At 39.9% G+C, this 72,089-nt stretch overlaps 1 protein-coding gene across 2 annotated transcripts; it reads right to left on the reverse strand.

Moving 5' to 3' along the window:
* Window positions 1-14,634: 14,634 nt before the first annotated feature.
* Window positions 14,635-28,724, reverse strand: LOC309501773 (uncharacterized protein). 2 transcript variants are annotated; one of them, XM_082174026.1, is made up of 3 exons: window positions 28,653-28,724; window positions 28,247-28,366; window positions 14,635-16,419 (listed from the first exon to the last, which is right to left on the reverse strand). In XM_082174026.1, exons 2-3 carry the CDS (start codon window positions 28,329-28,331, stop codon window positions 15,020-15,022), a joined length of 1,485 nt encoding a protein of 494 aa, XP_082030152.1. In that variant the 5' UTR covers window positions 28,332-28,366; window positions 28,653-28,724; the 3' UTR covers window positions 14,635-15,019. The 2 variants fall into 2 exon arrangements, with proteins under 2 accessions (XP_082030152.1, XP_082030153.1); XM_082174027.1 differs by lacking the exon at window positions 14,635-16,419 and adding an exon at window positions 18,666-19,666.
* Window positions 28,725-72,089: the final 43,365 nt, after the last annotated feature.

A 72,089-nucleotide genomic window follows, 5' to 3' on the forward strand; every position in this document is an offset into this window, starting at 1 on the left:
AATTGAAAGAGATCAACTGTGAGATACTTCGTGGCAACTGTCATGCACATATCATTCATAATACAGTGAGAAAAGCTCTGGACCAGCTTTCAGTGGATATTGAAAATATTGTCCTCAAAGTTTATGGCTTCTTCTCCATCTCTGCCAAAAGGAGAGAGTCCCTGAAGGAGTTCTGTGAGTTTTGTGATACCGAATTCCATGAAATCCTGCGCCATGTAGTGACCAGATGGCTGTCACTGAACCCTGCAATCACCCGCCTGCTCCAAAACTGGTTGCCACTAAAATCATATCTGATTAGCATTGGTGAGGAATGTCCAAGGCGTCTTCAAACATTGCTGAGGTTGAGTGAAGATGCTCCTGGACCCGAGGAGGAGGCAGACATTGTGGAAGTGTACCTTCTCTTTTGTAGTAATATCATGTCCTTGTTTGAGGAGGTGGTGAAGAAGCTGGACACAAATGTAACTTCATCTGTTGACCTTTACTGCATCATGGATTCATTTCTGATGAGACTAATTCAGAGAAGGGATGATGGCTTCTACGGTTATCTCACACGACAGAGGCTCCAGCATCTCTCACCATCTGAAGCTGATGTTGCCAGGCAGGAGTTTACAGCCTTCTTAAACACTGCCATTAGTTACATCCAGAAGTGGTTTGACTTTTCAGAGGAAAACTGGCTTTTTCATCTGCAGCCCCTCTCTTTAGAGTCTGGGAAGATATCTTTTGATGAGATGGAGAAGATCACTGAGCGGCTTCACATGGTTGATAGGTAAGTTAGATACAAATGCAAATGTAAACCATGTTTTACTATTGTTGATGATTATGAAAGTACATACAACTGATAGAAATATTCAAATAAATACATGTATATACACATAACTTTCTACACATATAATTAATTTAGTTAAATAAACAGCAAAACACTGTACAAAGTTCTGAAATGTGTTTTATTTCTGTATTGACCACCGTATGGCCTGTGTACCATTTATGACTAACACAACCTTTCTTCTCCTCTGCTCTGAAAGACTTAACATCTCTATGGACAGCCTCTATGAAGAATGCATGACCACAAATAACCTCCTTGCGCACCTCACCACAGCGGCCCAAGAAAAGGAACAGTGGCAACGCAAGGGAACAGCAGAGAGGTGGATGCATGTTCTTCAGGCAACTGATCTCCCCAACATTCAGGCTGTTGTATCCTTTGTCCTCAGTATCCCATCTTCCACTGGGTTTGTAGAAAGGATTTTCTCTTTCATGAAAAGCAAATGGACAGATGTGCGGAACAAATGTTCCATTGAACTAATTAGGAGTGAGCTTATTGTCAGCCTCAATTATGACATGTCTTGCTCAGAGTTTTACTCTGCAGCACTGAAAGACAAACAGCTCCTTGCTGCAGCAAGAAGTCAAAAGAAATACCATTGGAAAAAGTAGGTTGTGTACCACTGAGCTTGCTGTTGCGCAGGGGTGTTCCTTATTTTTTTTACAGGGAGTTGGCAACCCTAACTAAAACTGAAATATGGACTCTGTTCCATCTATCAAAATGTTTGAGCAATTGAATCGTACGTGGATGAATTTATGCAATATAGCCATCTTTCAACCTGAATGGACACACAATTGATGGACTTGTTATGGAGTGGTTTGGACCCACACATTAATTCTAGTTACAACATAGATAGGTACTTTGATTTGGTGCTCTGGACATGTGGCTCTCCCCACATAGTTGGTATGTTCTCATTGCCAAGTCCCCCTTCATGTCCCGAAATCAACATCAGGGTTCCAATACCCAGAGCACAGAAGGCGGTGTCCAACAGTGCAGACCTGATGTCAAAAGTAGCAGATCCTTCCTTCATGTCCATCCGGGTGGCTCTGAAGAAATTTTCCCCTCTCCGGTCCCCAAATCCAGAGTCCACTCCAGCCCATGAGCCTGCTTCCGAGTCCGTTCCAGTGATTGAAATGAGTGAATTTAATTAATTAATCCCATTCACCTGTGCCTTGTCAATCACCTCGTTTGCTCCTTTTTTTGCCTTGTGCATAAGCCCTGTTTCAGTCTGGTTCTTGTCTTGTATTGATGTTGTTTTGAAAAATGTTATGAAGCCTGTCTCCCTGTATTTCCCTTAAGTAAGTTGGATTTAAAGACTGTTCTCCTAGTTTGTTAGTCTTTGTGAGCACTCTACCCTTATAACAACATAAGTCTGGACGTGATGATTAGTGATGGCAAAATGAGGCTTCCTGAACCACTGAGACCTCGCAGCCCATTGCTTCAGCTAAAGGTTCATTACTCGAAGCTTCATTCAGCATTGCTCACTAGTGACACCTAGCTACTGTGCAAAGAAATAGCAGACAAATTCATTCATTCTGAATATAAATATATATTTTAGAAAAATATTTGTATAAATACAAATATGTATTTATTTATTTATTTTGTACTCGCTGTTGATGTATGTAACCTTTCATTTGCAATAATAAAAAGACATGAGCAGACATTTGTCCATTACTGTGTATAATATAAAATATGTATCTTTCTCTGTCTGAATTTACTTGTGCAGAGTCACACACACAGTTAATTTAATATTCATTAATTGTTTGGATAGTGACAGTATGAACAACAGCAGTGACACTGTGTTGAGTGCAGTGCTTATGTTGGAGGGAGTGTAATAAAGTAAACTGCAACAGAATAGTCTGGAAGGAAGGATTACAATCGATTTTTATTGAGAAACAGAATTATTTCAGGTGTGTTGGGGTAACACACTTATTTAAAGGTATAGCGGAGGATGTTTTACTTCCTGGTGGGTAACCTATACTATTGGTCCTCCTAATTGTCAATCATTCTGGTGAATCAATCAAACTTTTCAAAAAGTGGAGAGGGCGGGTCTTATCTAAAATTTGGAAAGATCCTCCGCTATACCTTTAAAAAATGCCAGTGCCAGCTGGTATAAATGAGGATACTGATGCTTCTGTTGAGCCCAGACAGGGGAGGATTCCCTCTTTCTTGCTGGCTCCATTACCAGGAAAAAGGAAGAGTCACAAAAAGCAAACAAATCCAAAAGGGCAATCCAAATAAAAAAATCCAGAGCAATCCAAATAATCTTATCTAATTAATATAACAAGACTATAATATAGCTAAGCCTACTATAATTAATAATAACAATATACTATAACTATTCTAACCTGATAATGTAATAATATACAGCCCTAAAGACACAATAACGACAATGACAATGATAGTTATCTAACTCTCTGACTCTTTAACACTACTACAACTGCTTTTACTACTGCTGACAACACCCACAAGGTGGCGCGAGTTTCGAACCGCCTTTTATCCAGAAGCGACACTCAGACCGAACCGATGACGTATCCACACAAACCGAGGCCTCGTTTGTCATCAGTCACGTGATTTTCACGTTAACAACACAAGCCTCGAATCGCGGCTTCATCCGACACGCCCATTTTTTCTCGACACAAGCTCCGACGCCTCGGTTCAAATGTCACATCATAGTGATGATCTCAAGGTAAGTAGTTTTCATGGTGTTATCTAAATTCTGTTCCAGATATTCAACCATATTTTGATAATGAAAAGTGGATAATTATTTGTGTTTGTGTTCAAGTCTGTGTATATATTAAATAATCGCATAAACATATATATATATATATATATATATATATATATATATATATATGTGTGTGTGTGTTTATATTTATTTATATATATATATATGTTTATATTTATTTATTTATATATATATTTATTGGCGTGTATCAAATTGGGCACGTCAGTTGATTTCATCAAACGAGGCTTCGTTATGTCATTAGTGTTTTGAAATGTTTCAAAACTGTGATGGTTGCCACAAGGGGGTGTTGATCTCAAAGTGAACCCATGAACCAGTGTCTACTATGGTTTTAACTGATTGCGGGACAGTTTTATTATGCATGTGAAGTGTTTGTACTGATCCATGATAAGTGCTCTCTTCAGGATGCCTCGTTAATCACCTGACATGAAATCCCGCCAGATTTTACTATAAAATGGTATGATGGTTGTACATTCCTATGTTTTTATACTTGCGTATTATTGTCTGAACAGATGAACGTGGGACCTTCAGGCATCTGGAAATTGCACCTAAGGATGAGCCACACTTGTGGAGGTCCACAATTCTTTCCTGATGTCTTGGTGGATTTTTCTTGATTTTCCCATGATGTCAAAGAAAGAGGCTCTGTGTTTGAGGTGTGCCTTTATATGCATCCACAGGTGTGCCACCAATTAACTCAAATGGAATCAATTAACCTATCAGAAGCTTCTTAAGCTCAGAATGGAATCATCTGGAGTTTTCTTTTTGTTTAAAGACACAATAAACTTAGTGTATGTATACTTCTGACTTTGATGAAAGTTTTTTTCTGACTTTGATGAAAGTTATCAAAAAAATACATACAAATTATCCCTCGCTCGATTCTGACATTTAACAAATGCAAAAACAGAAAAAGTTTACTCTGATTTAATGTATGACAGTAAAGAAATAAAAGTTTTTGTCTTTTTTTCTGAAGTGTATGTAAATATTTGGTTTCAACTGTATATTGTAAAATGAGTGGAATAAAAAGACCATGGTCGATTGTTTGGGAACATTTTGAGAACTTGGAAAACAATATTGTGAGATGCATGCAGGGCCGCATTAAGACTATAAGGTGCCCCTAGGCCTTACCTTTTAAGGGGGTCCTTCATCCACCAGAACTATGGCTACTGCCTACTAGAGCTGCACGATTAATCATATCAATATATCGGTGTTACAAATATTCATATTATCACAGAAGAGCTGGCATAAAAGTTTATAGTTTGGATATAAACACTGATATCTATGGAAGTGATCATAATAGATTAAATCACCTTTTGAAAGTAACATGGATATCACTTCAAATAAAGATTGTATCAATTACATCGTTACACCACCAGGTGGCAACGAGTGAAACATTCATCATTTACTACCATTTCTAGTTGTTTATACTACTACATTTTACCCAACATCTCAGATTAAACTGACATCGCTAGCTTTTGTTATTAGTACTACTAGCACAAAACGCTAGTAATTCGCTAGCCTGTTAACGCGCCACCCGTGCGCTCAGGTATTTTTATTTATTTATTTTTCTCTCGCGCGCCCGCGCCTTTGAGTTCATAAAAGCTCAGGTGAGTAAGAATCACTCAACAAACACGGTGAGTAATGTCTTGTCCTGTTATTGTCACCTGCACTTCATGTCACATGTTTAGCATAGCCTTCTCTGTCGACAATATAGGATTTATATGTGATAAATGTAAGGAGACAGTTAGGTTGACAGAGAAGATTTCAGAATTAGAAACACGCATCCAAACTTTAATTGAGGATAGTAAGAGTGCTAGAGCTTCAGATGTTTTGGATGTGCATAGCATAGTGAACACTTTACATGAGTCGGTTCCGGCTGAAGTAGAGCCTGTGCAGCCGGGCAAATGGGTGACAGTGAGGGATCGCTCTAGTCGCGGATCTAAAAACCACTCTTCCGTTCCGATTACCATAACAAATCGATTTGCCCCGCTCAGTGAAACACCCACTGAGAATGATTGTGCCCTAGTTATTGGCGATTCTATTACACGGAACGTGAAAATAGAGACACCAACCACCATAGTCACATGTTTGCCGGGAGCCAGAGCGCCTGACATCAAAGCAAATTTAAAAGTGCTGGCTAATGCTAATCGTAAATTCTCTAAGATCATTATTCATGTCGGCACTAATGATGTTCGACTCCGCCAGTCGGAGATCACCAAAATTAATATTAAAGAGGTGTGTGAACTTGCAAGTACGATGTCAAGGACTGTAATTTGCTCTGGCCCCCTTCCTGTTCGCAGGAGTGATGAGATAGTTAGTAGATTGTGTTCGCTTAACGGTTGGTTGTCTCGGTGGTGTCCGCAACATAATATAGAATTCATAGACAATTGGAAAAGCTTTTGGGGCAAACCTGACCTGTTGAAAAGAGATGGTATTCATCCCTCCTGGGATGGTGCTGCTCTTCTCTCTAGTAATATGGCTCATAGTCTTAGAGCTCAAACATGACAATCTGGGGCTCAGGTCAGGAAGCAGACAGACTGGCTAAACCGACCGTCTGCTAGCGGCCTCGCGTCACCCAGGTCAGATAAATCACATCACATAGAGCCTCTTTCACCTAGCTATCATCATATAGAGACTGTGTCTGTTCCCCGAATTTGGAAATCCAAAAAACGTTTTAACCCATCTAAGGTTAAAAATTTAATTGATGTTCAACAAATAAAAAACAGCTATAATACAGATGAGCAAATGCTAAAGCTTGGGTTGCTGAATATTCGATCGCTTACTTCAAAAGCACTCATTGTTAATGATATGATTTCAGATAATAACCTAGATGTGCTGTGTTTGACAGAAACCTGGCTAAAACCAAACGATTACATTACTTTAAATGAATCAACCCCGCAAGATTACTGTTATAAACATGAGCCTCGTCTGAAATGCAAAGGAGGAGGTGTTGCTGTAATTTATAGTAATAGCTTCAAAACCACTAAGAAATCAAGTTTTAAATATAATTCTTTTGAAGCATTGGTGCTTAATGTAAAAATATATAGTGTAAACGATAAATCACGTTTGAGATTTGTGCTGGCTACTGTATACAGGCCACCAGGGCACCATACAGACTTTATCAAAGAATTTGCTGACTTTCTATCAGAATTAATATTGACTGCAGATAAAGTACTAATTGTTGGTGATTTTAATATACACATCGATAATGAAAAAGATGCATTGGGATTGGCATTTAAAGACATTGTAAATTCAATTGGAGTTAGACAACACGTGTCAGGACCTACTCATCGTCGTAATCATACTCTAGATCTAATATTATCACACGGAATAAATGTTGATGCCGTTGAAATTCTGCAGCAGAGCGATGACATCTCAGATCATTATCTAGTCTCGTGTAAATTACATTTAGCCAAGGCTTCAAAGCCGACTCCGTGTTTCAAATATGTGAGACCTATCACTTCTGCTACTAAAGATTGCTTTATTAATAATCTTCCTGATCAGTTTCATCATCTCAGCATCCCGGATAGCTTAGAAGAACTTGATATTGCAACAGAAACTTTTAACTCTCTCTTTTCCAGCACTTTAGACACAGTTGCTCCGTTGCGCTTAAAGAAGATTAAAGAAAATAGTCCAACGCCGTGGTACAACGAGCACACTCGGGCCCTTAAGAGAGCAGCCAGAAAAATGGAGCGCAACTGGAAGAAAACGAAACTAGAGGTATTTCGCATTTCATGGAAAGAGAGCTCGATTACTTACAGAGAGGCTTTAAAAGCTGCTAGATCTGCTTATTTTTCAACCCTATTAGAAGAAAATAAACATAATCCTAGGTATTTATTTGAAACGGTGGCTAAACTAACGAAAAATAAATCTTCAAGCCCAGAAGTTTCCAAGCAACACAGCAGTAATGACTTTATGAACTTCTTCACTTATAAGATTGATAATATCAGGGACAAAATTATAACTATGCAACCGTCTACTACAGTATCGCATCAGGCAGTGCATTGTAGCCTCCCTGAGGAAAAATTTGATTCGTTCGTTGCTATAGGAGAGGAAGAATTTACTAAACTCATTAAATCATCTAAATCGACAACATGTATGTTAGACCCTATACCGACTAAGCTACTGAAAGAGATGCTTCCAGAGGTCATAGATCCTCTTCTTAATATCATTAATTCATCTTTGTCTCTAGGATACGTACCAAAAAACTTTAAGCTGGCTATGATTAAACCGCTTGTTAAAAAAACGCAACTTGATCCTACAGAATTAGTCAATTACAGGCCGATCTCTAATCTACCTTTTCTGTCAAAGATATTAGAAAAGGCAGTATCCTCACAACTGTGTTCCTTTCTTGAAAGAAATGATATCTGCGAGGATTTCCAGTCAGGATTTAGACCTTACCATAGTACCGAGACTGCTCTCGTTAGAGTCACAAATGATTTGCTCTTATCATCCGATCGTGGTTGTATCTCGCTATTAGTGTTACTCGATCTTAGTGCTGCATTTGACACCATTGACCACAACGTTCTTTTAAATAGATTAGAACATTATGTTGGCATTACGGGAAATGCACTAGCATGGTTTAAATCATACTTATCTGACCGTTATCAGTTTGTAGCAGTAAATGATGAGATGTCTCATCGATCACAAGTTCAGTATGGCGTACCACAAGGCTCAGTACTAGGACCGCTGCTGTTCACTCTGTACATGCTACCCTTAGGAGATATCATTAGGAAACATGGAATTAGTTTTCACTGTTATGCTGATGATACTCAGCTGTATATTTCTTCAAAACCTAACGAAACTAATCAATTCACAAAATTAACGGAATGCATAGCAGATATAAAAAATTGGATGACTCGTAATTTCCTACTTCTAAATTCTGAAAAAACAGAGTTTCTAATTATTGGACAAAAAACGTCCTCACGTAATAACCTAGAATACTGTCTAACACTCGATGGCTGCTCTGTTAAGTCTTCGTCGTCGGTTAGGAACCTGGGTGTGCTCTTTGATACCAATCTTTCATTTGAAAGTCACGTGTCTAGTATCTGTAAAACTGCATTTTTCCATCTTAAAAATATATCTAAATTACGCTATATGCTCTCATTGACAAATGCGGAACAATTAGTTCATGCGTTCATGACCTCAAGGCTAGATTATTGTAATGCTCTACTGGGTGGTTGCCCTGCACGTTTAATAAACAAACTACAGCTGGTTCAAAACGCAGCAGCTCGAGTTCTTACCAGAACCAGGAAGTATGACCATATTAGCCCAGTTCTGTCAAAACTGCATTGGCTCCCTATTAAACATCGCATAAATTTTAAAATATTGCTGATTACTTACAAAGCACTAAATGGTTTAGCTCCGCAGTACTTGAGCGAGCTCTTAACGCATTATAGTCCTTCACGTCTATTGCGATCTCAAAATTCCGGCCAGTTGATAATACCTAGAATATCAAAATCGACTGCTGGCGGTAGATCCTTTTCCTATTTAGCACCAAAACTCTGGAACAGTCTTCCTACCATTGTCAGGGAAGCAGACACACTCTGTCAGTTCAAAGCCAGATTAAAGACACATCTCTTTGACCTAGCATTCACATAATACATTATAGACTTCTATAATTTAATGTTAGGCTGCATAGATTAGGTCAGCCGGAACCGGGAACACTTCCCATAAATCCTGATGTACTCGTTACATCATGAGAAGAATGGCATCTACGCTAATTTTAGTGTCTGTGTTTATCCCGAGGTTTTCCTGCAGCCTGCCGGATCCGGGCCGTATCCAGATCTGACGATGGACCTTCGCCTGGACCCGATGACAACGCAGTGCTGAAGTTTCAACTAGTCTGTCCCTATGGAGGATCCCTCTACCACTCTACAGATAAGGCGTTGTCGGGAAAATTCGTTTCGCGTTCCTACCCCTAAGCGACAAAATAAAATAAAATTCTTTATCAAAATTTATAAGGAAAGACAAGTACTTTTACTTTGGCTTTTAGGCTTGGCTTGTAGGGAAAATCCAAACCTGCGTAATTTCAAATGCACATAACTATAGAACCCATTCTAAATGCGCATGTGAACGCCATCAGCGTTTCTCACAGGTTCGCGTTTAAAGTCTGTGTAGAGGGAATGGTGTCGTCTTAGCGGCCCCTAATTTAAAAACAAATGATCGTTGCGACGGAAGCAAATCAATCAAAACTAACTTTAGATGGAAAATAACTTAACTCTGCTATAAAGCCAAAACAATCTCTGTTACCTTAAATTATACGCTTATCTCTGTGAAGCTGCTTTGAAACAATCTACGTTGTTAAAAGCGCTATATAAATGAAGATGACTTGACTTGACTTGACTTGAATTATTCATTCAAGAGATTCGTTCAAAAACGCTGTTTCATCCAGCTGCGTCCGAAACCATATACTTCCCTACTATATAAAGCAGTAGGCGAGCGAACAAGTATGTACGAATCCTTAGTATTCACAAAAGAGTAGGCGAGAATTACCTAGGTGACGTACTAATTCTCGCGAGATTCAGGAGTACGTATAACAGTGCGTCCGAATATGCCTTATGTCTACTATATAGTAGGAGAAAACAGTACGTGATAGGAGTAATATGTCCGAAACCTCAGAATTCATAAAAGGGTAGATGAGAAGTTCCCGGATGACCTACTGTTTCCGGACAGATTCTTAAGTGCTCATCCGATGGATACTTTTCTATTCCAGGAGGCCACGGGAGAGGATACGTCATAATTAAAATTGAGCACATAAATCACAGAGGTAACGTGAATCTTGTTTGGATGTTACAGGGTCAAATGAGCAGTAACAGGGTGGCTCATGAAGGAATGCTGCAATCAAAGGCTTTGAGTCAGTATACTACAGAAATGAGTAAAAATTTATTTAAATGTTAAGTTGTAGTTTATTTCAATTATTGTAATTTCAAACAGAGTTATTAGAGCACTTTTTTGATTCTTGATTTCTGTGAATTTACTGCAGAGCTTTTGTGGTGGGGCAGGACCTTCAAGACAGGGTGACAGCGGCATTTGTGAGAAAAAAATATGGGAAAACCTGAAACAAAAAATTTGAAGTAAGATCATTTTGTTACTTCTAATACAGAAATCAAATGACATTGTGCTGTTAAAATGACTGCTTTTGTATTATGCTTGTGCATTTTTGTAGGATCTGAAATGTCTGCAGACTGGTGTGAGCACTGAGGATGAAGAGCCCAGAGCTGAATCCTGGAAATGGTATAGTGCCATGGATGAGACCCTCCATCACTCCACCTGCCCTATTGCCTCATCTGGCCCAGATGTTGCTGTGGTCTCTTAATCATCAGTGAGCCCAGAGCCAATGAGAGCAAGAAAAAGACCCAAAAGACCTGGAGGACCTAATCCGAGAGATGGAGGAGAGGAAAGAGGAGAGAGAGCGGAAAGCAGCTGAGAGGGAGGAGAAACGAAGGAGAGAAATGGAGGACAGAAGAGAACAAGAGAGGAAAGACAAGAAACAGAAGCAAGAGAAAGAGAAGAGAGCTGGTGCCGGGAAGCAAGTGAGAGAGAAAAGGAGAGAGAGGGAGACAACAGAAAGGGATGAAAGATTCCTTTCTGTCCTTGAAATTCTTGCAAAAAAATTAATTCTAAGACAAAAACATCTTGTGATCATTTACACATTTGGGTTTATGTAAAGAACAATCATATTTTAAAGTAGAATTAAATTGAAAATATATATACACACAGTACTGTGCAAAAATCATAGGCCGCCACCACCAGCTTTGTTATTTTAGCAATACTTTAATGACCATCCAAACTTTCTCATAATAATGGCTTATTTTCTCGTACTTCTACGCATGCGCAAAGCAGTGGAGCAGAAGGGAGTGCCACGTTAGCGACATCCGCTGGTCAAAGCCGTGTAAATGCATCACTGCAAACATTTAATTAATTAAAAACTTTCCTCCTCCATCCCTACCCTGGAAGACACCTGCCAGATGACCAGCATGTGTTCAACTACCGGCTCTCCAGCGCTCGACGTGTAGTTGAGAATGTTTTTGGCATTCTCAGCCAGTGTTGGAGAGTCTACCAGCGCCGTCTGCGAGTGGCTCCAGAGACAGCCGACAGCATTGTGAAGGCAACATGAATCCTGCACAACTTCCTGCGAAGGGGCAATGGGAACCACGGTGCAGAGTCTGACAGTTCTGATGGCGCAGAGGGCAGTGAGCTGGGTGACATTAGAGGTCTTCGTGGGAACAGGGCATCAACTGAGGCACTGAGGGTGCGGGACACATTCAGACGTTATTTTAACTCACCTGCGGGCCAAGTTCCATGGCAGGTTCCTCATGTGAACCGAGGTCTCCCTAAATGACATGACACTGTCTGATTTATTTCTGAACACAGTCAAACTGTTGCATTAAATGGATTCACAATGATAAGCAAACTGTAGCGTGCTTTGTTAAATGCAGATTAAAGGCCCTTTGCCTAATAGTGTTAGCTTTCTATCCCAAATGTAGTCTAGCCTGCGAGCCTACTACAGCAAAGGACTATACAACAACAAATAACTATCACACAACATACTCAGTCGTCAGCAATGCTACGCCACACATTGTCTTTCAAATCGTTGTCCTTGTAGTTTTTGTTATTTTTGTCAAACAAAACGGGATGCGTCGACACACAAGACACACCGGAAATGAAAATGCGGTCAAACTTAAAAGTGGCGTTTCCATTCTAATTCTGCTTTTAAACGAAAGTTTGCCTCGGGTAGATTTACAAAAAGACCCAAGATTGCATTTTGGGCGACAGTTATCCTTCAAGTAGAAGTTTTGTCATTCGGTGTAATGCAAATTGTCTGTTACACCAGTGTCATCCATTACACTGAATGGCAGTGTCACTGTTTAGATAGCATTTTATTTATATTTCAGATAAATGGGGATGTTTAGCACTAACATTTTTTAAACTTTATAAATATTGTTTTGATGCATTTTTGTCTTTTTGTTACTGATTTATTTTAGATGCACACAAACAGAGAGAGTTACATCAGAATCAATGCTACTTGTGAATGTGGACCATCAGTGCAGATTGACTTCCAAACCCTCCAAGAGGTCAGTGGAACAAATACAGAAGCCTCTGTGACATTGGAACCTGATGATGACTTATCCGGCAAATTTGTGGTGGTCCTCCATGATGGACCACCACATTCGCGCAGCCCTTTGTTGGGCAGGTTTTGAGGACTGAAGGTGATGAATTAGAGATTAGGCAAAAGTGTCTGAACCTGAGCCATTAACCCAGAGGTAGTCCAAACTCACTACAGCAGACTGGGAGAAATGTATCGAGAAGGCAGCTCTCTCTCTCTCTGTTATTGAATTAGAGAAATTAGAGAAATGTATTGTATTACCACAATTTTTTTCACAATTGTTAAGGTGTGTGTTTGTTTGTTTGTCCTTCAAGTTCCAAGTTGTATATTACCCCTTTTCCACCAACAAGAACCGGGTGCTGGTTCAGAGCTAGAGCTATTGCCAGTTCGGAGTTGGTTCGACTGACGAACCGGTTTGCGTTTCCACCGGCCAGAGAGCCACAACAGAGCTATATCTTACGTCACTATACGTATCATGTTGCCCAGCAACGCTAGGTTCGGCAGCGCCAAACACAAACACACCAGACTTGTTCGAGATGCATCGGCTTCTCGCAGAACGATCGTATGATCTCCAAACACTCCTGCAGCTCTGATCGGTCCACGCTGCTCCGATGCATCTCGAACAAGGCATCAACAATAATAGACGTTGCGTTACTATGGATGCTCATGGGTTTGTGAAAATAAATCGGCATCCAAACACGGCGAATCCAACGCGTTCGTGCAGCTCGCCGTAACTTACATAGACGGATATTATAATCGAGCTGCTATTAGCTCGACTAGCTGCTATTTAAAAATGGCGGTCACAAGTTTCTCTTCAGTCTTGTTGGCCACGGTAACCCCGCCCCCAGCTCTGACGCAAGCGGTTCTTTCTTGGCTCCGTTCTAGACCCTGCAATGATTTGGTGCTACTTAAGAACCAGTTTTACTGGTTCGGAGCTGGTGCTTTGGCGGTGGAAAAACAAAGAACCGATTTGAAACTAGGCTCTGGCTCCGAACCAGCACCAGCTCTGCCTTGGTGGAAAAGGGGTATATGAAATGAGGATAATACCACCAGTTTGTTTCAAAATTGTTAAGGTGTGTGTGTGTGTGTGTGTGTGTGTTTGTCCTTCAAGTTCCAAGTTCTCAATGAAATGAGAGACATTGATTATACAGTATTACCATCAGTTCAGTTAATTTTTATGAATATGATATGCATTGTAGAATAAAATGATTATTCGTTTCAGCATCTGCTTCTGTGATTTGCTCAGGAATTTAATGATACAGAATAATATTCAAAACATTGCAATAATGGGAACAATGACAACATTTTCTCCATTTTTGTCAAAATGTCATTCAGCGTAACAAACCATGGTCATTCGGTATAAGATATATTTATGTAAAAAATAAACAGTATACTTATTCTGAGCTGTACTTATTAAAATATGTAAAATAATATGTGCTCCTACTAAATTTTATTATATTTTAATTGATTTTCACTTCCTTACAAAAACTTCATGCTGACTAATGGGTAAAACCTAATGGTTTAAAGGAAATTGGCAAAGTGTAAAGATTTAAAATGACAAATAATTTGTATTTGGGGGCTGCACTTTGATCTTTAAGTCATCAAATGATAGTTTTACAAAAAATGTCTAAGATTTATTTGCATAAAAATATATTACACTGAATGACATTTTAGTTGGTTTCTTCTGTAAAATCACAGTAAAAATGTATGGTAGTAATTATTTTTTGTTCAGAAAAATATAAAGTTAAACAGGACATATTCTAATGTATGTGAAAAAGACTAAATTTAAAGCCATTTTAAACTGTTTTTTTTTTTTTTATGCTTGAAAACCCCTTTTCGTCTTTATTTGAATATTTATTTATCGGTTAAAACACAATCACACAAATAATATTTAATATGGATCAGATTTAATAGTTTTTGATTGTAAAAGTTAGTTACAACATCCAAAATAAAATCAAAGACATATTTTTCAGCATTGCAAGACTTTAATTTGCATTATCCACTCACAAAACCCCAACTACACACTGCAGTGATGCTGAGGCTTGTAATGTTACATCACTGATGGTCATTTGGGCTCATATTTGGTATTAAACATGATGTTATGTCCTATATTTTTCACTGCAATTGTAGTTTAAAAGGCATAATCAGCCGTATCAAAGGAAATGTGCCAATGATTTGTCCTTCATGTAACAATAACTTACAATAACTCTTGTAAAAATACACCTTCATGTGAAAATAACTCTCTGGTGCGAGTTCTTGTGTGATCCTTAAGGTGTCCTTAGTGTTGAAACTCTTTTCACATTGAGGGCATGTGTTAGGCTTCTCTCCAGTGTGAATTCTTGTGTGACTCTTAAGGTGTCTTTATGAATTCCTTCTCACTCTGATGGCAAGTGGAAAGTCCATCTTCTGTGTGAGTTCTTGTATGCCACGTCAGGTTTCCTTTATGTCTGAAACTCTGTCCACAATGAGGACATATATACGGCTTCTCTCCGGTGTGAATTCTCATGTGTTCATTAAGGTGTCCTCTATGAATGAAGTGCTTTCCACACTGATGGCATGCAAATGGTTTGTCTACAGAGTTACTTGTGTGACTCTCAAGGTTTTTTTCATTTTTAATATTCTTCCCACTTTGATGGCATGTGGAAAGTCCATTTTCAGTGTGATTTTTTTTTATGTGCCACGTCAGGCTTCCTTTATGTGTGAAACCCTGTCCACAATGAGGGCATACGAAAGGCTTCTCTCCAGTGTGAATTCTCAAGTGTTCTTTAAGGTGTCCTTTGTGAATGAAACTCTTTCCACACTCAAGGCATGCATGCAGCTTGTCTACAGAGTGAATTTTTAGATGAACTTTCAAGTATCCTTTATAACTAAAACTCTTTCCACACTGGGGACACGTGTACGGTCTCTCTCCACTGTGGATTCTTAAATGATCATTAAGGTGTCCTTTATGAATGAAACCCTTTCCACACTGATGGCATGTATGTGGCTTCACTCCAGAGTGAATTTTTATGTGAACATTCAAGTATCCTTTATGATTGAAACTCTTTCCACACAGATGGCATGTGAACGGCTTTTCTCCAGTGTGAATTCTTAAATGATCATTAAGGTGTCCTCTATGAATGAAACTCTTACCACACTCATTGCATGTGTAAGGTTTCTTTTTAGTGTGGATTCTCATGTGACACTTAATTTCTTCTTGATGTGTGAAGCTTTTTCCACACAGAAGGCATGTTAGAGGGCACTCTTCAGTGTGAATTCTTGTGTGAACCTTAAGTATTCTTGCATTTGGGAACCTCTCCCCACACTGTTGGCATGTGGAAAGTTCTTCCTCTGTGTGAATATTCATGTGCCATGAGAGGCTTGCTTTATGTGTGAAACTCTTTCCGCACTGATGGCACGTGAACGGTTTCTCTCCAGTGTGAATTCGTATGTGACCGTTAAGGTGTCCTTTATGAATAAATCTCTTTCCACACTGAGGGCATGAGAAAGGCTTCTCTCCAGTGTGAATTCTCATGTGAATATTTAGATGTCCTTTTTGTTTGAAACTCTTTCCACACTGATGGCATGTTAAATGCTTCTTTCTGGTCTGATTTTTTGTGTGATCCCTAAGGTGTCCTTTTTGTGAAACATTTTCAGACTGAAGGTTACTAAAAGGTTTTTCTTCCGTTATGAAACTTTCAGATGTCTGGAATTTCAGATTGTCCTCCACTTCATTCAGTTCTTGACTTTCCTCTTTCACTTCCATCAGACCTAGGATTAACATTTAATGGTTAAAAATCAGTTTAAGAAAGGTGAAATAAAAAAATAAAAAATGAAAAAAGAGACGCATATTTAAAGATACATTTGTAAAAGACCTGAAGAAACAATGTTTTTTTGTCATTCTGAAAAAATCTGCCAGAGTACTAATATGCAATTTAATATGTATTTTATATGTGTATACAGTAAGTATGTTCTGTATAATTTGTAGAAAATGTTATTTTACTGCTATTATGATTTTAAGCCAGTGGTTTACAATTTTTAGGTCAGGTACCACCTTCAACTAAATCCAAGTGCTCAAGTGCCACCTAGTCACCAAGTCTATTTGAGCGCGATTAAAGGGTTAAATAGGGGTGGACAAAGTGAAGAAAATCTTATGCCAAAATAGTTTAGTAATTCTATTTCAAGGTAACAATATAATAGTTATTTGTTGCTTTGAATACGGTTGTTACGATACGATATTTCAAATACCACTGAATTTTCAAAATTCAACAATTTCAATATCATAGAACAGAAGAGCTCACTTAAGACAAGTAAACTAATAAAATAAGAACAAAGAAACTAATTACGAGTAATAGGACAAATAAACACAATAGTACAAAGACATTAATTCAATAAACAGTGCTTTAAAATGATCAGATAGGTCTATCAGAAATACTTAAAATGAAACACTGCATAGTCTTCACTGTATGAAATATACACTGATTTTTATTGAAGTTACAAAAGTAATTCAGTCAAAGAGCACAGAGTGATTTACAGACACCAATAGCAACAGCTATGTTAATCTGCCGTTCCTTAATGCACAGATCCAATATAATGACAAAGATCCGATTTTCTCAACCGTTTATGTTCACTTTAGACAAAACAGTTTACGTGAACACTTTCTAAGGCGGGAATTTTGACATAACTGTGTGTGTATTTGACCATTTAAGCACAATAAGCAGTAAACAAGAACTCGATTCAGTACTCTTAAATGCTGTGTGACCAGTGACTTTATATGAATGCTTCAGGTGTGTGCACATAAATCGTGTCAGTAAGGACTGCCCGATAAGAAAAAGATGTAGCTGTCAAGTCAGTTTTATATAAGGCTTTATTTATACACTCACCAACCACTTTATTAGGTACACCTGTTCAACTGCTCGTTCGCATTAACACAATTATCTAATCAGCCAATCACATGGCAGCAACAATGCATTTAGGCAAATAGAAATCAGCAAGTCACTCTGCTGAAGTTCAAACTGAGCATCAGATTATGGAAAAAAGTGATTTAAGTGACTTTAAACGTGGCATGGTTGTTGGTGGCAAACGGGCTGGTTTGAGTATTTCAGAAACTGCAGATCTCCTGGGATTTTCAAGCACAAGTATCTTTAGTGTTTACAGTGAATAATCCAAAAAAGAGAAAATATCCTGTAAGCGGCAGTTCTGAGGGCAAAAATGCCTTGTTGATGTCAGAGCAGAATGGACAGACTGATTCAAGCTGATAGAAAGGCAACAGTAACTCAAATAAGCACTTGTTACAACCGAGGTTTGCAGAAGAGCATCTTCTAATACAAAACGTGCAGAAAATGCATCGTTACAAAGCTCAAATCCTCTCAGACTGGTTTCTTGAACATGACAGTGAGTTCACTAAACTCAAACGGCCTCCACAGTCACCAGATCTCAATCCAATAGAGCAGCTTTGAGATGTGCTGGAATGGGAGATTCACATCATGGATGTGCAGAAGACAAATCTGCAGCAACTGCGTGACGTGATCATGACAATATGGACCACAATCTCTGAGGAATGGTTCCAGCACCTTGTTGAATCTGTGCCAAAGAATAAAGGCAGTTCTGAAGGCAAAGGGGGTCCAAGCCGGTACTAGCAAGATCTACCTAATAAAGTGGCTGGGGAGTGTATATATCGAAAACAATGTACATTACTTCAAAGCAGCTTTACAGGAAATATTGCTGTAATGATAGCTTTAGTTGCAGGTCATAGGTCATCATTTGGCAGTTCCATTTAAAGATTATTAAAAAAATATACGCCTTAATGTTTAACTTGATGGCCCCAATAAGCAAGAAACAAAACCTTCATAAGGTAATAGTAGAGGAAAAACACAACAACTTATGAGACCCAGTCAGATTATATGTAGTTCAGGGGTTCATGAACTGCTGATGTTTCATTAAGTAGTAATTTGAGCCATTTATTAGCATTAGCACCGCCAAATGCTCTGACATTAGGCTTAAGGCTTGGTGTGAGATTTTATGTGATTCTTAAGTAGTCCTTTGTGTTTGAAACTCTTTCCACATTGATGGCACGATGCGGTGAGTCAATCTTCAGTGTGATTTTTTTTAATGTGCAACGTCAGACTTCCTTTATGTGTGAAACTCTGTCCACAATGAGGGCATATATATGGCTTCTCTCCAGTGTGAATTCTCATGTGTTCATTAAGGTGTCCTCTATGAATGAAACTCTTTCCACACTGATGGCAGGCATATGGCTTGTCTACAGAGTGAATTCTTTGGTGAACTTTAAAGTATGCTTTATAGCTAAAACTCTTCCCACACTGAGGGCATGTATACGGCCGCTCTCCAGAGTGAAGTCTCAGGTGAACGTTCAAGCATCCTTTATGACTGAAACTCTTCCCACACTGAGGGCACGTGAACGGCTTCTCTCCAGTGTGAATTCGTAGGTGTTCGTTAAGGTGTCCTCTATGAATAAATGTCTTTCCACACTGAGGGCATGAGAACGGCTTCTCTCCAGTGTGACCTCTCACGTGAATATTAAAGTGTCCTTTATTGCTGAAACTCTTTCCACATTCTTGGCACAGGAAAGGATTCTCTCCAGAGTGACTTTTCATATGATGCTGAAGAGTTCGTTTACGAGCAAAGCTCTTTCCACACTTATAACATGAAAAAAGGCCTGCAGTGTGGATTTTCATGTGACGCTTAAGGTTCTCTTTATTTGTGTATCTCTTTCCACACTGAAGGCAAGTAAAAGCTCTCTCTTCAGAGTGAATCCTCATGTGAACATTAAGATGGCCTTTATGTTTGAAACTCTTTCCACACTGATGGCATGTTAAAGGCTTCTTTCTGGTATGATTTGTAATTTGATCCCTAAGGTGTCCTTTTTGTGAGAGTTTTTCAGACTGCGAGTTACTGAAACTCTTTTCTTCGGTTATGAAATGATCAGGTGTCTGAAAATCGAAGTTGTCGTCAAATTCATTCAGATCTTGATTTTCTTCTTTTACTTCCGTCAGGCCTACAATTAACATTCAGTTGTTAAAAATTGGTTCAAGAAAGGTGAAACAAGAAATACAAAAGATAGAAGCCCGATAACAAAAGATATGAAGTAACTTGTGTTTCTTTTTATGTGATCTATAGTGTGCTAATAGTTCATTCAGACATTGTGCTAGCAGATTTGATAGTGTTTTTCAATCCTGGTCCTGGGGACCAACAACGGGGGCTTATGCACAACAAACTTTCGCATTCAGATCATCATTTAACACACCTAATTCAGCTCATTAGAGCTCCATGAAATGAGAAGTGTGCAGAGTGTTGGGTCCCAGGATTTGGGTGCTAGACTGTGGTGTGTACACTATTAAAGACAGTTAATCATCAGTTTATGTGTTGATCACAGCTTATTGCGCTTGAACAGTTTAAAATTACTTGAATGTTTAAACCGATAAGGCTTTAAAACGAAAACACAGGGTTTCGACAAAAAGGACTGGCCGATGGTCCAGGGCCAGCATGAACAATGCTCGGGAGAGTTGGCGGAATTCTCACTGGCCCATTTTTGGCAAGTCATGCCAAAGTTTATCACTTGCACCTGTTTTTAAGTCCTGCCAATTTAAACATTCAAGCCATTTTAAACCATTCAAGTGGTTTAAAATAGGGTGCACACAGAAAGCCACCTCTCAGACAGAGCAAATACTGAATTGAGTTCTCTTTCACGTCTACTTGCACTTCATTGGTTATACAGACATTATCAGAATGCCAATCTTGGCGAGTATCAATTGGTTATGCCTTAAGTGAATGTTAAATAGTTGAGAAAGAAAACGTGTATAAGTATACTGGATCCATGCATTAGGTCTTAAAGTGATAGCAACCTTATATATCTACTGTTGTCTATGTCCTTAATGTTAACAATAAAAGAGAAAATCACTAATGCTGAGTAAATTTAGTAACTTTAATAGAGTTAGTATCAACCCACTTTTTCAACTGACTTGGTTCCAAAAGTATTTTCTTCTATTAATTTTTTTCCAGAGTTTAACAAAAGGTATTTGTTAAAGCGTTATAAGCCATGAACTAAGCCAACCGGCTACAAGGTGAATCACAACATTACAAACTTTTATTCAAAACAAAAAAAGTCTTTGAAAAGCGGACACAAAGAAAAGGTACAAGACTTAAAGGCTTTAGTGAGGGAAAGAACTACAATCCCATGAAGCAATGAATGATCATCCAAAAAAAAAAAAAAAAGGATGGAGAAATATGAAACTATTCATTTAGGGCAGCAACTAACGATTATTTTGATAATCAATTAATCTGTCAATTATATTTGATTAATTGGATAAATCTAAAAATTATTATACATTAAATACAATTTCAATTCATTTTATTCTAATCCATTATTTTAAACAATGTTATCCCACATCCTGCCCAATGCTGTCCTCCAAACAATGTGTAGTATAAAGCCTATGAAAAACAATACAGTGGATGAATCCATGTAGGCTATGCTGTACATTAGGGTTGCACGATATTGGAAGAAATTGACATTGCAGTATTTTTTTCCTGCGATATGAAAATTTCACTAGATGATTTGAATAGCCATATTTGTAAAGAATTAATAATTCTAAAATGATTGGGGTTATTTTGTAGGCTAGTGCATCTGAACAGAAAAACAAATTACAAGCATAGATAAATACAATAGAATAAAGAAATTCAGGTAAATCTAACTGTATTCAGGTACAAACATAATCAAATGTGCCTTTAGTGCCAATGGTGCCTTTACTGTAACTGCTCTCATAAATATGATTACTTGTGTTACATGTAGAATTTAAACTTTTTTATTTCTAACAAAAAATATTTCAGCAAAATGTGTATTAGTCAGAATTATTGCACAGAGGAAAACACGTTTCAGAGGCAGTAAACTGTCAAATAAATAGGTCAAAGCACGATAGGGCAAGATGCGGTAAACGCTTATGTTTTTGTTTTAAACGCTTATAAACATAGCCTAAAGCATTCTCATGTTTCAGAGGACTTGGATCAAGCATCTTTCCTGCAGTAGCTCACTCGGTGTCCTTCGCTATTTTCCATATGCGTTTTATCCATAGAAACGTGTTACTCACTACCGTAAAGCGACGTGACTGGCTGATGGTTTCCGAGCACACAGCGCACAGATGTGAATCAATAATCAAATTCATTGTTGATTAGGGCTGCACGATTAATCGCAATTTACATGAAATCGTACTTAAATTGAGTTGGCTCATCGCGATTATTTTTTATGTGCAGCTTGTCATTGATGTACGGCTCTGTAAACGCTGCTCCGTCTGAAAGCACTGTGAGTTTGTGTCACTTATAATGTGCATTAAAAAAGGTAACAAGCGTCAAACATCTTTCCGAACATGAGAAGCACTTATGAAACCTCTTGTCCATCAAAAGACAACATTTAATAACATGCTTTTACTCCAAACTCACTTCATAACGACAGTTGAGCATCCTTCTGTGAGATGTGGCTTCTTACACAGAATAAGGCAGTCGTGTATTTATTAGTCATGTTTATAAACTACCATTCTATAACTAATTTTACTATTTTGACAGCATAGCGAGACCGCATTGATTACATCATTCGCGTTGCTTCATGGGAGTGGGCGTTCACTCTAACTTGATTGGTGGAATTTTCATTACAGCATCATGGGAAATGTAGTTTTTCACCTCAAATTCAGCTGTTAAAGTCGACATGAAATCAAAATTGAACCTATTTACTTTGTTAGCGCATATTACTAGTCTTGTGGTGAACAATTAATCCGTGCAAGTTAAGACACAGAAAAATTGTTTGACGTGGTAATCTTTAATCAAAGTCTGAAAAGTTACTTCCGGTCTGGAATGGCGTTCCCTCTCTGATGACGTAGGCTTGACGGCTTGGGTTGAAAGATGCTTAACCACTCCCCTCAAACCGTTAGTCTGCTATGAGCAGAGATGGAGAGGAGGAGCGATAGAGTAAAACCCTGCTCTCTGTTCAATATTCCGTTTCACTGGGAAATACGTCACAACACTGGAGAAAAGTCGTTTGCAACTTCCGGTTCACAGGGACTTTAAATGTGACTTTCAAAAATAAAGTAAAATAATAATGCTGGGTGATGGCTTCAGCAAAAGCATATACCATTGATTAATAACCTCTGAGCTCAGAACAGGTCTGTCTTTAAAGATTTACAAGTTATAAAAAAAAAATCAAATTCCTTGAACTGACTTTTTACTTCTGGAACGGATCCATTCTATAAGGATTGTTCTAGATTGAATCTATACAGTAAAGACTATGCAGTGTTATTTCAGATTTGATTATTCAAATTTCTCTACCTTAATACTACTGTTAAACCAACTTTAAAAACGGTTTATTTCATAAGTATCTTTGTTCTATTGTATTTATTCCATTTATATCTATTGCTTGTAATTTGATTATTTGTTCTTATTTTATTTTTGACTGTTTACTTGTCTTTATAATAATTGATCTTCATATTAGTTAGTCCAGTAGTTTTTGCTGTGGTATCGAAATTGGAATACAAAGTTACATGGGTCAAAAAGAAAACAATAATTTTTTTTGTATCAGGGCCACTGAAAATTTTGGCACGGCAAGTAAAAACTTTGAACCAACTGTTTTGTCTCTACATGTTGCTCACACCTAGGGGTTAGTTCACCCAAAAACATGTAACGTGTTAAAAATCAAATTAACTGCAATTCAGTAAAAAGTAAAAAAAAATATATGAAGATTAAATTAGTTAGATGTGCTAATTATTGGACTCGTATTGCAGTGTCGTTCTCTAGCATGCCTCACAGCACTCTCTCACAGACCTGCGCTTTTAAACCATGATTGTTTGCATAAGCGCTCTGTGAAGAGCATCAAAGGTTTCTATTTACATGTTTTTGCAGCGTTGAGCTGTGTAACCAATCACAGGCATGTTTGCATGCGTTTTTTTTAACATTGCAGTTTAAAAACAGGTGATTTTAAACACTTGAAAAGCAGTAAGGAGCAAAAGAGGAATTATTGCAGTAAATGCGAGTGCTGCTGTTTCTCAGCGCTGTCTGAGAGATCCGCGACATGAAGCCGCTGCTCATAGAGCATTGTTTTTTGGCACCTTATTGTGCTTGAATGGTTAATTACACATACCTATGCAGGGCTCGACATTAAGCCTTTTCATGTTGTCCTTTGGACAAGTAAATCTGTCATTCACTTGTCCGAGTAAAAAAGTTGCTTGTCCGGATTTTTTGTGCGTGTATGTGTGCTGTAAATATAATTTATTTTGAAGAAATACTCATCTGTGTTCAATCAGCTCTGATATATTTAAATCTGCATATTGTCATATCTGCACCTTTAAAGAGCATTTCCCCCCCAATCTTATTAAATGTATGCTTCATCTTTCGTTTTAAATTATTAAATTTGATCAATAAATTAAATTAGAATAGCCTAATAAGATAATATAGGGCTGTTGTTACCCTAGGTAGGGCTGATCAAATTAAATCATTTACACTGAAAATTTACAACTGCATTAAATAATGTTATAAGATTGTTTTAAATATTTTTCAGGGCTCGAATATCGGCGCGGGATTGCGGGTATTGCGCATAATTTTAATCATTCCCGCATGTCTCCCACTTATAATGTGGGAAATTCCCGCAAACATTGATTCACTTTAGCATGTAGGTTGTATTGGTAAATTAATCCACGCAGATTATAAAATCAAATCAGTCATGTTAAAACTGTCTGCGAGACGCAATTTCACAAACAGCGCGAGTGATTCAGCGGTGCTGCCTCTTCTATCAGCTCGTTAAGAGCTGCAGGCGGCGATAATACACTCGCGTTTCGGGAGTCGGGATAGATGGAATTGTCACTTGCACAATCGGGCCAGCATTGCATCATGAGTAACTAAAGTTTACCATTTGCACGTCTTTTAAAGTTTTACCAGTTTAAACATTCACGCGTTTTGAAACTATTCAGTAACGTTACTTGCGCGCTGTCTGAGAGATGTTTTTTTTTTCTCTCTGCACACATACATAGAGTAAAGCCGCCTCACAAACAGCTTGCGGGTAAGAAAAGTTATTTTTCGTGGATTTTATTGCGTTAACAGTCAAAAACATGCGAAAATGTAAATTTCGGTCTTGGCGAGTATCCTCTAAACACAGTCGGTTATGTCTTAAATAAGCATAAATCGCACGTGACCGTATAATGAAAACAGGATCCGTGCACTAGCTCTTAAAGTGACAGCAGCCATAAGTGTCTGTCATTAATTTGGTTGTCAAAACAACAAACCATAGCTTTCATGTTAAGGAATCAGGATTAATAGCCTATGTATTTAATTTAGTCAGGACTAAAATACTACCCAGTGTTATTTTACATTTGATTACTTTATTCAGTCCCTGTAGTATTTCTGAATACTAGTGTTAGACCTAAGCAAAAACTTTTCTCTTTATTTCTATTTATTGGTATCTTTATTTTATTGTATTTATTTGTGCTACTTTTTTCAATTTAATTCAAAGATTGAAATCAAGCTTCCTTGTGTTGTGTAAATTCTTAAGAAAAAAAGTAAAAATGCAATGAGTGAGCATACATTTAGGCGAGATACATGTAATAAAAAAAAAAAAGTCTAAACTCCCCCCTCAAATCCCTCGCCACCAGGGGGCCCCCAATCGATTTTTTATTTTTTACATATTAATTAACTTAAACAAGTGACATAAATGAATGAAAGGATTAATAATTCAAGACAAGAAAATTCTGATTTCATGATCAATATACCTGCCTACAACTGCTGCTGTGTCTGCCAGTGTTTGAGTCATGCGCATAACCTCGCGTGCATAGACAATTTGTCACGGTAATGTAATGTTAAGCCATGTCACAAAAAAATTAGATTTGATCAATGATTTATCCTTTAAATGTAATGATATTCAGAACAGAACAAGAATAAAAAAATAACTATAAACAAGCCAAAACGAAATAATTTAAAGCGAAAGTGAAAGTAAGCGGCGTTGGGCTCACGTATCTCTCATGAGAATCGAAATGTTTCAACATTCGCGATGGATTTGGATGGTAAACTATTCTTTATCATAGGCTTTGTACTTCACTCACGTTCCAATATCGACGGAAAAAATCATCCTCTTCACACGAGCAAAAATGTGCTAGGAAACATCACAGTGGAGCATGTGACTACTGACTATTTAAACAGAGCAGTGCAATTTTTATATGTTAGGTTGACTATTTTATTATAATATTTTATTACGGCTACAACGAACAGGCTGCGATGTCAAGGTTGCAATGCTGGAATATGTTGTGTGTGTGTGTGAGGCACGGGCGCGATCGAACAGTGGAAACATAAAAACATACTCCGTCATGTTCATACAAGACATCATTCAAACTGCAAAGTGTTGCAAAACGTTGGAGGATATTTTGCAAATAATTTATTTAATATTTTTTGTGACAGTTTGTTTTCAGAAGTTTCAAAGAGTTAGTAAAAGAGTAAAGAAAAAGGTAAAAAAAAATTCAAGTATCTGTTTTTTATTAAGTATTTATTTTGCATTAATACATAACCTCATTGTATTAATTTATAATGTAACATTATAGCGTGACATTGTGTCAATAATCGTCAAGCACAGGTGACTCTGCGTGGTGGGAGGGGGCCCCCAAATCAAATTCTGCTTAGGGCCCCCAAAAGGCTCGGGCCGGCACTGCCTGAGGTAAATATAATGCTATGTGACAAACTAAGCTGTTTTACTGACGTCTTTCCGCTGCTGAAACACTGATTGAGCGATTTACACGAGTTGTGATGACTTTCAGTAAGTAGGCTATACCGTATCTTTCAACATACCTTCAGGTGTCCATTCATGTTTATTCTGTAACTGAGGAAGAGAATCGCGTTTACTCGCGCTCCCGCTTTAAATGAGCATCCTATTACAGTGATCTGACACGCCACAACAAAGAGCGCCAAAACGGCATTTATTGTTTGAATTTCGTGATCAAATAGACAGAATTTGAAAGATTACACCGTGCTTATTATCGAAAGTAACAAAACACGGAGCTTGCTATTATATGGTGGTTAGGCTACAACGCTGTATTCTTTGTGTACACACATAAGACATGAGGTCCGTTGAGCCAGGGCTGGGCTGGGGTACACCCCTAGTTACACCCCTAGTTACACTACCGTTCAAAAGTTTGGGGTCAGTAAGATTTTTAATGTTTTTAAAAGAAGTATCTTCCGCTCACCAAGGCTGCATTTATTTGGTAAAAAATACAAACAAAAACAGTAATATTGTGAAATATTATTCCAATTTAAAACAGCTGTTTTCTATGTGAATATACAGTAAAGTGTAATTTATTCCTGTGATCAAAGCTGAATTTCCAGCATCATTACTCCAGTCTTCAGTGTCACATGATCCTTCAGAAATCATTCTAATATGATGATTTGATGCTCAAGAAACATTTATGATTATTATCAATGTTGAAAACAGTTATTTACATTTTTATTTCATGATGCTATGATGAATAGAAAGTTCAAAGGAACAGCATTTATCTGAAATCTAAAGCTTTTGTAACATTAAACAATACCATTCAAAAGTTTGGGGTCAGTAAGAATTTTTATTTTATATCTGGGGGAAAGAAATAAAATAAATCAATACTTTTATTCCTCAAGGATGAGTTAAACTGATCAAAAGTTACAGTAAAGACATTTATAATGTTAGAAAATATTTTATTTTAAATAAATGCTGTTCTTTTGATCGTTCTATTCATCAAATAATTTTGGAAAAATGTTTTACACAACTGTTATAATTATAGACTTTAAAGTCTTGCCAGTGTTTAAACCTCTCAGCACTCGCGCACTCTCCTAGTGTTCACAGTTAGTGATAACCTAGCAAACAGAAAAAACAATCTGATAGTATGTAAAATCAGTGCATTAAGATTTTGAGTGTAAGTGCAAAATAATAGACCTGCCACTCGACCTGTTCATTTTATAACTAACTTCTCAAATCAGTCACTCAATAACTTTTTAGATGTAAATTTAAAGATTTTTTTAAGTATAAAATAGTTTCCTTTGTTTTATGATCTGTTCTGACAGTGAGATATATATATTGAATAAATGGGTAACGTGGGGGGGGATTTATTGTGCGCATGGATGGCCGTGCTCGTCAAACACCACCGAAGAACATTTTTGACCCAGAAAAAAAAAAAATCATTATTTTAATATTACTGCCTTTATACATTGCACCACATTGAATTCAAATACCATAATCTGTAAAAACAAGTCTATAGGTGCATACAGTTATCAGCTAAGCAAATTGTAATGAGATATTATAAAAGAAATGTTTTATATTAACTTAAATGCGCAGCACCTGAATGCACTCGGCGTTACGTAAGGTGTTAACGTAACTTTTTTTCCCAACTTTCAGGATAACAAAAACATTTTTTTGCACAGTTTGAGAACCACTTATCAAGTCGCCAAATGCGGTGAAAAGATTAAAGCTTTGTTTTTCCTGTTGCTTGAATGAAAAACAAGTCGCTTTAGATAACAATCTCTCTCAGATGCACACATGTAATGTACTGTTCCTGACAAAATAGTTACTGGCAAATCAATGGACACCAACCTAATAGTTCCTCAGTTTCCTCTTCTTTCACTATGCATGGTTCTGAATCACCGATATCCTGATTCTCCTCTTTAATAAACTCCATGTTTATCTTTGCCACGTAGATCTCAGTTGTTTCACCTGGAGTTCACGGAGGAGTTTGATGAGAATTAACAGCAGAAAGGAAATTAAATCACAATGTCCCTCATGTGTGGCTGCGTTTTGCACAGAAAATGTAACGTAACACAATAAAAACACATTTTGGCGCCATTTACGAGAGACCAACTATTAGCAAACAAAGCAAGCATTGCCATATTACGTTGTTTACATTAATTTAGCTTTGGGGATGAGACATAATTAATACCATGTTTTTAGAATACATGTGCTAAAATAAATGTTGATTCTTGCTGAAAGTTGTACTACAGACCTTAAATCCTGACTGGCTCAAAACAACAACCTTTCCATCTGTCTTTCCAACAGGCGAGGCGGCGTAGTCCCGGAAACGACGTAATGACGTCACCGCGTGTCAACATAAAAGTCCATTTAAAGTTCTTAAAATCACGAAATCTGTGGGACAATCCTCGTTTAAACAAAAACGAGACAACTATCAAATATATATATATATATATATATATATATATATATATATATATATATATATATTTAAAAGCATATTCCCCCCCAAAATATTTACATTTAAACTTAAAGACAGCGTGAAATCGAAAGTCAGTGTTTATTGTTAAATATTAGACTTTATTCATTTATTTATTTATTTCAGTGTTCCCATTTTACAGCAGCCTTGGTTCCGGAAATTTTATTTTAAAAAGTCTTAAATAGTTATAAGACATAAACCAACGTGCTATGAGGTCAGTCACAACATTACAAAGAATGATTTGATGCAAAAAAGTATTTGAAAATCTGGCAAAAAAAAAAAAAAAAGTCCACTTAACGGCTTTAATAAGGTAAAGAATTACAATACTATGAAGCACTAGCGGCGCCAGGATTTTGATTGGTGGGCCTCCAGAAAACTGGATGGGCCAGTTAAAATAAGGCCAAAAAAAAAAAAAAAACGGGTTCCCCTTCATCTCCGTTTCAGCGCTTTTCTGGGCACTGAGGACAGTGACTCAGTAGCCTGAATTTAATGCGTAATTATCATAGGTAAAAAAAAGAAAAGAAAACTTAAACAGGAATTTTTTGTTGCTTTTTTAATACAATTACAATTTCATTTAATTCATTGTTTAGTAAAATTATAGGCCTATTATTTTTAGTTTATTAACAGCAACAACAGCTGTAAAGATGAAGTTGACGATCGCCATATCTCCGTAGTGAACGCGCCTATAGAGAGAAATGCACATCATGGATTACATCTCTGATTATGTAGCATTTCTTTTCGTTTTAAATAGTTAAAAAGACATTTCAAGCTTTCTTAAGATATATTTCATGTCTGTGAGGCCTACGCTGAGTTTCGTTAAGTTAGGATGAGAATGAGATGCGCTCCAGTTCACAAGCGGACGCATCCATGATTAGGCCTATATCGTCTGCTATATTTGCTTCTTGGTTCCAGGAAATTGGTTGATAATTTTTTTTATTAAAATTAAGATACAATTTATACAAAACGAAATTCACTTAAAAAAAGTCTTTCTACAAAACAAAACTTAATTAAGTGGTCAAAATCATGTCTGACCCACGCCATGTCTCTCGATATATTGCGCATATATCTTACTCGTGCGGTTCACTTTTCATAATCAACATAGATGAAAAAATAACATTATAATATTTTAACAAATATGAAACTAAATTAGCTTATTTAATGGCTACAACACGTATAGTAGACCTACAGACTCTCTATTTGTACAAATTGCTGCATTCATTTTATTCTGAATTTTGCACACATAAGTTGAAAGTCATTTGTTTGTGCATAGCAAAACATATCTGCAACATTTATCAAGTTCACTGATAATTATGCGTGCATTTATTAATTATTATCTTAATGAATAATGAAACAAGGACGAAATATGTAAACTGCGTTGTTTGTTTAGAATGGAATGGATCGCAAATAGATCCGAACGAAGAAACGTACAAAACCATAGTAGAAAATGGGTGGGCCCAGATCTAAAATGGGTGGGCCCAGGCCCACCCGGGCCCAATGGTAGCGCCGCGGCTGCTATGAAGTACTGCAAACAACATAATCAAAATAAATATGACAAATAAATATAAAACTATTGATTTAAAGATATTTAATATAGAAACAATATATTTTTTTGTTAACTGCAAAATATATTATGCATAAAAATATAGAAATATAGTTATTGAGTGCACTCATTCAATCCCACATTGCACCGCAATAACGTGTATATAATAGTGTACAGCCGATGTGCACTCAACAGCTGTCCGAATTTGCTTACTCGTTATCATTCGCTCACTAAGTGAACAGTATTAGTGGACTAACATAGTGTTAGATTTTGCTGTATTTGGCCGAGCAGTGGTTTGGGTGGCTCGCCAATGTATTAGATTTCTCCAATACATAAAATAAGTAAGCTTGACCAGAGTTCTTGTGGGGAGAAGAATTTAATTGAAGGTTTGTAGTGTAGCAGTCCTTCAGCAGCGATGTTAGCATGTCACCCTTCAACAATCTTAACCCAAAGTTCTGTCTGTATGACTGAACTTTATAAATGAAGACAAAAGGGCTTCAAACAAAGGAAAACTTATAGGACCTCCCACAGGAGATCATTCTACACTGCAATCTACCCTGAGCAATGTTGTTTCACACCCATCAGTTTCTATGGGCCATATGTCTGTATTATGGGCCATATGTCTGTATGGGCCATTTGGTTCACACCTTTACAGACAATTGATTGCATCTTGAGGCACAGTAACAATGTAAATGCATCTGACTAAAGTTAACTGAAAATACACATAATCTTTCAGTAGGGAATAGTGAATGAGGGTTTAGGGGGCAATTTCGGATTTAGCCATTGTAATAACACTGATGAATATTTCCGCCAACGAAGAGAGCTGATATCTTCCTGACATTACTTGTAATGACATCTCCAAATTCTCTTTGGCCAACTAACATGCACGGTGCAACTTGAAACGGAACTCTGAAACATAGTCAAGAATGTTATGTGAACTTGTGTCACTAGTCCAATGATCTTTAATCAGCTTCAGTGGGCCACGGACAGTATGCCCGAACACTAACTCGGCCGGACTAAAGCCCAACGACTCGTGCACTACCTCCCTCACTGCGAACATGACCATAGGCACTCCTTCGTCCCAATATTTTTGAAACTCCAGACAAAACGCACACAGCATTGATTTTAAGGTCTGGTGGAACCTTCCTTGTGCTCCCTGGCTTTCTGGATGGTCTCAGCTTGACGTGCAGGGTTGGATATGCAACTGATCCAGAGCCTGCTTAAACACACGTGACAAAATTCGTACCTTGGTCCGATTGAAAAGTACGTGGAAGGCCAAACAGTGAGAAAAATTTGATGAGCGATTTTACAATCACTGATGCAGTAATTCCTAACCGACGGCGAAGACTTGACAGAGCCTCCATCAAGAGTTAGAGAGTATTCTAGGTTATTACGTGCAGAGGTTTTTGGTCCAATAATTAGAATTTCAGTTTTTTTCAGAAGTAGTAGGAAATTACTAGTCATACAGTTTTTTTTATATCAGTTATGCATTGGTTAATTTTGTGAAGTGGTAAGTTTTGTCAGGGCGTGAATAAATATACAGCTGAGTATCATCAGCATAACAGTGAAAACTAATGCCATGCTTCCTAATGATTTCTCCCAAGGGTAGCATGTACAGAGTGAACAGCAACGGTCCTAGTACTGAGCCTTGTGGTACTCCATACTGAACTTGTGATCAATATGACATCTCTTTGTTTACTACTACAAACTGATAACGGTCAGATAAATGTTACAATTGGTTGCACAATTGGAGGAAGCAGGATCTACGTGCAACAGCTTTATTAAAAAACAAACTCAAACTTCACAAAATAATCTCAGAACAAGAATAGAACAACCAACTAAACGAAACGTTAAGAACTGACAAAGAACAAGACAGAACACAGGGTTTAAATAGACAGAACTGAAGAGCAAATTAACAAGACACACCTGAAATGAACTAATAATCAATCAGAAACTATAGAACCAAACAGGCAGAGGGCGGAGGAAGACAGAACTGAACTAACAGAAATCAAAACAGACTGACAATGTGACAATAAGTATGATTTGAACCATGCCAATGTAATTTCGTTAATGGTAATATAATTTTCGAGTCTATTCAAAAGAATGTTGTGGTCGATAGTGTCAAATGTAGCACTAAGGTCGAGTAACACTAATAGAGAGATACTCCACAATCAGATGATAAGAGCAAATCATTTGTGACATTTCTTTCTAAAAAGGAACATAGTTGTGAGGATACTGCCTTTTCTAGTGTCTTTGACAGAAAAGGTAGATTCGAGATTTACCAGTAATTGACTTTTTTTTTTTATACAAGCGGTTTAATAATAGCCAGCTTAAACGTTTTTGGTACATATCCTAATGACAAAGATGAATTAATGATATTAAGAAGAGGATCTATGACCTCTGGAAGCATCTCTTTCAATAGCTTAGTCGGTATAGTGTCTAACATACATGTTGTTGATTTAGATGATTAAACGAGTTTAGACAATTCTTCCTCTCCTATAGCAATGAATCCGTCTTCCTTGAGGGTTCCAAGTGAGGGACTGGCGTGTCACACTACTCTTTGGTTTACGTAATGTGTGTACAATCCAGCCGCACTTTCTCCTCCCTATCTGCTGGGTGATGGCTTCTTGATTGGCTCTTTGCCAGAGCTCCTCATTGTTGGTACGGTCAGGCCACCAGATCTTAAAAATGCACCTTAGGCATCCATTGGTGAAAGTCTGGATCTTCTGCAGTGTGCGCTTGGTTATTCTCCATGTCTCCGACCCATGTAGGAGAACAGACTTCACGTTGGAGTTGAAAATCCTCATTTTGATTGCTTCTCCTATCTCTTTAGAGGCCCAGATGTTTTTGTCCACCCTGTTTGTCAACTACACTCCCAAGTTAGACAAAGGAGTCCACTTCCTCAAGAGGCTGTCCATCTAGCATGACATGACTGTTGTTTGCTGTATTTATCTTCATCACCTGTGTCTTCTTCCTGCTGATCTTGAGGCCCACCTTTGCCAAGACTTCTGCCAGTCGTGATGTCTTCTCCTGCATCTGAGCATTTCTTTGGGAGAGAAGTGCTAGATCATCAGCAAAGTCCAGGTCTTCCAGCTGCGTCCAAGGGGTCCACTGTATCCCGTTTCTTGTTCCCTCCGTGGTGGACTTCATGTTCCAGTCGAGCAAGAACAAGAAAGGGGACAGCAGACAATCTTGTCAAACTCCTGTCTTTACTGTGAAGCTCTCTGACTGCTGGCTGCCATGTATCACTCTGCATGACATGTCTTAGTACATGTTTCGAATCAGGGTGGTCAGCTTCTCTGGCAACCCGGAAGAGGGGACGGCCCAAGAACAGCTGGAGGCGAGACACTGAGACAGAGCTGAAGAAGAGTAGTATCACCTGGACTCAAATAAAAAAGTTTTCTTCTAAGAGGGTTAAAAAATAAGCAGATCTAGCAGTTTCTAAGGCCTTTCTGTACGCAATCGTGCTCTCTCTCCACGAAATGCGGAAAAAAAACCTCTAGTTTTGTTTTCTTGCAGTTGTGCTCCATTTTTCTAGCTGCTCTCTTAAGGGCCCGAGTGTGCTCATTGTGCCACGGCGTTGGACTATTTTCTTTAATCTTCTTTAAGCGTAAAGGAGCAACTGTCTAAAGTGCTGGAAAAAAGAGAGTCAATAGTTTCTGTTGCAACATCAAGTTCTTCTAAGCTGTCTGGGATGCTGAGATGATGAAACTGATCAGGAAGATTATTTATAAAGCAATCTTTAGTGTTAGAATTGATAGTTCTACCATTTGTAACACGGAGTCGGCTTTGCAACCTTGGCTAAATTAAGTATACATGAGACTAGATAATGATCTCAAATGATCGCTCTGCTGCAGATTTTCAATGGCATCAACATTGATTCCATTTGACAATATTAGATCTAAAGTATGATTACGACAATGACTGGGCCCTGACACGTGTTGTCTAACTCCAATAGAGTTCAGAATGTCTTTAAATGACAATTCCAATGCGTCTTTTTCATTATCTACATGGATATTAAAATCGCCAACAATAAGGACTTTGTCTGCAGCCAATACTAACTATGATAGAAAATTAGCAAATTCTTTGATAAAGTCTGTTTGGTGCCCTGGTGGCCTGTATACAGTAGCTAGAACAAATGTCAAGCAGGATTTATCACTTACGCTAGATAACGTTACAAAAAGCACCATCACTTCAAAATAATTACTTGTCTATGAACCCTATATTAGCCCGATCTCATCCCAAGTCGTCATATACTGACGCTTTTGACATTTCGTCTACATCGAACGCACATGGCACCCTTTAGCGTCAATATGAGACGCAGATAGATATGGGCCAGAAGGCGCCTCCTAGCGGTCTAACCCTAACCCTACCCCAGATCTAAACCTACCCATAACCGAACAAAGCTCTGTGCGTCTCATATTGACGCTAAAGGGTGCCATGTGCGTTCGATGTAGACGAAATGTCAAAAGCGTCAGTATATGACGACTTGGGATGAGAATGCGTTGATTATTCTGCGGACACCAAGCTGCGTTCACACTACAAGCGACCTTGTCTCTGCATGTCGCCAGTGGCTGGCGGTGAGGTCGCTAGTGGGCGTTCCCACTACTGGTTGCCTAGTAATGTTTGTGAGTGACATTCACAAATGTTACTCCATGTTGTAGAGCAAATCAGACTTTTCCTTTCAAAATATTTGTTTGTAGCGACAAGAAAATTAAATATAAATGGAATCAGTACATAAAATGCATAATGTTAAAGATGAACGAGAAACAGCAAGTGCTCTTTGCCATCGCGGCTATTTAACTGCAGCAAACGGGCAAATGCCGGGCTATCTGGGTTCACAAAATGAATCAGGCTCGGAGTCAGTACAGCGAGTACCACCGTATGTACATGGAGACATATCATAAATTATAGGACAGTTTCTGACTGCTATAATGAGCTTCTCATTCATCTTGCCTTGGTCAGACTCGGCACTGAAGAGTGACGGATCACATGCGCTTCACTGACTTCACTCCTATCGGTTATCGCTCCCTACACAGCAAAAAGTCCGGTCCCACTTTATATTAAGTGGCTTTAACTACTTTGTACTAACATTGAAATTAATTATTTGATACAATGGACTTATTGTGAAAACACTTTTTTACGTTGTACTTATATTTAAAAAAAAAACCTGCATGTAATTACAGCTGTAATTAATTTATGTAATTACATTTGTAATTACACTGTTGACCTTCCCTTACACCTTAACCCACCCTTAAACCTACCCATACCACCACACCTGTCCCTAACCTTAACCGTATCACACCTCAATAGCAGCAAAAGTGTTTTACAATACAACATGAACACAATAAGTACATTGTACTTATTTATCTATGTAACTACATAGTACTTAAAGCCACTTAATATAAAGTGGGACCAAAAGTCCAGTGTTGGAATTAACTCTCACAGAGTTGATTTCAACACTTTTTGAGAGTCTATATAGCTCCACACTCTCAAAATAGTTAAACATTTAACACTATACCAGAGTTCCTTCTTTGACTCTATAAGTGTTAAAATAACACTAAAAGGGATATAGAAAAACAACACTGTTACATGTTTTAGGTTGAATTAGTTTCAATCTGTAATGTCAAAAAAAAATCTACAAAACATATTTAAATAAACTCCAGCACACAAAATAATTTCCATGAACTTGTTTATTTTTAATTCTCTTTCGCAGTGCAATTTTAAGTTGATTTAAAACATTACTAAAGAAGGTATGATAACTTTCATCTGCAACACTGTATGAGCTTTGAATATCAAATGGTTTACTAAATTTAATCTCTGACATTTTTATAACACACCTTTCCTCACTTCATAGTACTCTGAATGAATGAAGATGCTCATCAAAATTCTCTGTAAATAGTTTGTTTACCAATAGATAAATGAGGTTGTCAACCAAAAGTACATCACATATTTGACAAAAGACTGGCATTTCATTTTCCATTGCACAGCAAATAACAAGCCCAGCTCTATATACAACACCATCAACTTTAACCCAACTTGTTGAGAAGACATCTTCTGACAAGATCATTTCAAGGACAAGATTGCTGACCACAGTCTCATCTCTAAGGGAAAATTATTTAATTGGCCCAAACTCATTATGTTTGATGGTAAAGGATTCTCAATGATAAGCAATAGCCATCTGATGCTTTTTAGCCAACGATTTTATGTTTAAAAAAAAAAAAAAAAAAACTTTGAACATCTTGTGTTTGGCCTCAAACCTCATAGACCACATAAATAATAAGGGGCCAATTTTCCTTATTGAAGAGGGGTAATGGATCATCAAATGATGTTTGGGAATTACATTTTTATGTGTGTACAAGTACTTAAATAGTTTGTGGTGGTCAGCAATCAAGTGCTTCAAATAAACTGTCATGCCTAAAGTGAGACGAGGCGAAAAACACAATGTTAATTATTTGAAGTAACAATAACAACAAACTCCAGTGTTTGTGACCTGGAGGAACAATGTCACCAAACAAAAGAGGGAGGTTTTTCACAAGACATAATGTCTGAATGGAATTTTAACCAATGCTATTACCAGCACTCTCCAAAATAACCTTTGTGGGGCGGTTTTTACGTTCTAAAAATCCATAATCAAAAGAATAAATCCTCGAAAGCAAGTCCTCTTCAGAGATAAAGTTCTCCAAAAAGCTATTTTATTTCGTACTGAGCCACACCCTCTAGAAGATCATGCATTATATTGAATGAGTAGTTATTGCAAACATGAAAATACATGATTTTTTTTTCAAACCAAACAGTGACCTCAATTGTGGGTTTTCCTGAGAGACTGGCAATGCATTTCAAAGATTTATTTTCCAAGAAGGACCACCTTAGGATCATCCTCACTGTATACCGTCTGATATCCTGCTTTTCAATTAAATAGGCGACAGAAATGACGGCTACAAAAGAACTCATTAAAACCAAGTATTGAGTGCATCCCTAGATTATCGCCAGTGATCTGTGCAATGGTGCCATAAATCAGCTCATCTGAAAATGGAAGACTTAATCCTTGGCTTTCCAGTATCTTTATATGATTTATCCATGGTTCCAGTATAACATTAAAACCGTACGTACTTAGATCTTGTGTGTGAAAAAGTGATAACAAATGAATTGGCAGTTTGAAAATCATCATAGTATATTTGGATTTGTAATACATGTCTCTTGGTTGTAAACAAAGGGTGAGTTTTAAAATAACTGCCATCACTAAAATCTTTAAAACTGTCAGTCTCTAATCTACAGTTTTTCCTTAGGAGATCACAAATGTCTGGATTTCTGCACATGAATTTCAAAGTTTCTAAAATTGGCACATAAATAAAAGTATCTTTAACTGGTACTTGGTCATAAGTACAAGATTTCTGATTCAGTCTGCTGTCATATCTCAGTCCAAGTGTTATCTCAACAGGTTCAACAACTCCCCATTTTTCTGTAAAGTATTTATTTCGTTTCCATTTGTTATTTAGATTTGTGAATGGGTTTTCTAATTTTTCAAAAGATTCATTTATCACAGATTTGTAGGGGTCACTAGGTAAAGCAGAAAGCATGTTATGCTTTGTTTGTGAGTGAAGTGTATCTGTAAGTTCCTCTAAATCTCCTACAATTGAGGTCACTAAACTGTTTGAAATTCCACTTCCTTGTAATTTTGCCACAATGGATTCACACAGTTCTTTAGTTGAATCTTTAGTAAGCTCAGAATCATTGTTCTCAGAGGAAACACTGGAACAAGGGGATTCATGCTGGGGATTCATTTGGTCCCCTAAAGCATCTACTTGAGATGAACTTGCAACTGTCTCACTCAAGGAATATTCAACAGTTGAAGTTTGAGCAATTCTCTGAACGTTGCTATGAACATTATTAAGGTGCTTACGAAAACCTGCATATGTTTGGAACTGATGCCTACAACATTGCTGCGAACAAATCAATTGGAACTTAGATCCAGGAGAGTAACTATGTCCACCTCTTAAAAGTGAAATCAACTGTTGACTGCTGTGGTGCTGTGTCTGACAGATCAGCATTCTCTCAACAATGCTCAGACTTTAAGATAAGGTTTTCTGTCTGGTTAAGCAATCTGGCTCTCAAGTCTTTGACTCTGGGTGACTCATTCATTTTCCCTACATCAATGTTATACACCGTTGTCTGCAGGAATGTGTAAAAGCTCACAAGTGCACTATCATAGGACAAATTGAACACAAAATGTGCCTTGAAAAGTTCATCAAATGCCCCAAGGGAGCGGTTTGCCTGGCATGGGATGAGATGCTTATCCAAGGTGATGTAGAAGCTGTCAATCTTGCTTTTCTGACGTCCAACGGAGGTACGAGTGCTGATGCTGGTTGTTTCTGAGGTGCTCCTCCAAACTGCAGCATGACTAGGGTTAGAATGAACACTGAACATTAGGCACAAATATAATGTGCAGTCACAGAGAAAACAACATTATAAAAGTGATTGTTCAAACATTGACTCATTGACAAGTGAAATATGGGAATGCCTATGAAGACTTGATTTTAATCTCATTCATGTTTTGAGCAACCAACAACACATTATTAAAATGCCACTACCTTATGAAAGATTACAAGTCATTCAACAGCATCACATGCACTGATTTTTGGAGACTTCAGTCCTCCTGGTGGTACAGAAGGGATGCCATTTCCTGGTCATAGACTGAAGACAAAGATTAGCATGAATTAATTAACTGAAAACTTCAAATGTAACACTTTTTAAGTTTGATTAAGAACAGAGAGCATCTGTTTTGTTCATGTTTAGCCTAAAATTAGTTTTCCAGATTAAACAAATTAATCTGGAAAACACCCAATTTATAGGTTATGATGTTGCTCATTTATATATTTTTTTCTCATAAAAAAAAACCTTCAGGGAACGAGGGTTACATACGTAACCGAGACATTCCCTTTCAGTCGGGCACATTCGACGTAGTCAACGTGTCGACTGATTGGGAACCTACTAAGTCGCCACTAGTGCTGCCACCTTCCAGTGCCTAGACAAAATCCTCCAGATCTTCCGCACTATGATAGGGCTTAGGCCAGGAAAGTCACTGCTGTTCCACAGGACCACTGGGAAAGTGTACCTTTCGTTGGAAGGTCTACGCTGCGGAAGCCACACCCTGCCCAAAGGAGGTAACATGTGGAGAACACATATGGACTGAGCAAATTTAGCGGGCAGTACAACATGGCCCTCGAGGCAACTGAATGCCAATGCAGTGTGAGGAAATCCCAAGCCCTCCTTACTGCATGCCCGTTATACATGGCCCCTGAGCTAGTGTTTAATAGACACTTGTTCTAGGAGCGATTAGCCCGGTGAAACAAAAGGTCTGAACACTGCTAAGAGTTTGGCAGCATACCAGGTGTTGTTAACACACGGAGCGTTCTGCTCTGGCACGGCCACCTAGGAACTTGGTCATAAAGTCAGTGCTGAAGCGGTCATCAAATGGAGGAAACCGTTTATATGCGGCTGCGTCTCACATATGCCCCAGGAGCCTCTGAAGTTTATTCAGTGGGACTCTTTCTCACCTCTAGCAACGACCGGACACATTTCAGTTGAGAAGCATGTAAACCAAGTCCACCTCCGTAATGGAAAAAAGCTCCTCAGCCCATAAACGAGTTACTCTTTCCCAGTTGACCTGAACCCAACTGGCTATGTAGCACTCGAAGGGAGGAACTTGTACCAAGACTTCGACCCCTCAATGCAAGACACAGGATGACCCATGTCTGCGGAGGAGTGGATATCTGAAGTACGCGTTCTTCAGGCCCCACACTGCAGACCATTCATAGGAATGGGCATTAGTAATGCGTACTATGTAGTAACTTGAACGGAGGCTTAAAAAAGAGCCCGAATCAAGCACACAGATCCCTGATGGTCTAACTCACTATAACTTGAGTACAATGAAGAACAGGCCTCACTTAGAAGCCTATTTTCATATCGGCTGGAGGGACGGCTCGATTGCAACCTTCACCAGTAGGAAGCGACGACTGCACACACAGCAGCACTATTTTAACACATTTGAGTGCCGTACATGGGCGGGTGCCGGACGAACTGAATCGTCTTAGCCGAGTCTGATGATACCCGGCTGAGTCAGTCGGGAGCACCTTTCAGTGCTACAATGGACCGACAAAGGAGGCCCAATGCATCAGAGACCTACTCAGAGTGAGGCAGTGTGTTGGAGACAGGGACCCAGCTCGGAAGCAGGGTCTGAATTATAAACACCTGTCTCTAGGTAGCGACAGAGAATGCGTGAGAAGGCGTGACCGGGTCCTCGAATGCACTCAATGCCAGCTAATGAAGCCGAGTCTGTAGGTATAGGGGAACCGCCGGATCAGCCAGGCGCACCGTTTAGTGCTACAACTGGCGAAGCAGAGGGGACCACAGATACCACAGACATCAAGGAACAAACAGGGACCCAGCTCAAAAGGCCCAAAGGCGGCCCGAGACAGGGTCTGAGTGTGTCCGACTCTTACATATCTCTAGATGACCTCAGAGAGTGCGTGAGAAGGCGATACCGGCTCCTCAAACCTCACTCAACTGCTGGCTGGTGAAACAAGAGGTAGCTGAAGGTTGCAAGGCTGTACAGGGTCGCACACCAACAAACTAGACCTCTCTGGACTCAGGAACAGAGGAAATTGCTCTTTCTTTGAAAATGTAGGTACTGCTGGCCCTGCTTTTACGGGAGCCAGCGGCGGAACAGACATATACAAACAAAGACTCCTCCCAGTCCTCCACCGGGGGAAGGGAGTGGATCAAAACCCATCTCCACCATCTCCAAAAGCTCTCACTCCATATCTGAGCTGCCCGCTTCAGGAGCACTTGCGCTTACCACCTGGCTTGGTAGTGCCTGGAGCGGGCGGGGCGCCCCGTCTGCGACCGGGTCTACGCTGAGATCTGGGTGGAGGCTGCTGCAATGACTCAGCGGGAGCAGAGGCGGAGGCAGACAGACACCCTTGGTGACGAGCAGGCGGAGGATCTGCCCCAGGCGGACGGGTGGATGCAGCAGCAGAACGCTGGGTCAGGATGTGCCGGATGGCCTCCGTCTGCTTCTGGACAGCAGAGAACTGTTGGGCAAAGTTCTCTACCGCGTCGGGGGAGTCCAGGAACCGAACCTTATCCGCTTCCCCCATATCTGCCAGGTTGAGCCAGAGATGGCGCTCCTGGACCACTAATGTGGACATCGCCAGACTGATCGTGCGAGCTGCAACCTTCGTACCCTGGAGGGCAAGATCAGTTGCAGTGCAGAGCTCACCCATGAGCTCACGGTCTGAGCTACCCTCGTGCATATCCATGAGTGCCTGGGCCTGGTGGACCTGAAGCAACGCCATGGCATGCAGTGAAGATGCAGCTTGCCCACAGGCTTTGTAAGCTTTGCCCATAAGGACGGCTGAAAACGTACAGGCCTTAGAGGGGAGACAAGGATACCCCTTCCATGAGGTAGCGGTTGCCGGACACAGCTGCATCGCGAAAGACCGCTCCACACCTCCATCAAGGGTAGTAAAGGAGGAGGAACTACTAAGGCGGTTTCTGGCCGAGAAAGGTGCCGTTCCCGACTTAGTAAGCTCCTCATGCACTTCAGGGAAGAAAGGAACTGGGGCCTTGAGAACCAGTCCGCCCCGCGCATTTTTTTTGTATCCATCATGTTCAGGCCAAAATATCAAACAATAAAATTTCAATGTCATAGAAACAGCCTGAGTCATAACATGATTGCAAGTATGACATTAAAGTCAAGTCAAGTCAAGTTTATTTGTATAGCGCTTTTCACAATACAGATTGTATCAAAGCAGCTTCACAGTATTAAATTAAAATAATACAACAAAGTTTGTTTCAAGAGGAATTTATTGATTGATAAAATTAGATTAAATACCCCCAAAATATCCCCAACTGAGCAAGCCAAAGGCAACAGTGGCAAGGAACCGAAAAACTCCATCAAGTGACCTAATGGTGTCCTAAAACTCCATCAGGTGACCTAATGGAGAAAAAAAACCTTGGGAGAACCCAGGCTCAGTCGGGGGCCAGTTCTCCTCTGGCATTTATGAGCTAGAGGACGGATTGTAGTTTGATCTGTAGGATTATACGAATGCCTGGCTGAAGAGATGCGACTTTAATCTAGTTTTAAACTGGGAGAGCGAGTCTGAGCAACGAACATTATCAGGAAGACTATTCCAGAGTTTTGGAGCCAAATGTGAAAATGCTCTCCCTCCTTTGGTGGTTCTGGATATCCTAGGTATGACCAAAAACCTTGAATTTAGTGATCTTAAAGAGCGCGATGGATTATAGGGCGATAGAAGATCCGTTAAATAGACTGGAGCTAAGCCGTTTAGGGCTTTATAAGTCAGTAGCAATACCTTGTAATTAATACGGAACTTTATAGGTAACCAATGCAGTGATGATAAAATCGGTGTTATATGATCATATTTTCTTGATCTCGTAAGAACTCTAGCGGCGGCATTTTGGACTAACTGTAGCTTGTTTATTGAGGATGCAGGACAACCAGCTAATAAAGCATTACAGTAATCCAGTCTCGAGGTCATGAATGCATGAACTAACTTTTCTGCATCAGAAACTGATAGCATATTACGTAGCTTAGCAATGTTTCTAAGGTGGAAAAAGGCTGTTTTTGTAACATATGAAATATGATTTTCAAAAGACAGGTTGCAATCGAGTATAACACCCAGGTCTTTTACTGTAGAGGATAAAGTAACAGGACATCCTATGATGTTAAAGTTGTATTGTGCGAGGTTTTGTGGGCGGTTTTTTTAACCGATAAGTATTACCTCTGTCTTGTCTGGATTTAATAAAAGAAAATTACGCGTCATCCAATCTTTTATATCTTTAACACACTCTGTCAATTTGGAAAATTTAGCGTTTTCATCCGGCCGTGATGAAATATATATTTGAGTGTCATCAGCATAACAATGGAAACTAATTCCATGTTTCCTTATAATATTTCCAAGTGGCATCATATATATGGAAAATAACAGAGGGCCTAATACAGATCCCTGCGGCACTCCATAGTTTACTGGAGTTATGATCGATTTTTCTCCATTTAAATAGACAAAATGGTAGCGGTCAGATAGGTATGATTTGAACCAGCTTAGTGCTTGTCCTTGAACACCAGTATAATTTTGTAGTCGATCTAAGAGTAATGTATGATCTATAGTATCGAACGCAGCACTAAGATCAAGTAAAACTAGTATTGAGATACAGCCTTGGTCAGAAGCTAAAAGTAAATCATTTGTGATTTTAACGAGCGCAGTTTCAGTGCTATGATGCGGTCTGAATCCAGACTGAAACTTTTCATAGATATCATTTTGTTGCAAGAAAGAGCCCAGTTGAGCAGACACCACTTTTTCTAATATTTTAGACATAAATGGAAGATTTGAAATGGGTCTATAATTTGCTAGATTATTATGATCTAATTGTGGTTTCTTAATGAGAGGTTTTATAACTGCCAGTTTAAATGTTCTTGGAACATGACCTAAAGATAAAGACGAGTTAATAATATTGAGGAGAGGCTCTTCCACTACAGGTAACACTTCTTTCAGTAGTTTAGTTGGTATAGGATCTAATAAACATGTTGTTGTTTTAGATGAAGTGATAAGTTTATTTAACTCTTTTTGTTCTATAGTTGTAAAGCACTGTAATTGTTCTTGCGGGGTGATAATTGAAGCTGAATTATAAGGCGCGATTGAAGATTGAACGTTTACAATTGTGGTTCTGATGCTTTCTATTTTCTCAGTGAAGAAGTTCATGAAATCATTACTACTGAACTGTAACGGGATATTTTGTTCGGGTGACGTCTGTTTATTTGTTAGTCTAGCCACGGTGTTAAATAAAAACCTTGGATTGTTTTGGTTGTTTTCTATTAGTTTGCGGAGGTGCTCAGCCCTGGCCGCTTTTAGGGCCTTTTTATAACGTGACATACTGTCTTTCCACGCGATTCTAAAGACCTCTAAATTAGTTTGTTTCCATTTACGCTCTAAAATACGGGTTTCTCTCTTTAAAACATGCATAGTATTGTTATACCATGGTGCTTTATTTTTCTCTCTGACCTTTTTTAATTTAATAGGTGCAACCACATCCAATGTTCTAGAGAGAATGGTGCTCATAGTGCTAGTTAGTTCTTCTAGTTCATCTGTTTGTTTGGGTTCAGGCAGCAGCTGAGACAGATTAGATAAGCAATTTGAGAAATGATCTATGGTGGATGGGAGGATTGTTCTGCCTGGTTGATAACGCGGCGCCGCATAACATATTACAGCAGTACGTAATATGCAAGTTACCATGTAGTGGTCAGTGACATCATCACTTTGTGGAATGATAACTATATCGGTTGGCTCGGTTCCATGTGATATAATTAAATCGAGTGTATGATTAAGACGATGTGTTGGTCCGGTGATGTTTTGCTTGACCCCAAATGAATTTAATAAATCTGTGAACGCAGCTCCTAACGCATCATTTGGATTATCTACGTGTATGTTAAAATCTCCAACAATTAATGCTTTATCGACATTGACTAATCTGAGAGAAAATCTGCAAACTCTTTTAGGAAATCAGCGTAAGGCCCTGGCGGTCTATATACGGTAGCCAAGGCTAGAGATAATAGGGATGTTTTTCTAACATCTAAGAGCGTAACATTTAGTACAAGTACTTCAAATGAAATAAACGATAACCGTTTTATGAGTAACATTTAGAATATCTTTATAAATGGTTGCAACACCTCCGCCACGACCAATCAGACGGGGCTCATGCTTATAACAGTATCCAGGAGGAGTAGACTCATTAATACCGAAATAATCATTTGGTTTAAGCCAGGTTTCAGTAAGGCAAAGTACATCGAAGCTATTATCTGTGACTATTTCATTTACAATAACTGCCTTAGGTGTGAGTGATCTAATGTTTAGAAGACCTAGCTTTAGAAATAGTTTTTGTTTACCAATAGCAACATTTTCTGTTTTAATAACAATTAGATTTTTCCTAGATCCTGCAGTAGATTTATTATTTGATCTCACTAAACGAGGAATAGACACGGTTTCTATGCAATGTTCTACACTAGTATTTATATCAGTTAAATTGGTGCAGCAGAGACTTTGATTTGGACTTTTGGTTACTAGTCAAAGGGTATTTAACATTTTGGAGATGTTATCTGACAGAAGATCCACTCCGAATCTGCTTGGGTGTAAGCCATCAGCACAGAAAAGCCTAGGACGCTCCCAAAACAGATTCCAATTATTTACAAAGAGCAGTTTCTGCTCATTGCACCATGACATTAACCATTCATTTAGCGCAAATAATCTGCTGAACTTTTCATGCCCTAATCGGTACGTGGGAAGCGGTCCTGACACAATGATCGTTGTTTCAGGCGATGTGCTGCGTACCGTATCGATTAGATTCCTGAAGTCTTTCTTCAGAATCTCCGTCTGGCGCAGCCTGATGTCGTTCACTCCCGCGTGCAGGACCACAGTTCCGACGCGCTCGTCACCGTTCAGGATCTCGGGAACGCGAGCAGCGATTTCAGAAACACGAGCACCAGGAAAGCAGTGACTGTGCACCTTACTTTTACCTAACGTAGCGTGTACGTGCCGAACGATGGAATCGCCGATGATCACAGCATCGCGTTCTGTTTCGCGTAGAGGGGAGAAGCGGTTTTGTGTGGATAACTCGAAAACCGGGAGGGTCGGAGAAAGTCTTGGTCTAAACCTGACTCGCGTCTTCCGCTGCGGAACCACCCAGGCTTCGTGGTGGCGTGTTGGAGCCGGAGTGAACGAGACCATGGCTGATTGCGACCGATGCTGAGGAACGCACGGAGTAGACGCGGTCGGAGTCAGCGGGTTAGTAACGTTAAACACTGATTTGTGTGCATCGGCGCGTGATGTTTCAAGAGCCAAACACCGGTCTCTCAGCTCGGCCTGTCTCAATAAAAGGTCGTGGATCTGTTTCTCAACAGTGTCCAGCTCAGACTGCAGTGCGTGCAGCTCAAATGTGTCCTCACCTGCACCAAAAGGTAGACTACTTACATCTGATATATTCGCCATTTTAACAGATGGACAGTGAGTTAGCAACGAAGCTACCAGTGATGCTATCAATATTAATACTAATTTATGACTGAAGTCTTGGATATAATCTGTTTATTTAATTTTATTTATTTTATTTATTTTTTTAGTGGTAGGGGTGTAGAGTAGACGCACGATAGGCGAAAAAAAGATGTTTGTTTGTAAGTGAGTGTGGAGAAGACGCGTTCAGCCGTGATCCACGGACGTACCTTTAAGAGTATCCAGCGTTGGATCACTAATAGGCTTGAGACGCGTCTGCTCAACAGTCGCGTTGTAACTATGAGGTTTTTTAGGTTTTTTTAGTGGTAGAGGTGTAGAGTAGACGCACGATAGGCGAACAAAAAATAAATAAAATGTTTGTTTGTAAGTGAGTGTGGAGAAGACGCGTTCAGCCGTGATTTTAAAGTGCCATACAAACAATAACAATGACTTACGTAGCCTTTCTTAGAATATGGATCTCTGAGGGAAGGGAACAGCATCACGATGCCATGAGCATACTGTTCTCTGATTGATTTAGTAGGGAAATGCCTAAGAGAAAATACAAATTAGTTATCATAATTTACACAATGACAATGCTACGGAGCCCCTGAAGGGACCTTTGCAAAAAAAAATTAAATAAAAAAGCACGAGAAACTTTTGCATGCTCACGAGAAAACTATCGCGTGCTCACGCGTTACAATTTCCATTTTGCGTTATAGTGTCATTACTACGAATGTGGGAAAAGGGATGAGATGAGAGTGTATGGATACAGTTGGATGCATAAAAGCCACTAGAAGACAAGCCTGCAACCTTCAGCCAAAAAAAGGAAAGGAGACCAGAGTCTGTTTTTTTAATGGATATCAATGGAGATGGTTTTCCATTTTAATATATCTTAAAATGTAATTTATTCCTCTGATGAAAGCTAAATGGAATGGCATGGAAAGCTGATAAAAAAAAAAACATTCATAATTATTTTCAATGTTGAAAAAAGTTGTGTACAATTTTTTTTTTATTCTTTGATGAATAGAAAGTTCAAAAGAACAGCATTTATTTAAAATATAATCTTTTCTAACATTATAAATGTCTTTACTGTAAATATTTATCAATTTAACTCATGCTTGATGAATAAAAGTATTGATTTCTTTCATTTATTTCCCCCAAAAATAAAATAAAATTCTTACTGATCCCAAACTTTTGAATGGTAGTGTTTAATGTTACAAAATCTTTCTATTTCACATAAATGCTGTTCTTTTGAACTTACTATTCATCAAAGAATCCAGTTTTTTTTTTACTGTTTGATAATACAGATAAAAAAATACAAAATAATAATAAAAAATTTATAATAATCATAAATGTTTCTTGAGCATCAAATCATCATATTAGAATGAATAAATTACACTTTACTATATATTCACATACAAAACAGCTGTTTTAAATTGTAATTGTAATTTCACAAAATCACAAAACTCAAAACCAAAATAAATAGTGTTCCAACCAATCACCGACAGGGGGTGGGTGTTGTGAGGTTTTGCGCTCATGCACGGCTGCACGCGAAGTCTGAGTCACGAGCGCAAAACCTCACAACACCCACCCCCTGTCGGTGATTGGTTGGAACACTATTTATTTTGGTTTTGAGTGGTTGGTGAAACCATTTGTTTTTGTGTGCAGATCTCAGAGCCTAGGCTGCCAACAGAGACACGTTTTTTTTGACGGCCTGCTTATGGGGCGGGCAGCTAGCGGATTGTTAGGAAAGATTAGATGAATGTGATCATTTATGTTTGGGCCTTTTTTGGGCCTGAAATCGCTGATACAACCTTTAATCCCCACTGGGTTTTGGTTAGGGTAGAATTTGCTGTTAGCATCAGACATTAGACATTCAGGAACATTGGCATGTAATCTTGGTGTTTGCAAAATACAGGCCAAATAGTCTTTATGGGCCACACCTACAAATAGGCCTCTATATCAGCTTCTGACTCCACAATGATTAAAACAATACAAATGTATTTGATTTCATGAGTGTCTGAAATTTAATGAACTGAACTAATTTAATGAACGGCTTAGGGATTTAGGTTTTGCTGCCCAGATAGTTTTAGAGGAGAAGAAGAACAATAATAAAATGAAGAAAATACAAATGATTGAAAATGCATTAAGGGTTCAGTAATTTTTGCTTGGACCCCTAGCTAATGTTTGTGCTTATGAGTGGGTGTAAGTATTTGTTCATATGTAAAATTAATTATTATGTACTTAAAATTTTTTTATAAACTTTAACACATTTTAAATGATCAATTTCTTAAGATTGCTAAATACTGTATAGTTATTTTGCATTACAGAATGTACAGTTAGTTTGTAGCATGTGTGAAACAGTATATACGTTTTCAAGCCTTAAACTTCAACGTTATATGTTTAAGTTTTACTCTTTTATTATTGTTATTGTAATATTTTTTGTTAATACTAATTAATTTGTATTTTAACACTGTTTGTCTATTCAATACCTTTGTAAAATATGACCCGTGGTAAGAAACAAAAGGCAGCAAAGGACCTGTGGGCTTCGTCAGGTGGCTTCAATGTTGTCGTGAGACAGTTCTCAAAAGTGAATGTTGAACATAGCATTCCATATAATTCTGAGATTTGGACAAATTTGTCACTGTCGATTTTTGGAAATGACAACAAACAAAACAAACTTTAGTTATTGGTTATTTGGCATGACAACCACAGGGGACTGAAAGACCAGGTGCTGATATCAAGGAAACTTAACAGCCGCCAGATCCTGGTTTAACATTGTCTGATACTCAAGGGAAGCTCCTTGATGACACCTGCATGACAAAAGACAAGCCTAAAGAAAGTGGAACAATTTTTACATTACAGCGCTCAACAGACAGTAACAGTGAAATACATGTTAGTGAAGATGACATGCATGATGCCTTGTGGGAGTGTGCTGATGATGTTACAAAACCATTGCTACAAGAGGATGAAACAAACATCAACAAGACTGCTCAATCTAGTGATGATGTTGAGGAAACTGTTGGGACTACTGTCAATGTAAGTGAAATTCCAGAAGAAACACTCAGCGTAGAGAGTGGCATACATAATACTCCAATACAATTGAGTGAAACAGCGACAGATCTTACCATGATGAGTCACTAACAGTTAAAGATGCTTTGGACTCCGTGGTTACAGCTACAGAAAATGTTAAAGAGGACATTCAACCACAGAGAAAGCCAAAGAAGGTTCGAAAGGTTTGTTCTGTTCTGAAAACCTTTAAGATTTCACTTGACAAAAAGAAATGGAGAGCAATAAAACCAACAATAGGTTCAGTGAAATTAAGGAAACCATGGACTCATGTCATATACGAGGAATTCAACAAAGTAAACCCTAACTGTGTACTTGCCTTCAAGTACCAAAATGCCAGACTGATGCATAGCAGGGAAATAAATTGTGCCTTTTTAAACATCCGTGTAGTTTACACATTTCCAACGTGCAAAGCTCAGTACATCTTTCTGATGAAGAGAAAACCCACAATCATGCAGAGAACAGTTTTCACGACTGTTTATCGCCGTGGACAAATCTGCCATTTAAAAGAACACACTCGAAAACGCCATGCATCCAATGTCCGTATGGGAAAAATTGCAAAAGTCATCCATAAAGGAGTGAGCCGAGTGTAAGCTCAGGAGGACTCCTGTGGAAGAAATAATGGCTGAAAATGTAACAAGGTCTCTTAACAGAGACATCCTAAAAGTAATTTCCTCTGAGGTAAAAAAGGCTGCATCACTACATGACAATGTCTTGTTAGAAATGCATTTAACACAATGAATTATGAAGGAATGTGACACCAATTACCGACATTTGCCAGGTACGTTCTTTGGTTTTCATCAGAAGTAGTTGAGGTGAGACGTGAATATTCAGTCATCAGGGATGCAAATGTGGCAGGTCTAATGAAATATATCCTGCCTGCAGGTGGCTGATTGTTTCATTTGAGCTCGTCCTATCAGTGAGCTGTAGTAGCGCATATAAATAAGTTGGTTAGAGTGTATGGTGCCATGAGGCACCGCCCCTTCCCGTGTCGTCATTCAGGTATGTTGGGTGTTGTGAGCTGGCCGATCAATGGCATACTGTAGCTAACATTAGCTTATTTCCATGGTGACATGCAAGCTTTCGCGGCTGGCATTCGGCTGAGGTTGTACTCTTGATGGTCAGAGTATGGTTGTTTATACTTCATGTCCGGAATGCTTAGTTATTGCCGACGCGCACGCTGTTCACCTGATAGATGGGATGAGCCCACATGCATGTTGTCTGCCTGACTGAGTTAGTCCCCAGAGATCGCACCTAAAAGGTATGTAGTTTTAAATTTGCGCCTCCGTTAAATGGCAATCTGTTGAGAGAAACAGCTTTTATTAATTGTTAGCAGTTAAATCACAGAGTTTGTCTGATTGTTTATTTGTAAATTTATAGATGTAGTACGGACCAACGGGTCGCATCTGCACCACCGATTAGTTTCTGTGCGGTTGACTGCGTGGGACTATTTCTGGAGGCGTTGTTGCTTTGCTGCTTTGCTGCTGCTTTGCTGCTTTGCTGCTGCTTTGCTGCTTTGCTGCTTTGCTGCTTTATGGCTTTGCTGCTTTGCTGCTTTGCTGCTCTGCTGCTTTTGCTGCTGCTTTGCTGCTTTATGGCTTTGCTGCTTTGCTGCTTTGCTGCTCTGCTGCTTTTGCTGTTGTTTTGATCCGCTGTGGACAAAGGACTGAAAACACTGTCCTTTGTGTTTATTTTAGTGTGTGTGCCTCCATGTGAGCCCTTTATTTCGGGGTTGTCTCTGTGTCTTGTGACACCAGGAAAGTTTTCTTTTCATTTGTATTAGTTTTTATTTTGTATTTTGACTCAGAATTTTGTAATATGTTTAACGTGAAACTGAACATCTTTACTCCAATTTCTGTCTCTTGGAGTGACAATTCTGAGTGTGTTTCAACAGTGACAATTCTGAGTGTGTTTCAACAGTGACAATTCTGAGTGTGTTTCAACAGTGACATTTCTGTTCCAGGAGCTGAGTGCACAAAGCAGGGGCGGATTGTTGGTGGTGGTCTCCCTCACGAGTGTGGTGTGCTGAGTGGTGTGAGTGTGTGTACTGGTGTGAGTGTATATGCACAGGCGTACGGAAAAGGTGACTTGTCGTGGAAGCCTTATGTGCCCTTATCCACTGCTCTGCCTCGGCTCCTGTCCTGCTGACTCGGGTCGCTCCATGTGTGCTCGTGGAACCACAAAATTGTCTACATTGAGTGCTGTTGATGTTTGTGCATTTTATATTGATTATTTATCTTTAATAAAACAAATTTATATTTTTGTACCCACGTCTCCTGCCGCCTTACTGTGGACGAACCTGTGTTTCCTTAAATAACAAACTATATTTTATTGTCCCTGGCAAGATTCCAGGGTGGCGTAGTCGTTAGCAGAGATCATTTATGCTTAAAATCATTCCATCCCATCCTCGTGCCGCTACACAAACATGTCACCTTTCTGCGAAATTCGCCGTTTGGGATCCAAATGAATTAGCCTGACATGGCTGACTTTTTTTTAATTCAATGTAGTTAGGGTTATTTCCACTGAATCTAACATCAGCGAGCGTTTTTTTTTTTTTTTTTTTTATGAAACTTATAACGCTACTAACATTAACATTTTTCTAACAAATACAACTTTAGTTGAGCTATACCTATACTGTCATAATCACAACATAATTAAACTGTTTGTTTTCCGCACACAAGATATCCTGTGCAATTTCATAATGACAGGGTTTGAAATAAACACCTGCCGAATGCAGGTAAAAATCAACTGTGGAGGGTAATGATGTCAAATCACTAGACAGTTTGGTGGGTTATGTTTCACATTATGTTAACTAAATTTGCTGGTGAAGTTTAGGTTGGTGAAGTAACTCATAAGTAACTTGAGTTACGTAATCAGATTACTTTTTCAAAGTAACGCATTACTTTTAAAATTTAGAACAAAATATCTGAGTTACTTTTTTAAATAAGTAACGCAAGTTACTTTGTTTTCCCATTTGATTCACTGACAGCTCTCTTGTCCCCATGTTGAGACAAATCGAAGTGCAGAGGTGTTGTGTGTAAACATGATGGTTATTACAGTTCTAGACTAAATGTGATCAGGCATTTACTCATCTCACTTGCACAAAAAAAGATCCAATATTCCTCAAAATGAATTAAATCAGTGAAATAAAGAATCAGAATATTATGCAAACCTCCAATAACTAAATATGTTAAATAAAACATTACTCTCACTTTATTGACCAATGTACTTGCTTCTGACCTTCGATGATTCAGTTAAACCATAGACAAAAATGACTAAAGATTTATTTTATTTTATTGGTAAAGTAAGTGTTAAACTTTTTTTATCTTGCATCCTATTCTTCCGTTATCCGGAACAGCAGCAGCTGAAATGTTTGCTTGAGCGGCGCCCTCTAGTGTACACGAGTGAATTTGCATTTCCATTAGCCTGAGGTTTATTATTTCACTTTTGGTGTGAAAGGGTCTTTACATTTGCCCAAAAATATAACTTTTTTTGTTATAAAAAAACCAAGCCCAGCCCAGGTGAAAAAAAAGTAATGCAAAAGTAACGTAACACATTACTTTTCTAAAAGAGTAACTAAGTAATGCAATTAGTTACTTTTTAAGGGAGTAACGCAATATTGTAAAACATTACTTTTCAAAGTAACTTTCCCCAACACTGCATGTCAATATGAATATTAAATATAGCCAAATTCCGCAGTACTAGCACATTTCTGGCTTACTTCAACACAACCGTCACAAAGGAACAAATACAGGCGCGCTGGTTTGTTTGCTTTAAAGGGAACAACGCAGACCCAAGAAACATAATAATGTGGGGTAAATAACCCCAGTGTAAAAAGGAGAGAACCACCGAGCAACGAGGAAGCACATGGCCAATTTTGAACAGAACTGGCCAGATATAAACACTGATGATCAAAATGAATAAAAGACTTTTGAAACTAATGTTACGCTTGTAACGGTGGCTGCCCCAAATCAAATTTGATTTATTAAATGTAAATTGAATTTAAATTGTTCGGGCGCCAGAAAAGTCAAAACTTGTCAATAATAAAAAAAATATATGTAATGAAGTTTAGTTTCCCCGAAAATAGCTCAAACCACTGTTACACACCCAAAAAAAAAAAAAATACTTCAAATACCCACAATAACATAGAATAGGGCTTAAATGACACACTCAGAGATTGAAGGGTTTCAGGTCAAAAAAATACATTTTAAGAAAACATTATGCAACAAAAAAGTTACACGAAGTTACATTTTCACACAGAGTTTTATTTTTTTTCCTTTACCTCCTCACATGACAAATGACAAAAGATGTAATGTAAACAGACAGTAAGTAGATTGCTGTTCAAGTTCAGTTCAAGATTTCACAAACAAACAACAACAACACAATCATGAGAGTCCTTGATTCACTAATGTCTTAAAGTTCGTTATTTCTTTCCAAACTCAGTTTTTCGTGGTCAATTTCAACCAAAAGAAAAGAAATGTAAAAAAAAAAACCACAAAGAAAAATAAATAATCCAAACGAGTGTTTGTGTATGGGTGTGTGCGTGTGCAATGAGCGTGTATGTGTGTGTGGTGGCTGCGTGAAGCAGTCTGTGTAGAGGCCGCAAATCCAGGGCCGGGGAAAGAGTTTGGAGACTTGGCGTGAGGTGGTTAAAAGATGATGGACATCACCACTAGTACCTGACGCAGGCGAACGAACCAGGCTGGATTGTGTTTCACCAGGCAGGCGAACCATGCAGTAGAGCTCAATTTCTCCGTCACTTTGGTAATCGCACCCAGTCAGCGCATGCACAGAGATTCCTGCAAAGAATAGCAACGACGGCCTTCAGGTAGCGTGTGTCCCACTCCGATAACATAACCTATACGTTTGTTTTGTTTTTTCCCGCTCTCCCTCTTCCGTTTCTAGCTCTCTTTTATATTCAATTTCCTCATTGGTTTCCGCCCATTAGAAAAAGTTAAAAGCTGATATGGATTTCTTCCATATCGCCACACTCTCCCTCCCTGGAGAAGACAACCCATGGTTGTGGAAATGTGAATCATATTTAAAATCCAATGAATTCCTCTTCATCAGAAGATTCATTGAATATTTGGCGGAGCCTTTTCTTCTCCTGGCATTCCAGCTTTTCAGCTGTGGGAAAGCATGGTTTCAGGTTGCACACATGCACTATGCGAACATCAGTGGACTCTAGTGCTACTCGATCGTTCAATGGACCCACCTGCTTTACGACACAGTAAGGGCCTTTCCATTTTTGAGCCAATTTTGCAGTGAAGTGGTGTTGTGCACTAGACTGGGGAAAGGTTATCATCCACACACGATCCTTTTCCTTGTATGTGACATCTCGTCTTTTTTTATTATAATTCCGAAGCTGTCTCTTTTGTGCTTTTTTACAGCATTCCATGGCTTTGGCCTGAAGCTCAGTTAGGTGGTGGAATGTATCATAAGATGTGCAGTCTGGAGTTAGATTCTTGCCATGTAACGCCTTGTCCATGGGACTTTGCAGTTTCCTCCCAAAATGAAGCTCTGCAGGGGTCATCCCAATCGTTTCCTGGACAGCTGAATTAATAGCGAAACGGAGTTCCGGTAAGTATTGGTCCCATTTTCTGTGATTGTTGTCCACATAGGCAGAAATCATGCATTTGAGTGTACGATTAACCCTCTCTGTCATATTTGTTTGTGGATGGTATGATGTTGTCAATTTAGGTTTGATACTCCACTTTTGACAGAGTTCTCTGAACAGTGACGACACAAATTGTGTACCTCTATCCGACAGAATGAAGTCCGGCACCCCCCAACGGGTTAGAATTTCCTTCCGAAGAAGTAATGCAACAGTCTGAGCGTTAGCTTTGCACATGGGGAAAAATTCCACCCACCGGGAGTAATAATCTACAAAAACTAAGAGGTACTCATTTTGCTGTGTGCTGCGTGGCATTGGCCCCATAATGTCCACTCCAAGCATCTCGTTGGGATGGGTGGTGGTGACTTGTTGTAGTTTGCCCACAGGTTTCTGATTTTCTCCCTTAAGAGTCTGGCATTTGACACACTTTTTAACGTGGTGTTTTATGTCAGTCCACATTCCAGGCCAGAATGCAACATCATGGATACGCTTGTAGGTCTTATAAATACCTACTTGACCGCTCCAGGGATTAGAGTGGTAGTGGTGTAGAATGGACGACACAAGGCTGTTAGGAATGTACACTCTGTAATGAACTTGATTGTTCGGCAGGTGAGTTTTGTGATAGAGTTTATCTTCCACTATCTCATACTGATCTTTTAGAGGAGAATCATTTTCTGCAAGTGCTTTAAGTGTGTTGGTGATGACAGGGTCTTTGTGCTGTTCCTCCCAGATTGTGGCTGGAGACATCGGAAGTTCAGCATTCTCCTGTTGGTGTTGGCGTTGGCTGGTGTACAGGTTACAACTGGTACGAATCCAGGACAGAGCATCAGGTGCCATATTTAGTTTTCCTTTGCGATATTCAATGATAAAATAAAATCTCTGAAGTCGCAAGGCCCACCGGATGAGGCGACTCGTGTTTTTTGTGGAAGACATTACCCATTGTAACGCTGAGTGGTCTGTGATGACAGTGAACAGTTTGTGCTCTAGGTAGTGCTGCCATTTTTCTAGAGCCCAAATTATAGCCAAACACTCTTTTTCGGTGGCTGTGTAATTGGTCTCTGCTTTGTTGAGGGTTCTGCTGGCATAAGCGATAACTTGTTACAATCCCTGTTCCTTGCGCTGGGTCAGCACAGCCCCCAAACCAGTGTCACTGGCATCTGTGTAGACAGTAAAAGGCAGTTGAAGGTCAGGATGGCCAAGAATGGGAGAAGAGGTAAGGCAGCATTTCAAATGTTCAAATGCTTGCTGACATTGTTGTGACCAGGAGAATGAACATCCTTTTTTTTTTCAGTGCATTGATAGGTTCAGCGATCCTGGAGAAGTTTGGTACAAACCGGTGGTACTACCCGGCTAACCCCAGGAAGCGCTGGACCTCCTTGATGTTGGTGGGCACAGGGTATTCCTGTATAGCCTCCACTTTACTTGGGTCTGCAGCTATGCCTTGGACGTTGACAACATGTCCCAGAAAGGTTATTTCCTGAAGACAGAACTTGCTCTTTTTAAATTAATAGGTGAGGCCAGCCATTTGCAGCTTGTGAAGAACAGCCTGGTGGTCGGAGAAGTGCTGGGCTACAGATGGTGAGTAAATAATTATGTCGTCAATGTAGACAAAACAAATGTTTCCACGCAATTATCCTAGAACATTCTCCATTAGTCTTTGGAAGGTTGCTGGGGCATTTTTTAACCCAAACAGCATAACATTAAACTGAAACAGTCCTGATGGAGTTGTGAAAGCAGTCTTTGGTTTACTTTCTTGATTCATGTTCACCTGCCAGTAGCCACTGTTAAGGTCAATGTTGGAAAAGATGGCCGCTCCAGATAATGACTCCAAGATCTCAGTGATAATGGGTAAAGGGTACGCATCATTCTCTGTAATGGCAATAACTTTCCTGTAGTCCACATAAAACCTAAGGCTTCCATCTTTTTTAGGGACCAAGACGACAGGTGAGGCCCATCCAGAGTGTGATGGTTCTACAATGCCGGCAGTCAACATCTCTTCCAGTTGCTCTGTAATGACAGCTTGTTTGGCAGGTGTTGTGCGGTACGGTCTTTGTTTTATAGGTACTTGGTGGGTAGTATATATGTGATGCTGTGTAACTTCAGTACGTCCCGGACGAAGGGTACAAACTTGAGGGTTTGACTCGAGGATCTGCCGTAGCTGTTGCTTGCCTTCCGGAGGTAAGTGGGCATCCTGTACAGCAGTGTCAATTAGTGTCTTTTCATCCAGGTAGGCTGGTTGAAACATGTTAAGTTGAGGAGGAGGAACAGAAGATAGTAAGGAGAGGCTGTTGGGATTTTTATTTCCCATCTTTCCCCTTGGATGTTGGGTGCTGATAACTGGTACACTGGCATTTGTTGGCTGGAAAGGATAATACTCTTTAGGATTAGACTGACATGAATACTTTTGATCTGCCACATTGATCTGCAGCCCACTGGAGAAGATAAAGTCCAGTCCTAATACGACTGCATAGGCCAGGGCTTTGGCAGATAGAACAACAGCAGGTATGGTGAATACTTTTTTATGTAGGGTGATTGGCATATTTATCCAACCTAAAGGAATTTCTGCTTCCCCATTGGCTAGGTAGAGCGGACCCTGGGTCCATGGATGGAGTTTTTGTGAAGTGAGTTCCTTCCAGAGATTCTCATGTAGAAGGGTGTAGCCAGCCCCAGTATCAACAATGGCTTTTCCCTTCCAGGTACCAATGCAGAGTGGTATCACTAATTGTTGTGGAACAATTGCAGTAGGTGGTGGTTTCTTACCAGTTGTTGGTGACTTGTGAGGAAAGGTGGCAGACACAGAGCGATTGCCAGGTGGACCAGTACCTTTAGAAGCTGGAAATGTTGTCCGCTTGCTATTGGAGGAAGGGTGTTGGCTGGTGGACTGAGGTGACTGGGACTGAAAAGAGACAAAGTGAGGACAGCTGCCAGGTGAGTGATGGCCTTTACAACGCCAGCATTGCACTAAAGGCTTCTCTGCCAGGCGGTTGGAAATAGGTCTTTGAGGCATAGATAGGGGTTGCTTAGAACTCACATGTTTTTCATATTGCAGTTGTTACAATATGAAACCGGTAGAGCATCAGAGCAATCTGAGGGTCCAGGGTTCAAGTCCCTGTTCGGGCGCCACTTATGTAACGGTGGCTGCCCCAAATCAAATTTGATTTATTAAATGTAAATTTAATTTAAATTGTTCGGGCGCCAGACAAGTCAAAACTTGTCAATAAAAAAAAATATATATGTAATGAAGTTCAGTTTCCCTGAAAATAGCTCAAACCACTGTTACACAAAAAAAAATCCTTCAAATACCCACAATAACATAGAATAGGGCTTAACACTAGAACTACCGGAATTCCATAACTACTAGAATGACCATAGCGGTCATTCTGACCGTTCATACTTTGACGTTCATATGGCCGTACTGAACGTCATTTTCGTCATGTCATATCTATTGTACATGTTAACCTTCTCTTTTCCAATGAAGCTTTTAATTCCTGTTGTCATAGCCATTAAAACAAGCACAAAAGAAAGATTTCCCCGACAGGTGCTGCCTCTATGTGAGGAACGTATTTTTCCCGTAATATTTTTTTCACCGCACTCACCACGTGAATAGACTTGCACAAAAGTTAGGAAACGTCAAAGCTTCATACCGTTTAGTACAGCCCTGTTTGTATAAGGTCAATAATCAATAAAAAATCAAAAAATAAATGGATCTACAATGTTATGATAGGTAATAATAAACACAAAATCTTAATTCAAATGAATGTGAAAATTTATTTTCCAGCCTAATTGATCAATATTTTCTTATTTTCTTTGTACAATAAAAACAAATCTTATGATACAATAACTTATAACATATATACAATAACAAAAACACTGATATATTTGAATACATTGTAAAAACTTTCACGGATACGTATGCAGCACAATACAGTAGCTTTACACACACACAGGCTAAGAAAAAACATGAACATTAGCTAAACAAGAAAACAAACTGCTTTAGAACGATTAGTTTCAGTGAACAAAAAATATTAACGAACAAAATCAGGTTAACTGCCCATTTGAACGGCGCAAACAACCCGCATCATTGACGCTATACGCACATTCCACACAGTTAAACACCGCCTTTCGTGTGCAGCTCCCACACGCCACTTTGTGACATTTGGCACATGTCTCCTTGGTTTTATTTTGTTTGCAGTTCCTCCAGTTGTATGGATTTTGATTCCATGTGGTCGGAGCAAAGTTCGCTCGCCAGTCGTGTGATGAAGTCCCTCCGCGAAACTTGCAATGTAGCGGACTTATGATATCTATAATGCGTGCGGTCAAAATGACCGTCATGGTCATTCTAGGTAGAAGTAGTCAGAACTTTATTTTTTTGTGATTTTAATAAAATAACAGTGTCAGAAAAAAATATACAGATATTTAGGAAAAGTCAGAGTCCTACAGCCACATTTATTTTATTTTAACAAAGTTATTACACTGTAAAATTTAAAAACGGTCAAAATGACCGCCTTAGGAGTTCTAGTGTTAAATTACACACTCAGAGGTTTCAGTTAAATAAAATATATTTTAAGAAAACATTTTGCAAAAAAAAAAAATTACACGAAGTAAAATTTTCACACCTTTACCTCCTCACATGGCAAATGACAAAAGATGTAATGTAAACAGACAGTAAGTAGATTGCTGTTCAAGTTCAGTTCAAGATTTCACAAACAAACAACAACAACACAATCATGAGAGTCCTTGATTCACTAATGTCTTAAAGTTCGTTATTTTTTTCCAAACTCAGTTTTTCGTGGCCAATTTCAACGAAAAGAAAAGAAACGAAAAAAAAAAAAACACAAAGAAAAATAAATGATCCAAACGAGTGTGTGTGCAATGAGCGTGTATGTGTGTGTGGTGGCTGCGTGAAGCAGTCTGTGTAGCGGCCGCAAATCCAGGGCCGGGGAGACTTGGCTTGAGGTGGTTAAAAGATTATGGAGAATCACCACTAGTACCTGACGCAGGCGAACGAACCAGGCTGGATTGTGTTGCACCAGGCAGGCGAACCATGCAGTAGAGCTCAATTTCTCCGTCACTTTGGTAATCGCACCCATTGAGCGCATGCACAGAGATTCCAGCAAAGAATAGCAACGACGGCCTTCAGGTAGCGTGTGTCCCACTCCGATAACATAACCTACACGTTTGTTTTGTTTTTTCTCGCTCTCCCTCTTCCGTTTCTAGCTATCTTTTATATTCAATTTCCTCATTGGTTTTCGCCCATTAGAAAAAGTGAAAAGCTGATATGGATTTCTTCCATATCGCCACACGCTTCTATTTAAGTTGGTGAAAGCTGCCACCTACTGGCGGTTTCAATTTCACATTTAAAGTATATTTTCTTGTTTTAAATCATTTTAAATATCAATATTCAATATTGCAAAGACGAATTGTGTTGATACTGATTTCATTTGATTGGTAACAGCCCTATTGTGTCTTATTTTTATAATTGAATTTGATTAAATTTATGAAATTGACACAAAAGATGATGCATGCATACAACTAGGTTTAAAAAATGGCTTTATAAAGGTAAAAATGCCCATATTAAGTAAAATTTAATCAATTGAAACATATTGGAAAAAATAATTTCTGTCACTGCTGTGAACTGACCACCACACAGACTATAAAGAATATCTGTCCACTACAGTCCTAAACCTGTCAAGATGTCGCCGGTGTGCTTGGCTGGCCGTCTGTTCCTTGGCCTGTTTATTTGCTTTTTTATTTCCCTTTTAACTCAGAATGTTTTTACTTTGATTGTTTATGACCGTCAAATGCTTTTGAATATAAGGGACTCTGTTGAGGTTTCATCAAACGCTGATTTAAAATTCTTTCACTCAAACTACTCTCCTCCATTTTTGAAAACCGTCCTGGCCTGTGAAAGCCGGATGCGGTGTGATTTTCATGGAAAGAAACGCCGCAGGAGAAGAGGAAACCGAGGGGGCATTGCGGCTAAACTGAAGTTAAGTTTAGTGCGTCAGCTGAAATCGCGTCATGGCTTGGATCGCCTTCAGCTCGGGCCTGGATCCAGTCACTTTGTTATGCGGCGAATGCTTGAGGTGGCTTATCAATGGATTTTACCTGTGACCCAGGATACATTTTTAATCTCTTCATGCTGCCGGACACCCTGTTTGCGTCGCAGAGATGTAAATCTCTGCAATCCTTGTGCAGCACAGCCGGACTGCGATCCAGTAAGTGTCAGGATGGCTCTGGTAAACGCAAGATCTCTTGTAAATAAGACACTTATTTTGCGAGATTTCTTCAACTTAAACAAACTGGATTTTTTACTAGTGACTGAGACTTGGATGAGTATGGGGGATACAAGCCCTTTTTCTGAACTTGAGCCCTCCCCTTACGAAAAATATGTTTATTCAAGTGTGCTATTAGTATACTTCTTTTAAAAATTGAAGTAAAAATAAGAAAGTATACTTTCAGTCTACTTTTTATGTACTTCTCAGAAATATACTACAAATTCCACTTAAAGGTATAGCGGAGGATCTTTCCAAATTTTAGATAAGACCCGCCCTCTCCACTTTTTGAAAAGTTTGATTGATTCACCAGAATGATTGACAATTAGGAGGACCAATAGTATAGGTTACCCACCAGGAAGTAAAACATCCTCCGCTAAACCTTTAAGTGTACTTGACTTATACTGACAAAAAAGTCTAAGTATGGCCTATACTTGTTGATCGAGATATACTTAAAAGTATAATTAAGTATTCTATGTATTCTTGGCTTGTACTTGTGTTTACTATTTTGATTGAGTAGCTTATACCTTTTTTTAAAAAACATAATATTACACACTGTCTTATAAACTAACATGTTCAAGTTTATATTGTAACAAGCTTTCAGGTGGAATAGCTTATAGAGTAAATAAAATAAGCAGTACGAAAAATAAGTTAATTCAAGTGTTCTATTAGTATACTTCTTTTCAACTAAAAAGAAGAAAGCATACTTTCAGTCCACATTTTATAATATAAAGTATATAAAATGTAGACTAAAAGTATGCTTTCTTCTTTTGAGTATGCTAAAAAATATACATTATGTACTTCTCAGAAATATACTTAATTACACTTAAGTGTACTTGACTTATACTGAGAGAAAAGTCCAAGTATATTTGACCTATACTTGTACTCAATCTTTTGATCGAGATATTCTTAACAGTTTAATTATTCAAAGTATACTTGGCTTGTAGTTGTGTTAACTCTTTTGATCGAGTAGCCTATTAAATATACTTTTTTTTACATAGTTTTTCACATACAGTCTTATGAAACTTACATTGTTTGAAAATATTGATTAAAATATTGATATAAAACATATGTTTCTAATTCTGCGTATCTGAATTTTTGGGTAGGCTAGTCCACTGGTAGTACCCATAGGAATTTACCTTACTTCTACTTTACTCTTTCCCCACCATTGACTGAATTTTCCAGCTATCCATGTTTTCACTGTTATATGGTAGGGGGCGTTATGACACATCTTTTAGTCCAGGATCTCCGGATCAAAACACTTGAGAAGAAGAAGCTGAAACAAGTGATAGAAGATTGCTCACTCAAATGTAAAATAATGTGATCATCAAACATTAAACAGCTTGTAAATCAAAACTGCTTGTTTCCAAATGAAATGAAGCGTAACCCATGAAGAGAAAATGACTGTGAAGCTTTGGGGGTGTTGGACTCGATCTACTCCATCTGTGTTTTGATCATCGTTCTGAATCTGATCAAGGCGTAGTCTTTGACAAAAATGAGATTTTCTCATCTTTTTTGTTTAAAATGTTGCCTTTTTTAATGAAATTTACCGACATTCAAGTGTTGATAAAAAAGGATGCATGAAGCTAATAAAATGTTTTTAAAATTAAAGTACAGTTAAAGGTATTTTTCAAGTATAAAAAAATAACATTTGAACATAGTAGTATAGGCCTACTGCAAGTGCAAAAATTATATATAAATAGTAAACTATAAGTATAATGTTAAGTTCACTTAAAGAAAACTTGTAGTATAAAACTACTAAACTAGTAGTTTACTGAGAGTACACTAAAAGAAAACTTGCAAGTATACTTGCAGTATAAAACTACTAAACTAGTAGTTTACTGAGAGTATACTTCAAAGTTGCTACAAGTATTAAAATAGTAAACTACTAGTATACCCATATGTTCACTTGCAGTACAAATGAGAAACGTAATTATGAACTAGTTGTGCACTTAAAGTTTACTACTGTTACACTTATAGTACACTTAAAAATATACTTTTATATACTAAAAGTGGGCCAATTTAGTCCCAAGCGGTATTAAAATGGTACACTTAGAAGTTTACTACTAGTACATATTGACATTAGTATACTTATTACATAATGTATACTTTAAAATATACTTGAACATTACTTAAGTATACTTCATTAAATTAACTTGAAGTATATACTTCTTTTTTGTTAGGGTCAGACTGTTCTTTTTTTAACTGTCCCAGACTTTCTGGCAGAGGTGGTGGGCTTGCGTCTTTTTTTAAAAGTAGTTTTTTGTTTCCGATCTTTTAACACAGAAATGTTTTCTAGTTTTGAAGTTCTCCTGTTTCAGCTAAATATGGATCAGTTAGCCATCGCTGTGGTTTATCGCCCTCCAAAACCAAATAAGGATTTTTTTAATGAGTTTGCAAACTTTTTAGGAGACATTGTTCTTCATTATGATCGTCTTTTGATTGCGGAGTGTAGCGAAGGCTACTCTTATAGATGATAAGGGCTGGTTTCAGGTGTGTTTAGCAGTGTACTAGGTGTGTCGGTCAGAACACGACAGAGATGAGTGATCAACTTGAATGGTTTATTATGACAGGTATGAGAAGATGAACATCAGAGGGGGGAGCCAACCGTTAACACACATTAATCAATAACTCTGAGGGACAGAGAAGGAGGCTTGTAGACCGTAATGGGCTTTAGGAGCGTTTAGGTGAAAGCGAGTGTCAAGCGATCATAGAGATGTGGGCACAAGGGGCACAGTCTTGATCCGATGAGAGTGTAACGTATGAATTGTGCTGGTATTTTGATGTGGTTTCCTCTTATAAGACGCACAGAAGCACAATACACACTCAATCCGAGGCTGATAACCAATATTATTCGTCTTCTCCAGCGCCCGTGGATGAGATAACTGCCGTCTGAGGCGATATGCGTTGCTCTGTGAGGATTTGTTTGCTTCCGCGCTCGTGCGCACGTAACGCTTTCATAATAAAAGTCCCCAAATAATGTCTAGCGCTACAACGCTCTTAAATCTTCACAGCCTTTTGCACAGCCGCCCCCAAATTGCGTGCAATTTGCTCACGTAAAAGGCTTATCCTAAATTTGAAACCGTTGGAGGGCATTCCTCATCCTCCTCAGCATCTGGGATGACTGGAAGAGTAATAAGCCGGACAACTGGCCGGGTATACACTTTATCTTTGACTCGCACGTCCGCGGATCGCACATGACCATCCGCACTCGGATGTACTTTAACCACCCTGCCAACTGGCCAAAGTGCCCTGGGAAACTGGGGGTCCACCAACAGAACTACTGAATCCACTGTCAGATCAGCTGGGGCACCATGCCACTTCTGCCTGGATTGGAGGGTTGGCAGGTAGCACCTAATGAACCTTGCCCAGAAGTGATCTGCCATAACTTGGCAGTGTCGCCATCTCCGCCGGCTTAGTCCCTCGCTCTTAGGGTAGACAACTGGTGGTAGTGCTCCATCAAGCCGCCCCATCAGGAGGACATTTGGAGTCACGGCATCCAAGTCAGCAACACTGGATGAGGTATAGCCCAAAGGTTTGGTATTCAGTATTGCCTCTACCTCCAGTAAGATAGTATGTAGTACCTCCTCAGAGATAGGTTGAACTCCTATGACAGTATACAGCGCAGTCTTGACAGACTTGATCTCCCTCTCCCATGTTCCCCCGAAGTGAGGAGCTGCGGGGGGGTTGAAGTGGAAATCAATCTTCTGCTTGGCTAGGAGTCGTTGGAGGTCTGGAGACATGCTGTTAAAAGACTCACGGAGCTCCTTCTCTCCTGCCTTGAAGTTCGTACCCTGGTCGGAATAGAGTTCAGCTGGAGTCCCTCGGCGAGCGATGAACCGCCTGAGGCTCATCAGGAAGGAGTCTGCGTCCATACTATGCAGGATGTCTAGATCCACCGCCCGGGTGGTAAGACACTTATAGATGATACCCCATCTCTTTTCGGAGCGTCGTCCGATTTTGACTTGAAAAGGCCCGAAGCAGTCGACACCCGTAGAGTAAAACGGCGGTTTGTATAAGCGTAGACGGGCCACAGGTAGGTCGGCCATCTTCGGGACCAGCGGCTTAGATTTCCACCTTCGGCACTCCTTGCACTGGTGTTGCACCCTCCGAACTGCCTCCCTGCCACGGAGAATCCAGAAGACCCGGCGCATCTCTGCAAAAACCCGCTCAGGACCCGGATGACAGAGACGTTCATCGTAGTCCTGGATAAGGAGTTTTGTTGCTGGATGCAAAGGGTCCAGGACAATAGGATGTTTAAATGCAGGGTCCAACCATTCGGCACGTCGGAGTCTTCCTCCAACTCGTATAATTCCCTCGTCGGGGTCCAGCTCCGGGGACAGGGTAAGGAGACGACTAGTCAAGTCAAGTCAAGTTTATTTGTATAGCGCTTTTCACAATACAGATTGTATCAAAGCAGCTTCACAGTATTAAATTAAAATAATACAACAAAGTTTGTTTCAAGAGGAATTTATTGATTGATAAAATTAAATTAAATATCCCCAAAATATCCCCAACTGAGCAAGCCAAAGGCAACTTCGACTACTTCGAAGTACCGCTTTCCCTGCCTTCAGGTGACGCAACTCCTCCGGAAAGCACTCAGCCTGAACTTTCCAGAAGATGGTCAGCTCTGCCTGCTGGTAGTCTGCTGCTATCAAGGGCTCATCTTGGTCTGCCGCCCCATGTACCTCCTGTGCCACAGCCTCAACCATTTCCTTCCAGGACTCGTATGGCTGGCCCAGGTGGGTCTCCTGTCTATCTGCTCTAGATATCACTCCACACGAAGCAGACTTCTTATATTCTGTGACATCCTCTTCTGGTACCTGTCCTGGTGAGGATGGCCATTCAGCAGGTCCCTTGAGGAGGAAAGAGGGCCCTTGGCTCCAGCGGTTAGGCACAGCTAATTCGGCCAGAGTTTTCCCACGGGTCACATCATCTGCTGGGTTCTGCGCCGAGTTAACATAGCGCCAGGTACTCTCTCCTGTCAGCTCCTGGATCTCGGAGATACGAGTGCCTACGAAAACCTTATAGCGACATGATTCCGACTGCAACCAGGTTAACACTGTTGTCGAATCACTCCAAAGGATTGTCCGATCCGTCTTCAGAGTCAGTTCTCTCTCCAACGTCTTCGCCAATTGGGCAGCTGTCAAGGCACCACAGAGCTCGAGGCGGGGAATCGAATGCCGTCGCCGGGGTGCTACCCTGGACCTAGCCGCCAGGAATGCCAGATGAACCCGTCCCTGGGTATCTTCTGTTCTCAGATAAGAGACTGATCCATAGGCCCTTTCCGCGGCGTCACTGAACACGTGGATCTGTCTGGAAGCAACCATCTGATCGGTTAGAGCTGGAGTATAGTGTCGGGGTAATGAGATGCGGGGCAGCAGGTGTAACTCTGATTCCCACTCCTTCCATGCTTTCTGCAGATCTTGAGGGATAAGGGGGTCATCCCAGTCACGCGGCTTGTCCCACATGCTCTGGACGATCATCTTAGCGCGGGTCGTGTAAGGTGCAATGAATCCCAAGGGATCATATTGTCGGGCGAGCACCTTGTAAACATTCCTCATTGTGAGTGCTCCATACTCTAGAGGTCGGCTCTTGTAACCCAAGGTGTCTGTCTCCCAGGGCCAGCTAAGCCCGAGGGCTGGTTCCGAAAGTCCAGGTTCATCGTGCGAAAGCCATCGCTCCATGCTGTCGGACCTCGCCTCTGCAGGTAGGTGCCTGAGGACATCAGGTACGTTGCAGGCCCACTGCCTAATCTCAAACCCTCCAGATACTAGCACTTCCCTGAGCCGGTCCACCAGCTCCTTAGCTTCCTCTGCTGTGTGCACACTCTGAAGACAGTTGTCCACGTAGAAACAGTGCTCCACTGAATGCCTGACTCCTTCTCCTGGACCCCCATGATCTCTTGCATGCTTCTGGAGAGCGAAAGTGGCGCAACACGGTGAACACGCAGTGCCAAATGGTAAGACCTGCCACTCGAAAACATCAGGGTGGGTTTCACGCTTCATGTCCCTCCAGATAAACCTGAGGAGCGACCGATCTTCTGGTAAGAGCTGAACCTGATGGAACATGCCTCTGATGTCACCACTGACTGCTACCGCATGTTCCCTGAAGCGCAGTAGAACGCCCAGAAGAGAGGCTCCTAATGTTGGTCCAGGAAGGAGGGTATCATTGAGGCTTCGACCTCGGAACGGGAAGGAGCAGTTAAAGACCAAATGACTCTTTCCGTTATGGCTCACTAAATGGTGGGGTATATACCATGACTCATCTGTGGTTGAGACTTCCCTAAGGTCAATCTTCTTGACTGCTCCCGTCTCCACCAACTTGTGGATCGCAGCACAGTACTCATCGGCTCGTAGGGGGTCCCGGGCCAAGCGTCTCTCCAGACTTCTGAGACTGGGTAGGACGGCTTCCTTGGGAGCTTGGAGAGGGGGAATGTCTCGCTTCCGTAGCAGAGGTGTGGCATATCTGTTGACGCCTGCAACCTGTACACGCCTTGTCTTGGCCTCTAGGAGCTCCACTGCATCCTTATCCTGCTTCGACCTCATTTCCAGTTTACCACTCTGGTATGGCAAGGTATCCATCTTCCAAAGCTTCTCCACATTCTGCATCAGCTCTGTCGACTGGGGTGAGACACTAGTGAAGAGACACTGTTGGGTGCTCGGTGCCCACTGTGTGAGGTGTGCAGGTCCTTGAAGCGTCCATCCCAGTCTCGTGCGAATGGCTGCCGGACCTCCAGGAGGGCCCATTCTCACCGGTTCAATCGGGCTAAGTAGATGGGGGTAGTCAGCACCAATTAACACGAGAGGCTTGACATGATCGAATGTCTCGAGGGGAAGATCTGCCAGGTGCCTGTACTTCCTCTTCAAGCTGGCAATGGGGTAAGAGTGGTCCGCTAAACCCAAGCGTTGAGAGGTGAAGGCCTCCACTATATGAAATGTTTTCTTTGGATTGGTAGAGGACGAGATCTTGAACGAGACAGCGGCTCCCTTCAGAGTCTGGACTTCCTGCCTAATCGTGCGGAGAGCGAGGTCCTCAGGCTTCTTCTGTAAGCCCAATTTATAAACTGCCTCGGGGAGGAGCATTGTGCGCTCTGAACCATCGTCTAGAACTGCGTAAGTGTCTAGTGTCCTGTCCCGGTTGCGCAGGAGAACTCTAACGACTTTCAGCAGAACACGAGAGTGGGCTGATGGTCTGTCCAGGTAGAGAACCTCAGTACTAGTGCTCACCAGACAGCTTTCAGCTTTCGGAGGCTCAGCCTTGGGGCGTGCATTGGCGTCATGCAGTACCCTCAGATGCTTCCCTTGACACACCTCGCAGAGTTTCTTGAGGTCACATTGCGCTGCCTGATGTGCTCTCCCGCATCTCCAACATCTCTTATTAACCCTGATCCACTCTATGACTTCCTCTTTGGTGAGTCTCTGAATCACTGGACACTTATTCAAGAAATGCTCTGTGTCCTCACAGTATGGACAGTAGGGCTTTGATTTGCTCTTCCATTTTGGCGCAGATGAGCTCTGACCCTCTTGTCTCAATCCCCGATTCGACGGATAGCTCTCTGCTCCATGTAGCACTGTAGCTGCTGGCTTGCTGCGTCGCTTCTCGACTCGGTAGCCTGACGGCCCCTGGGTACGGATGTCTGAAGGGTTATCGTAACCTTGGCACCACGACTCGTATCGAAGCCATTCTGCCAGGTCGAGCAGTGTGTGAGTGTGTCCTGGACGATGGAACATCTGACGCCTGAAGTTCGCTCTCATCTCCATTGGAAGCTTGGTGAGGAGTCGGGCCACATGTGAGCCACATCTAAGCTCGACTTCTCCATCTGGGCCCAGTGTCTTTAACATACCCACAAGTGACTGTACATGCAGGGAGAACCTCTCAAAAGCAGATACATCTCCTCTTCTGATCTCAGGTGAATCCATCACTGCAGCGATCCTCTGCAAGGCCACATGGTGCGGCTGACCGAACTTCTCTGTCAAGGCTGCCATGGTGTCAGTGTATGGCCTAGGCGAGTTAATAAAGGAATCGGCAATGAGACAGGCCTCTTCAAGTTTTACATGATCCACCAGAATCTGGTACTTGAAAAGCTCTGTAGCGTCGGTAGGTAAAAGGTTTGTTAGGGCTAGTTTAAGCCGAGAGAACTCCATCGGGTCCCTGAGTCAACGATGCTGGCGAGAACTGCCTGCCTCGAGCAGTGTGTAGTTGGCTTGAATCAGACCTGGCTGGGTACTGCCTTGAGAATTCCGCATCCGGGCAAAACATACTGGGCTGCGAACGTGAGATGGGCAGGTAGGGTTCTGGCCCCGGGGTGTAGGGCCGAACATCGTACTGATAAGGACCTCGTTTAGGCTGAGGGGGGTTTAAGTTACGAGGGGTAGAATGTGGCCGAGTATGGGCTGTGACGCTGGAAGTCACACTGTCCCTCATTAGCTGTAACTCACTCATCATTCGGTCTATCACGGTGACCATACGCTGCTCCTCCGCAACCGCAGACGTTGGAGGGTATTCGAACGAAGGCCATGGTGGAGGTGGCAGTCCTTCGTCATACTCCTCTTCCTCTAACACTAATAAGTCACCCGGTAATGGAAGAGGTGGCATTGGCCATTCCTCTGAGGACGGATCCTGCTGAGCTGCTCCTAGCACTCTGGCTGAGGCTGTTAACTCACCCGTATCCCTTCTATCTTCATGAGGTGAGGCTAAACTGTACTGCCTGCTCTCTCGATGTAGCATGCTCTGCCCCGCTCCCTCTTCAGAGTAGGGCAAATGGGTATGTTGCCATCCTAGGGTGTAGTGAAAGCTCTCCTCTGAGCTGGGGGGAAAATCATCCTGTACATTGGGGAGCCTACTCAACTTCACATGAGGCGGTGTACTCCACTCATCCCCTCTAGGCGTATGTGTTACAGGGCTGACATGTGGTGGGCCACGTATCTTCGGTCGCACTGCACTGACCTCATAATCCTTCAAATATGATGGCTGCCTTTGCTGCCGTTTGGGCCGAGTGGACCATGATGCTTCATCACTCTGCTGCATATTCCCAGCACAGCTGCGTACTCCGGCTCGAAGGACCAAACTGTAGCGAAGGCTACTCTTATAGATGATAAGGGCTGGTTTCAGGTGTGTTTAGCAGTGTACTAGGTGTGTCGGTCAGAACACGACAGAGATGAGTGATCAACTTGAATGGTTTATTATGACAGGTATGAGAAGATGAACATCAGAGGGGGGAGCCAACCGTTAACACACATTAATCAATAACTCTGAGGGACAGAGAAGGAGGCTTGTAGACCGTAATGGGCTTTAGGAGCGTTTAGGTGAAAGCGAGTGTCAAGCGATCATAGAGATGTGGGCACAAGGGGCACAGTCTTGATCCGATGAGAGTGTAACGTATGAATTGTGCTGGTATTTTGATGTGGTTTCCTCTTATAAGACGCACAGAAGCACAATACACACTCAATCCGAGGCTGATAACCAATATTATTCGTCTTCTCCAGCGCCCGTGGATGAGATAACTGCCGTCTGAGGCGATATGCGTTGCTCTGTGAGGATTTGTTTGCTTCCGCGCTCGTGCGCACGTAACGCTTTCATAATAAAAGTCCCCAAATAATGTCTAGCGCTACAACGCTCTTAAATCTTCACAGCCTTTTGCACACGGAGGATTTTAATATCCACATTTGTTGTGAGTCAAATTCCTTGGCCAAGGATTTTATTAATCTGATTGATTCTTTCGATTTCACTCAAGTGCTAAATGGTCCAACTCATAAACAGGGCCACACATTATACCTTGTGTTGTTGCACGGTATTTTGATCTGTGAACTCGAAATCCTTGATTTGAGTTTTTCTGACCATTTTTCAAAAACATTGAGGGTTTCGCAGAAGATTCATACCTTTAGTCCTTCTTCTAGTGGTGATTTTTCTGTTCTTTTCAATGAGGCTTGCCAAATGTATGGTCTTGATTCCCTTTCAAATTTGCTTAATGTTGATGAACATTATGTTGTTCAATTCCATTAGTAATGACATAATGAATTCTGTGGCTCCACTAAGAGAAAAACGGAAAAATTCTAAAACTGAACCTTGGGTAACCAGCACCACACTTGAACTTAGACGGGTTTTTCGTAGAGCTGAACGAAAGTGGAAAAAATACAAATTACAAGTGTCTTATGAAATATTACGTGAGTCACTCATTAGAGACCAAAAGTCAGTCAAAGCTGCAAAATCTCAGTATTTTTCCGACATTATAGCGAAAAACTCCCATAAACCTAAAATGCTTTTTACTATTTAAAATTGGTTGTGAGTCCTGTGAGTGTTGTCTGCTTTAATGCATCAACTGCAGTATGTGATAGGTTTTTAAAGTTTTTGACAGATAAAATTGTTGCTATAAGACAGAATATTGTATCTTTAAACTATGATAACTTAGATTTAAGTGCTGCCTTTGATACTGTGGACCACAAAATTCTTATCTCACGACTTAAACCAATCTAGAGTGCAACCTTCAATACCCACACATTGTATCTGAATGCAAGAACGTTTTCTGTTTGTCTAGACGGGTTTTCTTCTTCTGTTTCTGTTTTGGATTATGGAGTACCTCAGGGCTCCATTCTGGCCCCTGCTCGTTTCTCGTTGTATATGCTCTCTTTGGGGACTATCTTTTCTAAACAT

This window comes from Leuciscus leuciscus (assembly GCF_965113295.1).
Source record: "Leuciscus leuciscus genome assembly, chromosome: 6".
In the NCBI taxonomy this organism is placed as follows: Eukaryota; Metazoa; Chordata; class Actinopteri; order Cypriniformes; family Leuciscidae; genus Leuciscus; species Leuciscus leuciscus.

Excerpts from the sequence above, each read along its gene's own strand:
- LOC309501773 (XM_082174026.1), bottom strand. The coding sequence starts at position 28,331 with ATGGAGTTTATTAAAGAGGAGAATCAGGATATCGGTGATTCAGAACCA. Across the intron at positions 16,420-28,246 it reads GGAAACTGAGGAACTATTAG|GTCTGATGGAAGTGAAAGAG; the intron begins GTTGGTGTCCAT and ends TGTTAATCCTAG.